At 45.0% G+C, this 70,919-nt stretch overlaps 1 protein-coding gene and 1 pseudogene across 1 annotated transcript; both read left to right on the top strand.

The window, feature by feature from the left end:
* Nucleotides 1-26,557: 26,557 nt before the first annotated feature.
* On the top strand, nucleotides 26,558-62,429 carry SHCBP1 (SHC binding and spindle associated 1). Its single transcript, XM_061594669.1, has 13 exons — nucleotides 26,558-26,792; nucleotides 29,853-30,035; nucleotides 31,236-31,351; nucleotides 34,441-34,652; nucleotides 36,438-36,530; nucleotides 42,749-42,982; nucleotides 44,486-44,654; nucleotides 46,316-46,436; nucleotides 52,084-52,215; nucleotides 57,331-57,449; nucleotides 58,513-58,599; nucleotides 59,994-60,135; nucleotides 61,512-62,429. Exons 1-13 carry the CDS (start codon nucleotides 26,558-26,560, stop codon nucleotides 61,823-61,825), a joined length of 2,157 nt encoding a protein of 718 aa, XP_061450653.1. The 3' UTR covers nucleotides 61,826-62,429.
* On the top strand, nucleotides 30,538-30,660 carry LOC133369514 (5S ribosomal RNA; annotated as a pseudogene).
* Nucleotides 62,430-70,919: the final 8,490 nt, after the last annotated feature.

Below are 70,919 nucleotides of genomic sequence, written 5' to 3'. Positions count from 1 at the left end.
TGCATATATTAGGGGAAAGTGTGCATAAAAATGAATACATGAATGAAAATAACATGCAAAAAGGCATAAAAAGATGAGAAATGGCTTGCAAAAATGTGTTTCTTAGAAGAAATTCAGACTAAAATGGTGGAGAATTTTCATTAGGATTTTTTTTAACAAAATCGCAGATCACTGTAGAAATGTGAATTTCACACTGGAAAAATGAGAAACTGGGAGAACTGAAACAGACAGATCTTTCCATTCCTAGTTATAGACCCTTAACTCTGGTGTAATTCAGGGAAGGGGAAAATGTGCAGCCCTCCAGAGGTTGCTGGTCTGCAGCTCCCATCATCCCTACTGTTGGCCATACTGTTTAGGACTGCTGGGAATTAGAGTCCAACATCATTAGTGGGCCACAAGTTTCCTACCCCAATCTAAATGGTTGTTTGTTGTCAACCACTGTGTTTGATGTGTGTGTGTTATTTTTCTTTTCTTCTTCAAACTGTTACAGTGCCATCTATGGAAAGCATTTTGCCTTTGTCTTTTTCTGTGTCAATGGAGAATGACTATCTAAGTCTCCATGGTAATGTGACCCCATATTTCCTGTTTCTTGGGCACAGCACAATTGACATAATTATGTCTGCATGGTGAATCGGAGACCCTGTTTGTCTGTTTTTAGTTTTTAATAGCGTCGCAATTCAAGCAGAGATGGCGTTTTGTTTTGTTTCATCTCGCATGGTTCAATGAGCTTTTAGGCCCTGATCCATCGGGGGAAAATTAGTCATGGTCAAATCCAGTTGCGACTAACTTGTACCATTGATTTCAAAGGGACCTAAAGCATGAACCAACTTTGTTCAAAAGTTCAAAAGACCAAGGGGATATGGAGGGGGATCTTAGCAAGGCATCGTCTACTTCAGTTCTAGATGTTCTCCCGTATTGATGCCTGGATTTGGATTCTTACTTAAGTCAAGTTATCTTCCCTGCCCATTGGCCATGCTGGCTGAGGCTGATGGGAGCTGTAATTGAACAACACCTAGAGGGCTACAGGTTCCCCATCCCTGACTTAAGGCCTTAGCATTTGCAATGGCAATATTTAGCTTGCCTAGTGCGCCAAGGTTTCTTAACATTATTATTTCTATTACTTCTACTACTCTACCACAACTGGGATCTGCAACAAAATGGAAAAGGCACTGTTACAGGCACCACATAATACTTATTCCGCACTTGTAAGAAATTGTTCTTTTAGTGTGGCAGCATCGATGCTTTGGAACTCCTTGCCTGTTGACATCAGGCAGACTCCTTTGCTGTATTCCTTTTGGCACCTGCTGAAAACTTTTTTGTTTAGGCTAGCCTATCCAGACACATAAGTGTTGATCTGTTTTGATTTTTCTTAGTTAGTAGCTGTTTTAATGGTTTTAAATATGTTTTAATTACTTGTTTTTTCACTGTTTTATTGATAATTTTAATATTTTTGTATATATTACAAAAATCCTTCAACTCACATTCTAGCCTGCACCTCACACCTTAAACCAGCCTTTCCCAACCGGTGTGCCTCCAGATGTTGTTGGACCACAACTCCCATCAGCCTCAGCCATGGCTGATGGGAGTTGTGGTCCAACAACATCTGGAGGCACACTGGTTGGGAAAGGCTGCTTTAAATACTACATTCTGTTAGGGTTGCCAGGCTCAGGGCCTGTGACTGATCCTGTATCTTTAGGAGAAGAGAAAGTCAGCCAAGTGCAGGTGTTCTTGCAACATTGTAATGGGAAAAACCACAAGGTGGAATTCTCCCTTCCCCTGCACAACTTTTAAAGATACAGAAGACCTCTTGGAGGCTGGGCATGGCAACCAAGAGGTCTTCTGTATCTTTAAAAGTTGTGCAGGGGGAAGGGAGAATTCCACCTTGTGGTTTTTCCCATTACAGTGTTGCAAGAACACCTGCACTTGGCTGACTTTCTCTTCTCCTAAAGATACATGATCAGTCTCAGGCCCTGAGCATGGCAACCCTTACCTCATATAGCTGTTGCTCTATTGAATTCTATAGGATCTACTTTTGAGCAGACCTGGTTAGGATTGCAGCCTATGTTCTTGTATTATAGACATAAGTTTTTGCTTGAACCAGAATGATGCATCTTTGTACTATAAAGTCCCATTTTCCCCCACTCCAAAAGTAGTACAGCTTCAAAGCTTCAACAGAATCTTAGTCTGATCTGATTACTTCAATTTAATGTACCTGGGAGTAAGCTCCATGAAATATGGAGACCGACTTCTGAGTAGACATGTATATATTGTACTATAAGTTAACTACACAGTGAATTTTTCATGAGTGCCCAGGTGTGCATGCATGGGGGGACAGTCCGGAACTCCGTCCCATTACTTTTTTTGGCAGGCAGTTCCCTCCCAGGGTCCCTCTGTTTCTATAGCCAGAGCCAATCAGCTCAATCAATCTTTCCTCACTGCTGCTGAAAAAAAGAGAGGGAGAGAGGTGACCCCTTCTCTTGAGTGCTGTGCTGCTCAGCTTTCTGTGTGGTGGGAACTGACTATGCTGGCTGGACAGAAGGAAGGGAAGGCAGATGTAGAAACGCTACTTGCACATGCAGTGCAGGCTCACAAGTTGGTGGTGCACAGACCAGCCATTAATTATTTTTTTTAATTAATAAATAATTCTTCTCTTGGCTCTTTGCGACCCCCCTGTGATGCCTTCCCAACCCCCCTGGGGATCTTAACCCCCAGGCTGGGAACCACTGTTCTAGGCAATATCCAAAATTAAAACTTTTACACCAAATGTTCAATCTTTGCAATCCAGTACTAAAAGGGAAACTCGCAGCACCTTAATCCCAAACATTCTCTCTCTCTTATGCAGAAAACCAACCAAAACAACATGCTTATTGAGTGTCTCAGTTTTATATTGCTAATGAGCAGCCAAGGTTTGATGGCCTATATTTAAACAGAGAAATTGCTCTATTTTTCACTCTTCTGCCATGTTACATGCCCATACTCAACTTCTAAACTCTACATTGGGGGTGTGTGTGTTGCACAGTCCTCTCCCTACCCTGACGGTGTAAAGCCTTTATTAGCCAAGGTATATCTTTTCCCCAGACTCATTTCTCCCAAGTGTGCTTCACCTGTGTGAATCAAGAAACGTCTGTCTCATGATTCTCTCATATCAGATAAGAGATATGTCGGTCCCTCATCCTGAGTGCCTCTCAAGCCATCTAGGACCCTGACAAATCCTCTTGAACCTAAGGATTCACTCCCCTCACTTCACTCAATCACACATTCTCAGAAGTGTCTCTCAGACTTCTATCACCAATTCTCTTTCACTTTACTGTTCCTTGAAAACACTCATTTTCATGAGTCAATTTGAGCACGTCAACAAGCCAAAAGAAGGAAAAAATATATATCCTGAAGTGGCTCAGTTCTCAGTATCTCCAAACATAGAAACCCTCCTGCACTCTCCCACCAGACAGTCTTTATCACAAATTCTTAGGTAGGCCTGCATTACAACACACTCTCTATTTCCAATTAGACTCCATTATTTTCCACAGAATTCCTTGTTTCAACTGGATTTTCTTTTCCAAATGGGTTTCCCACACCAGTTTCCACGGATTCCCTGCTTTCGGCACCAACAGAAAAGAAGGTTCTAAAGGTCAATTAGTGGATCCAGTCAAGGCCCATGCATACACTGCCAAACTCTGGCCTATGCATCAACCTTCATTGGAAACATTACCCTGGTTGTATTTGCTCAGCAGCAACCTGGTGGAACAAGGAGGAAAAACACCATCTAATACTAAAAACCATAAACTCAAAATTATAACTGAAATGAATACGCCGGTTTATTAAAAGGTATGAAGGTAAAGGTGTCCCTGCACTTACAGTGTGAGTCGTTTCCGACTCTTAGGGTGACGTCTTGCGATGTTTACTAGGCAGACCGTATATATGGGGTGGTTTTGCCAGTTCCTTCCCCGGTCTTTCTTTACCCCCCAGCGTATGCAGGGTACTCATTTTACCAACCACGGATGGATGGAAGGCTGAGTGGACCTCGACCCCTTTTACCGGAGATTCAACTTCCTCCTTCCGCTGGAATCGAACTCTGGCCGTGAGCAGAGCTTCGGCTGCATTACCGCTGCTTACCACTCTGCGCCACAGAGGGCGCCATTAAAAGGTATAAGACAGAATAAAACAATAATGGAAAGTTACATTGGCAATGGTTGCATAATCTTAATGGTGCTATAGTACTGACAGAAAGCAAAACAAATGTAATACTTTGACATTAAAGCATCTTCAAGTAACTTGGAAAATATCATAACGTGATGGATATACATATTCACATAAGCTAATCAATTGAAACAATAAAAATGTAAACTAACAGAATCACCTATCAGAATTTGCCGCCTAAACCCTTACCAGCCCGCTAGCTGTGTATTATTACTCAAAGTTTTCTAGAATATTAGATTTTAAAAAAAGGCATAGTTATCTTTGAGTGGGTAGGCCTGAAGCCTTCAGCTTGATAAAGCATGCAAAAGCAGGTTAGAGCAGAGCAGATAGCAGCAGGAAAAGAAGAAAAAGTAATCCAAAGGCAATTCCCTCCATTCAAGAAAAAGCTCCCCCTGAAGAGTAAATATATCCCTTTATATCACCCAGCAAACTTGGATCAGAAGGTTGGAACTGTCCAATAATTGAACATAAAGCCTTACACGGCACGGGCCCGCAATACCTGATGGAACGCATCTCCCGATATGAACCTACCCGTACACTGCGCTCAACATCGAAGGCCCTCCTCCGGGTGCCTACTCAGAGAGACGCCCGGAAGGTGACAACAAGAAAGAGGGCCTTCTCGGTGGTGGCCCCCGAACTATGGAATACCCTTCCTGATGAGGTACGCCTGGCGCCTACATTACTATCTTTTCGGCGCCAGGTAAAAACCTTCCTCTTTTCCCAGGCATTTTAGTATTTCTGTATTTTAGTATTTTGTATTTTAGTAAGTTTTAATTTTAACTGGCATTTCAGCATGAGTATAATTATGTTTTAAGCTTCTTAGATTATTAATATATATTTAAATTGTTGGATATGTGGTTTTAATTGTATATGAAATGTTTTTTATCTGTTGTGCACCGCCCAGAGAGCTTCGGCTGTGGGCGGTATAGAAATTTAATAAATAAATAAATAAATAAATACATAGTTCATGTATTACCACAATCCGTCTGGGAGAGGGATAAAATGGGTATCTGAGACTTGCGTCAGTGATTTTCCATTGGCACCTTCGACAGAGTTTAAAAAAATGTGTATTATTCTTTCACTTCGACATTGTTTCGGCTATCCAGCAGCTTTGTACCAACTTATCAGAAGCTCTTCTCTGGCAGCAGAAAGGGCATTGTTCACAAAACTGCAAGCATCATTCAGCCAGAAATGACACACAAAGTGCAAAATTGTCCTCCATCTTAATTCATCATGGCTTCACTCTGGCTGTTCTGTTGCTCTGTCCTTGCATGCACTTCTAACCTAACTGCCATATGTAAATGTATAGGGTCCAGCAAAGACCTGATTAATAGCTTAGAGGTCTTTACATTCGAGCAGTGTACAAGTGTTAAGTATAAACAAACAAACACATTACCATAGTGTTCCTGTTTAGTTTTCTTTTCCAAATAACATCTAACACCCAATGACTAATAAGTGTGCTCAGCCCTCACTGGGTTGGTTTTCTGCAAATGTCTTCATTCCTTTGAGCACGCTAATATCTCCCTCTCATTTCTCAGGGGCCCTGTGGGGGCTACAAAGCCATCAGCATTCACCATCTCAGTTCTTTATGATAAGGCAAGAGGAAGAAAGAGTGAGGCAACGTTCTGGAGAACCTGCCAGGGGTGTAGTTGTCTGTGATCTCAGAGGGTCTTAAATCCCTTACTTTTTGGGAAGCAGTGTCCCTATGTCTCCAGTGTCCCACAAGCCAATCAGCATGAAAGGGGAATGTGTTAGCTACTGAGAAGATTCTTCTAACATTCTTCCTTGTCCTTTCCTGCTGATTGCAGCCAATCACAGTGAAAAGACAAAGCGACAATGGAACCAATTACCTAGAGAGGTAGTGGGCTCTCCGACACTGGAGGCATTCAAGAGGCAGCTGGACAGCCATCTGTCAGGACTGCTTTGATTTGGACTCCTGTGTTAAGGAGGGGGTTGGACTAGATGGCCTTGTAGGACCCTTCCAACTCTACGATTCTTTGATTCTATTCTTCTTCTTGTGGTTTCCAGTAAATGGTATTCAGAAACATACTGCCTCCAACCATGGAGACAGAACACAGCCATCAGGGTTAGCAGCCAATGATAACTTTATCCTCCGTGAACTTGTCCAATCATATTTTAAAGCCATCCATGCTGATGGCCATCACTGCCTCTTGTGGAGGTGAATTCCGTGGTTCAACTACGCACTGTGTGAAGAAGTACCTTCTTTTGTCTGCGCTGAATCTTCCAACATTCAGCTTCGTGGATGTTCTAGTATTATGAGATCCACCTTCTGTCTTTCCACTTTCTCCACACCATGAATAATTTTATACACTTCTATAATAAAACATGGCTTCCTCTGCGCTCCCCCCCTTGCCCTGGGACAGTGTATTGGACTAGGATTTGGCTCACTCCCTAACTAGCCGTGAATCTTTCAGGTGGTTTTGAACACAGCTGAGATTCTCAGCCATCTGTATAAGAACAATTGCTGAGTTATTACTCATGATGGCTATTCTAGCTCCAGAATCAAAGGCAGCATGCAGCTGAATACCTGTTGCTGGGTAACAACAGTGATGGGGCTATTGACATCATGTCTTCCCACTTGTGACCTTTCCATAGGCATCTGGTTGACCACTGTGGGACATGATGCAAAACTTTGGTATGATCCAGCAGACCTCTTTCTATGTTCCAAGTAATTCTCAGAATTGTTTTAGTAGGATTGCTAACCAGGCTTTTCTTGGTCCAGCATGCTGTTTGTATTAGGGCCCCCTCCTAGGAATTCCCTGCCTGCCCATGGTGACCTCTCTCTAGGTCCAGGTCCTTGGCCCTGTGTACCAGGGATGCTGAAGACCATTAAGGACTCCAGTTGCATGAACTGCAATCCAAATGAGAACAAATAGGCATTCCATTATTGGCAGTTAATTCCAAGATTTTGGCAGAATATTGATGCAATGCTGAGCTGCCAGGTGCACAAATTTACTCTCCCAACTGTGTGGGATGTGTAACCTTTACATAATAAACACATTCCCTTTGGGAAGACCTGCTTCATCGCAGCAGGACAATGGCAAAAAATAAGAGTGTGAGGTTCTGACTCACAGCAGATTGCCTTGCCAAGCAAACCTCTGGGGTGGGCAGTAAATAGTAAAGAAGCATAGATCTATTTTGTATCTGTGAGAGCAGCAGTTCTTTGTTCCATCTATGGTTTTGAGATGTGGATATTATCACATTTTGAATTTATTCAATACGCAACTATGTTGGGCCTCTTTTATTTTGTTGTGCTCAGAGGTGTCCCCAAGGAACATCCACAGACCATTCTACTGTGATAAATGTAAGAGTTTTGCAGCCCTCCTTGTTATAGCACATACATTGTTTACAATACAATGGTCCCAGGAAAAAGGGAGCATCTTTGAATGTCACAGCCCTGGGATAGGAATCCTCAGATGCAGAGTCCTCCAACATCAGTAGCTCCAATGAAGAGACAGAGCCATTCCTCAGTTCTTGATGAAACTGGTCCCCAACCCTTCCCATATGACTTTGCTGGCCCCAGAACCTGCATCTGATCCTTGAATCCTGAGGAGATGGGACAAACTCCTTGGAGGATCAGGAAAGTGTTTAGGAGCTTTCTCTGAAGGAGACCCCACAGATGACAATCCTATTGCCTAGAAGCAACCAGCTAGCCAGATGAATTGCTCCAGGGTAAGGGCTTTCCTGCTGACCATCTAACCCAGGGCCGGCGCCAGAGGGTGGCCAGATTGGGCCCTGGCTGAGGCCTCTGAAGCCCAAAGAAGCCCCTGAAGGGCCTCTCCTTAGGGTGGGAGGGTGCCACTCCCATTCCATGATCTGTGGCAGTATCAGGTTCTACAATCCGACCCTGCTGTGGATCATGGAGAGGGAGCTCCCAGGCACCCCCCCAGTACAGACAGTGAGGACTTATTGAAGGCTTATTGCCCACACGCACACCCCACCTACCTCTCTCACCAGTGTGAATGCCGTGTGCACTGTGCACATGTGACTGCCATCACCCAAGATGGTGGTGAGGGCTTCCCTGAGGGGCTAAGGCCCCCCATCTTGGTTGATGGCACACATGTGTGCTATCTCATGCGCATGATACAAGAGGTAGGTGAGGCACATGGACGGGCTTATTAGCCCCGTGCCGTCTGTATGTGTGTGTGTGTTGGGCTATGGCACTGTGGACCTAGGGCAGGCTGGTGCCCAAGGGCCCAGTCATGCCTGGCGCCGGCCCTGATCTAACCTATAAAGTTCTGTTGGTTGCTCCAAGACATTGCTACTGAGACAACTTCCATTTTCTGTCTCAGTGGATACACACACAAAACACACTGGGCAATTGGAGCAATAGCTGAAAAAAAGTCCTCACCTCAGAAATGGGGAACGATACCTTCATGCTAACACTTCTCCCCCAAGGCTGCCCCTGCTCCCTGACAGGAGCTCCACAGAAGCAGATGGAGTCTAGAGAACCACCAACAGAAACAAACCCCAACACCATTCCTATCCTCAATGAGAAGGGCTGGCGGCAGCCACAAACTGCCCATACACCCATGGCCAGATTAAGATGTGCTGAGGGCCTAAGCCGTGTCTAGATTCAGAGGCCCCATACCATAAAAAATAAAGAGAAAATAAGTGGTGGGAAAGTGGTGAGAAGGCAAATAGTGGAAATGATGCCTGGTGTGGAACGGGACTATAGAACATGATGGTAGCTGGCTCCCATTGTCTCCTCTTGAGGTCTGAGGTGAGGTTGGGCAACCTGTGGGTGACACGAGTAGTCCAGCAGCCCTGGAAGGGAAGTTGATGGGATTGGGTGTGGAATTGGGATGGGGAGGTCAGGGTTCCGAATTTTGGTGGTGGGTTTTATATGAAAGGTTATCTAAGCCAAAGTTATTTCAATTATAATAAAACTTATTAGTTATCTCAAACGTATTAGGAAGTCCCTCATAAGGCGAGGCCCTAAGCCATGGCTCACTTGGGTTGTTCCTATATCTGGCACTGCATACCCTCCCCCCCCCCCACACTCACAGAGGGAGGCTGCCCCCAGCTCTCCAAACAGCCCTGCAATGCTGAGGATTCTTACCTGTGTTCCTCTACCTGTCTTCCTTCTGTTGTAGACTGACACTGTTTGGAAGCTGATCTCACTTCCATCCTCTCTTTCCACCTTTCTCTTGGACAAGCCAAGGGACAGCAGACATCTTCCTTTTGTCTCTCTCCTCTACCATGGGGGCAATGACCAAGCCTGGCCATTGCACCTCCAACTTAGTGAGGGGGAAGGCTCTAGTTCAACCTAACTATCAAGTATGTCTTTCTTGTAATAAAGGAGACTTTTCCTTGTTGTACTAAGTCTAATGTCTCAGGGATTCAAAGCAAGATAAAAGCTTGCTTTCTCTCCTGGAAAGCGCGCACACACACACATTCCACAGAACACTGAGCAAGCCACACTCAGCTAAACTCTGCTAATTCTACCAATACTCCAGTAAGAATCACACACAGGCCCTGGTGCTCAGGCCTCCCTTTATGGGGGAACATGCTGAGGCTTTCAACACCACCCCCAGCTACCAGCCCTCAGTACATTTGATGCAGCATAGCTTTGCAGGGAAGCCGTCACCATGGCCACCCAGTACACATGGGGGGGGTACGGAGTCACCAGCCGCAGGGGTTCTCCTGCAACCTCTAGCCCTCACTAGCTTAAGATTTTGTTTTGGCAAGTTATCCAGACACGTCGATGTCGATGTGTTTTAATCTGATTTTAATGGCCTTTTAAATGTTTTTCATGACTCATTTTTAACTGTTTTGATTGGTAATTCTAATCTTTTGTTACAGGTTTTGTCGTGGTCACGTGGCGTATATGGTTTGTTAAATAAAATAATCATTCTGCTGTCCGTTTGCAGTGCCGAGGCAGAAATACGGAGGTGAGAACAGCAGATGCATCATCAATGGAAGCAATCTGGATGGGAGGCAAGGATCTATTGAGGGATGTGTGACAACAAGGCCCACTCCAAACAAACACACCACTCAAGCCCTGTGTCATTGCAGCCCCAGCCCAAGGAGCCCCCAACCAACCTGCAGGCCCCATGTCTGCAACACGGAGGGCACCCCTGGTAACTCATCTGCAATGAGCATGCCCCCTCTCCAACCCCATGGTGATGTGCCAGAAGCCTTCGGCCCACACCCCTCTCACCCCCAGATCCCCACACAGTCATCACTGCACCCTCAATTCTGCACTAGGGTCCTGTTGTTTCCAGGGGACTCCCCCTACTGTGTTCATAAGCAACAGATGCTGTGCCCCAGCAACAGGACCAGAAAAACATTGGGGAGGGGGCACAGACACAAACAAATTATGGGTGGGAGATCACAGAAAGGGCAACGTGAATTTCTAGGTGGGTGAAATCTACTAGGTGGGGGCCAAGCAAGCTCCTCTTGGGGGGGCACTTGCCCCCACTTTGGTACCAGCTCTGCTGTGCCCATCAGGGAACCCCCTGCTGTGGAGAGGCCAACCTTGGAGCCCTCCACATGACCACCCTGCAACCAAGACCCACTCACCACCCCCACCCCGGATGGGAAGGAAAGATTGTTGCAGAGCATGGACGATAAAGATCAAACCGTTTGAACTGTTCCCTCCACCTTACGTTGATTCATGGTCTACATCAGACAGACTGCTCACATTCCCACTGCTAAGGGCTCTCAGACTCTGCCTCTGGACCACAGCTCCCAGAACCCCCTGTTGCAGACTGCTTGCACCCAGCAGGGGAAGGGAAGGGTCATCCCAACAGAGGCCAAGGAAGCGAAATACACCTTGCACCTGCGAACTGGGGGACTAACAACTACAGCCAGCAGAAGAGATGTGTTGATGACAACACATCACGGGGTATGGGGGGGGAAGGAAGGGGAGTCAGCCCTGCAGAAGACCGTGAGCAGGGAAGCTGCAACTTGTGGGGACACCCAAAGGAGGTGGAAAGGGTGAGGGAGATGGGGGCATGAACTGGGGATGGGATGTGTGTGGTGGATGGAGCCAGAGGGGAGTGCTAGAGGGCATCCATAGGCTCCTGGGATGCAACAAGGAGGGCTGCCTCATGGCCCGAATAACTCCCTGGCTACAGCCATCCCACGTGGGTCCTGGCCTTGGCAAGGAGCCACCTCCTCTTCATTGCAGCCACCTCCTCCGGCTGCAGGGGCTCCTGTCCGCTTGATTCCATGCCCATGGGGAGCCACCGCAACAGTGCTATGTTGTGCAGCATGGCACAGGCCATCACCACGATCAACATCTTCACAGGGGAGCGCCTCCTCCTGGTGGGACGGAAGCAACAGAAATGGGATTTCAGGGTACCAAATGCGCGTTTGGTAACCATGAGAGTTGATCGGTGTGTGCGTGGTTGCAGCGTGCCATGTGGCCTGGCGTGTCCACTGGATACGGTGTCATCAGGAAGGGCCTCAATGGGTAGCCGTGGTCAGCTGTGACCGGGAGAGCATAGCAGTCAGTGTCCCACATGCCATGCCAGCCCTCCCCAGCTCACCCAGGAGCACCCGCTGCCGACCTAGAAGCCTGCGTCACTCTAGGGGCCATGCCTCCTATCTGTTCAGCAAGGGAGAGGCTTCCAGGACCTCAGCACCATGTGCACTCCCTGGCATCATGGCATTCGTGTAGGTGAACGTGCCCTGGGCATCGCAGACAGCCATGATGCTGATGGCATGCTGGTGGTACAGATTGGGCCATCTGGTGAGCGCCACCCAGGCCCCCCAGGACTGCAGGAATGCCAGCCAGAGCAAAGTAGTCTTCCCTGAGCCTCGCAAACTTCACCTCTGTGCCTGGGAAGTGGGTGAACTCCTGCACACGGGCTACCACAGCATCCAGGAAGGCAGAGAGGCAACTGCTGGTGGAGGACCAGGAGATAGGGTGAGCACCCCAGCTTACATCTCAATGGAAGTCCCCTATGGCCGGGTAGCACAAGCCTAGGGCCACCTTCTGCAGCACAGGTTGTTCCTTGCAAGTGGGGTGCCAGCATCTGGCAGAACTCCTTAGCGTCCAGCCAGAAGAACGGGCAGCACTCCAGGTCGGTCAGGGTGAGTTCACAGAGGTGTATTGGCACAGCGCGCTGCCTGTGTGTCCATCGCCACTCCTGCTGGGCGAGCAGGTAGGCTAGGAAAAGGGGCACATACAAGCCAAACTGGTAAAGCAGGGGAGGCAGTGTTGCCAAGTACAGTCATGGGGCAAGCTATGGTCTCCTGCCGTGCTGCGCTGGAGAAGGAGGAGTGGCACTGTGAGTGCTGGACTCATGCTTGCCCATCTTCCCTTTGCCCTCCCTGCTGCTGCTGTCAGGTCAGGAATCTTTGTGCTGGACAGCTCCCTGCCTTGGCATGACACCTAGGAAGTTATCCAGTGGCTGGGCAGCAGCACTCACAGCTACTGGTGATGTCCTCAGGGAGGAAGAGGATCTCCTTCCCCCATGCCTCTCACCCTTGTTTCCCATACCACGGGAGGTGTGCAGTCTGCCCGAGAGGATCCATGATCTTGCTCAGAGGACTGGCATCAGAGAATCACATTCCACGTCATCCACTGTGGCCTTGGAGAGCACTCTGGAGTCTGCTTCTTTGCTGGGCACTGCAGCTGGGAGGCATAGGATACAGGATGCAGGGTGATGGTGTTTGGAGGCAGAGCACCTGGGAAAGTTTGGGGTTGTTTACTGCTTCCAAGGTTCCTCAGTGGACTGGTCCTGAATGCCATGGCAGACCCTGAGAAAGGGTAAAGTGCCCCTAGCAGTTGTCATCAGTCTTCTACTAGTTGCTTGCAGCTGATACCGGAGCATCAGGAAGATCACTCAGTTTCCCTGTAATGCCCTTTGATGTTACCCTTTGGTCACCACCTACTACATAGCAATTCCTGCTGGAGATTTCTGAGGCATGGGAGTGCTGCTGAGCAGATTGCTCTGACCTGGATGGAGGCATAGCTTATTCCCTTCAAATTTCTAAGCAAACTCTTCTAATCATTCATGTTAGTCCAATTCAAATTTTATTTTCACGGTTGCTAATTAATAGTATTAAACCCTAGTAGCAAAAAGCTCATTGTGATGATAGAAGGAGTGTGTGTAGGGATGGTGTGCGTGATGCAAGGACCATGAAGGATACAGCCGGTTGCCATACCTTTTAGAAAGAGTATGATGGTCACTTATGCATAACCAAATAAAAAGACAAATGAGAACATGTATCTGAATTAAATTTGCACTGTTACGAAGGGACCTTGAACTTCCTCATGAGCAGAGCTCACTAGAAATCCAAATTCCCCAAAAGAGAGCAGCAGGATCTTTTGCTGGAGTTACCCGCACATCACCCCCAGAACATGTATAATTTTACCCTTAACTCAATAACACATACACTGCAAGTAAAATAAAGAGTGGTTTTATTAAGAGAAGGAACAAGGAAAAATATTGCAGTTTACAATTGCAGTTAACAATGAGTAGTTTTCTAACTATTATTCATTCATTCATTCAGCAACACTGGATAGACTAAAGCAAAGAGACTAGCCCTATAAACACTTTCACATTAAGCTCACCCACACAGAAAGAAAGAAAAAAGGAAAGAAAAGGGCCCAGATAGTTGCATATACCTTTCCTGGAGAGTTGCTGCAAGCCTAAAGCTGAGAGAGAGACTTTCGTATCTAGCCCAATGAGCAAAAGCTCCACCCTTTGTAACCAGCGCCAGATCTGAAAGTTCTCACCCAAATCCATAGCTCTGAAATTGTCCCAAAGATGCTAGCGTGCGTTGATAAGAAAAGCAGTTGTCGCAGCCCCCCAGAAGATGAACTGAACTCCCCTTCTCACTCCTCATGTTTTATACCTTTTCCTAACTAAACTGACCCCAAAGTAAACCCAAAGTAAATGTGATCAGGAAGGTGGGAACCCACTCATTTCCTGATAAGTTCCCCGATGATAGGTGTGATCTTTGTTTCTTTGTTTGACAGGAGTTTATCCTGTCTTCTCCAAAGGCTTAGAAATGCACAACACCTCCTAGTTTGAAAGGAGCTATTCTGTTTCCTCGTGATGGCCTAGATTATCATAAACATTTCCTTTGTTTGAAAGGAGCACCTATTCTTACTGGGTGACAAATCCCAAATTTCCATGAGTCAGGAAGTCTATACCTTCAGGCATTGCAAGATATGTACTCAGAGGTCACAGAGGGGCTGTTTCCCAGGAATCTTTGCTGTTGCAGGCCTTTTCAAACTCTGGTTCACTGAGATGAATCAAAGATTAAAAATTCCCAATATTTGATACCTCATAACAGCACACACTAATTTATCTGTATAGATGTAGATTTAGAAATACAATACATCTCTCCATACTGAGGGAGGGTGTGACCAGCCTGCTGTTCAAGTGCTAACTTCAAGGGTCCTGTAGATCTCTCTTCTCGGGGTTCTTTATCTTTAAACCAAACTCTGACCAGAAAGTCCTCAAATAGAGGTCTGCCCTCTGCTAGGTATAACACATGAGCAGTTTAAGAGAGCAAGTAATGGACCATCCCCTGATGGGGATGTGGGACCAGGGGACTGCTTTGTGTTCATAAAATGGCTGAAACTTGGCTTAGACTGCTGCAATCAAGTTGAAGCTGCTGGTCGACGTTACACAATCAAAAAGACAATGAGTAGGTTATAAAATGGAGGCCGAAATGTCATCTGTCATGTATTGTATTGAGTCATGGACTGAGAAGCTAATAGGAACGCCATGCTTTCCCTGCTATGTCAAAAGACTTGGCCTATAGCTGAACAGGAGTGATGTCTAGGATATAAATTCTCCAGGATAACACAGGAAGAACACAGAAAGGTGTCTAATAGAGTGTGAGCTGAAGTGCAGAAACTGCAGAAGCCATATGTCACGAGTATTATTTGGAGAGAGATGCAGGGGAACTTTTAAGTTGTAAAGAAAGTTGTTCCTACAGTTGTTTTTTAAACTATGGTTCATTAGGGTTGCCCGAGCATCCCAAACCCTGAGTTTTCAGGGGCAGGCCCGAGTGATGGCCCGGGCCCGGGCCTGAGTGATGTTATTAAGCATGATACTTTAAGCAGCAACCATGGTTGCTTAGAGCATACAATTCAAACAAAAACATTTGTCTGGTTGGAAATTAAGATAGAAATCTTAGCTCAAAGACGGAGCCTGGGTAGGGAACATTTAATCTAGCCTAAAGGGCCCCCTGACATTTTCATGTATATCTTGTGAACAGACCACGTAGAAACTTAATTAAAAAAAAAAAAGATAGCTGAGAATCTGGAGATTAAGGTGACTCACCCGGAGAGGACCCAAAAAATCCAGAGTCCCTGGGCAAAAACCGAAGATCTGGCAGCCCTAATCGGCAGTACCCTCCCTTCCTTCAGAGTTTTTTTTACAGGAAGATCTGAGGCCTCCTCATAGTCAGCATCTATGTGTGCCTCTAGATGATGCCTGTCTGACTTATCAGGCCATCCAGAAAGGAGGTGGGAGCTGTCTTTTTCACTTGAAGATTCTCCTTGCAGCTTGTTGACTGGGGCCCTGATTCTGCATCTAAGCGGGCAGGAACCACAGAGTGCAGTGTATCCTTCACATACCCCTCTCCACTGCTGAATGGTGAACTCTCTTTTAAAGGAAAAGATAGGCCCCTCTTTGATACCCAGCATACTAATACAGTGGGCTGTTACAAAGGGACTGAGCTCTCCCTCTCTCCTCTGTCATACCCTAGATGGCTGGTAAACATTTTTACAGGCTAGTGACTTCAGTGGGCTTATTTGCAAGGTATTTCTTGAGTATTTCTTTCTAACACCTGGCACGTAGCCAAGAAAGGAATCAATTTATTAACAATAGCGACATGTCAAACCCACTGTCTAGCTCCTTTATGAATAAGCCACTATTGCTATTTTGCACTATTAAGGTTTTCCTAATGTACTCAACCTCCCTGCAAACAAAGCAGGATGAATGCTCCATGAACAGGTCATCTGGAAGCAACCTTTGAGATTCTCAGTGCGTTATCTCAAGCTAACTGGGAGAAGCAGAAGAAAACAATTGTTGTCACATCTTATGAGACTTCCCCGGATCTCTCTCACCCAACATCCCATCTCCATTGGAAGTGTGGCTCTAGAGTGACTGTCCACTCAGGCTGGCCACTGGATCCCCCTGATCAGGAGCATTGGAAGTTTCTTTATACTAGATCAGACCAGGGACTCTCCAGAGTATCTCTTCCACACCACCTGCTAGCTGAACCTTCTAACTTTAATAGGGAACAGTTCAATGGTTAGAGCATCTGCCTTGCATGCAGAACGTTCTTGGTTCAACCCCTGGTGTCTCCAGGTAGGACTGAAAAAAGCTTCTGCTCGAAACCTTGAAGAGCTGATGCCAGTGTGGACAATACTGGGCTAGATGGACAAATGGCCTGACTCTGTATAAAGCAGCTTCCTATTGCTTTATTGCAGATGGCAGATTGAACTTGGGGCATTTGATGCACAACGCATAGGAGCAGCTAGAAAGCTGTCTTATACTGAGTCAATACTGGTCCATCTAGCTCAGTATTTTCTACACTGATGGGCAGCAGGTCTTCAGGATTTCATACAGGATTGTCGCCCAGCACTGCCTGGAGATACCAGAGATTGAACTTGGGTCCTTCTGCATGCAAAGCAAATACTCTACCACTGAGCTGCAGCCCTTCCCCATCAGTGTCCTGTGTAGACTGAGGGTAGTGATACACATACTGTTGTACTGGTTCCAGTGCGTCTCCAACTGTCTTTTCTGAAAACGGGGGCACATGAGGCTAGTCAAACTCTGCCATATTTTTTTTTTTACTATAAAACATGGTTGGATCAGCTCGAGTGCATTTTAAAAAAATTCAGCTAATACATATTTCACAGCTGATTGGCAGATCGACCTATTGCCCTTCCAGGTGTAGCCAATAGAAACGCTTTGTTGTAGGTGACTAGTGTGCCCACAGCATGAGACTTTCTATCAGTTTCACTATGGGCAATACCAGTATTACTACTGACTGATTCCTCCTGGCTTGTGATCTCCAGTTTCTGAATGCAGGCAGTCACCTACAGCTAAGTGCTGAGAGCTAAGAATGCTGTTGACTCCTTGAATGCATTGGGGGAAAAGTCTGGCCTCGAGACATCTTTCTCAGGCTTGCCTTTCAGAGAAACAGCTGACCTCTTATGAGTCTGAAATTACAGAGTTTTGTAAGGGTTTAATTATTGTCCCTGTCTGAATCAATTAATTTGGACCGGTGATGGCTTCGGAGTCAGAGGCAGCTGACAAAAGACCGCTCATTAAATATGCCGCTGACTTGATGATTACAGTATCTTTCATCCCCAGACCTTTCAGCGCTTTAAAAATAAAATGGCCCACTTCATGCACATGTTAACTAGCCGTGCATAACAACGAGAGACTTGACAAAAGGGATACACATCCTCTTAATCAAATGGCTCCTTCACCTTCACTCCTTCAACGGAGCCTGGATGCAGAAGCTGATGCACAGCCAAATGTACTGTTGCATCCACATCTGCTGTGGCATGCATCTTCATCAGGGCTGACGCCAGAGGGCGGCCAGGTTGGGCCCTGGCTGAGGGCCCTTATGGCTCAGAGGACCCCCTGAAGGGTCCCTCCTTAGGGTGGGAGGGTGGTGCTTCCATTCCATGATCCATGACAGTGTTGGGTCCTGCAACCCGACCTGCCATGGATTGCAGAGGAGCTCCCAGGCACCTCCCCAATACAGACAGTGCAGGCTTTGATAAGCCCACATGCACACCCCACCTACCTGTCCTGTCAGTGTACATTCTGTGCGCACTGTGCTCGCATGCCTGCCACCACCCACAATGTCAGCAGGGGCTTTCCTAAAGGGCTGATGCCCCCTCTGCCATCTTGGTTGATGGCAGGCATGTGCGCTATGAGTACGTCATTCACATGACATGAGAGGTAGGTGGGGCACGCAGGCAGGCTTATTAGGCCCATGCTGCCTGTATCGGGGGAGATGGGCTATGGTGCCATGGGCCAGGGGCAGGCTGGTGTCTAGTGGCCCAGTCATGCCTAGCGCCAGTCCTGATCTTCATGGTTAGATTTGGGTGGTTTCATTTTATAGCTTGGAGGTATGATAACAGAATCCACTTGTGCTCAAGGGGGTGCTACTGAAACCTTCCTAGGAGGAAGCCAATTTGGTGCTCTCCGGATGGTGTGGACTACAACTCCCATCATCCCTGACTGTTGGCCATGACTGACCATTGACAGCCAGTGTGGTGTAGTGGCTACTGGGAGAAGAGGGTTCAAATCCCCACTCAGCCATGAAGCTCACTGTGCATTTGTAACTGTGAATTTGGTTTCTTTTTCCTAGGTGTAGAGCTTTGCACTTATCCCCGTTAAATTTCATTCTGTTGTTTTCAGCCCAATGCTCCAGCCTATCAGATCCCTTTGAATTTTGTTTCTGTCTTCCAGGGATTAGCTCAACATACGTCCCACTCAACATACTATCCCGCTTCCTCTTTTGACCCATGCAGATCAGTTGAGCTCTCAACTGAGCTCTCAAATTCTCTCCTTGTTACTTTCCTCAGGTTTAAGCATACCTCTGATTGCTTAGACTGATATTCTCAGGGCTATCCTCACTTCCACTTCCTCCTCCTTCTTCCCACAATTCTTTCCTTCCACTTTTGAATTCAGCTAGTGTAGATGACTAGTACTTTCTTAATAAAATGAGTTTATTTTGCTTACGATAAACACCACTCTCTTTCGTATTCTTTTTATATCTCCAGTGAACTCTGCTGCATAAAGCAACTCTCCTCAATTATTGCCCAGTGCTGTGCCTATACATTTTATTTAAAAAATGTTTACTTCTGCTGCCAAAATTGGTGGAATCTTGGAGGTGGGTGGGAAAGAGAAAAAATTGCTCAGGGCCCCCTAACAGGTTCCTTTACTGGGAGTTAGCCGTTCCTGGTGTGGACCATTTAATTATTAAAAGAAACACCTCTCCCGACACGAACCCACCCATACACTACGCTCAACATCAAAGGTCCTCCTCCAGGTGCCTACTCCGAGGGAAGCTCAGAGGATGGCAACAAGGGAGAGGGCCTTCTCAGTGGTGGCCCCCAAATTATGGAATGATCTCCCTGACAAGCTGTGTCTGACGCCAACACTGTTATCTTTTCGGCGCCAGGTCAAGACTTTCCTCTTCTCTCAGGCATTTTTTAACAGCATTTAAATAGCACGTTTTTAACTTGCCTATCAGTTTTTATGGGTTTTAATTTGGTATGGTTTTAAATTTGTATACTTGTTTTTAATGTTTTTAATTGTTGTAAACTGCCCAGAGAGCTTTGGCTATGAGGTGGTATATAAATGCAATAAAATAAATAAATAAAATTACTACTACTACTACTTACATACATGCCTCAAGGTTCCTTTTTCGAGGAAGGTATATAAATTTAATAATAAAACAGTTAAACACAAAAAATAACAGTACAGTTTTTTTTTTAAAAAAAACAATATTTATACAAGGTAAGACCATTTATACATTAAAAGAAAGAATGAAAGCAGTGTTCCTATTCCAGAAACAACCTTATTGTATTTATTTCACAGAAGGAGGGGGAAGTGATGGCTTATAATCAAATCAGTCCTTGTTTTTGTCTCTTTCATCATGAGAGGTCTGGAGAAATGATGGAAAAGACTTTATTTTAAAAAGAGAAAGAGTGTGTGTGTCAAGAAATAGCAAGTCACCATTGGTTTTTTTTGTGGGTGGCTGTTTCATAAAGCATCTTCCAAAACTTGCCGTACTTGGCATGCTGGCTGGGATGTGTGACAACTCACCTCCTTCCTGCCTTCTGTCATCATCCTTGTTGGCAGTTAAGCCTTCAGATCACCTAGGGAGATGGCGTGCCTTGATGTCGTTACGCCCAGATTGCACAAATAAAATGAAAAGAAGTAAGCGGACTCCAACCTGACTAGCTTCGAACTTGCAGGCATCCAAAAAGCAATACCTAGGCCAAGATCCAAGGCACAGCTAGATAGATAGCTCTGCAGAGCCAAAGAGGCTTAATAGGATTTGTGTTTTGTTGAATAGCTCAATAAATAGCCAAGATCGTCTAACTTCCACACAAACTTTGTGCAAAGAAATCAGGATGAATACTCAATAAACAATAATCTGGAAGCAACTTGTGTGAAAAGATTGGAGACAGATCTACAGAGAACATTTTCCTTTTGGTTAAAACCAGCAGTTTAAATTCAGACCTGTAATGGACTGGGCGACCATATTATTCTGAACATGCCTGATCTTGGAAGCTAAGCAGGGTCAGACCTAGTTAGTACTTGGATAGGAGACCGCCTGGGAATACCAGGTGCCGTAGACTTAGAGGAAGGCAATGGTGAACCACCTCTGAATACCTCTTACCATGAAAACCCCATGAATATATCCAAAAAAGATTCATAGGGTGGTTGCCATATGTCGTAATCGACTTGCAGGCATATAACAGCAGCAACAATGGGCTGGGAATCAGTGTGGCTGACAAAGCACAAGGGTAATATCGTCAAACAGCCCAGTCCCAGTTAATGATCCGGTGGACCATCTGTAGTTCTCAGACCATTTTGAAAGGCAGTCCCACGTATACAGCTTTGGTGAATGCTGAGGACACGCCTCTTTACCCTGGCCTTTGACACCTGAATTGTACATTTTTAGGACCCGCCCTACTTTTGTGACTGTAATTGGTTTTAAAACTGTTTTTAATGTTGTATTTTTAATTGTTGTGACGTGCTCTGGGACCTTAGGGTGAAGGTGAGTGGCAATAGACATCTTATAAACCAGGAGGGCAGGAAAACGAATGCTGATTTAAAAAAAAAAAAAAAAGCTTGCAAGAGTGCATCTCAGAGCCTACTCCACTTGGTCTGCTGCCTCTCCAGCCCACAATAGCCACCAATCTACCATCAACCGCCTTGTGGGAAGGAACATTGTGACCTATGTTCACTGTGATTCCATTGATGCCTTTTCATTGTCGTTACTTAAAACCCACCTTGGGAGGATTTGTATCTTGAAAGGTAGGATACATTTTTTTAAAATAAATGATTTATTTATTGAATTATTTATTTATTATTGGTGCAAGGTCGACAGACCATATAGCCTATGATGCCATATGCAGCCACTCCAGCGTTAACCAATGGCTTTATGAATGTAAAGGAACAACCAAAAAGGTTGTTTTAAAATCCACTTTGCCATTTAAAAAAATCATTTCTGTGGATGCGCTCCAAACAAATTGCTGCTAAATAATATTAGCTTATAGTGTATGTTGTAAAAGACAATCCTGTGCATGTTTACTCAGGAGGAAGCCCTGCTGTGTTCAATGAGGCTTACTCTCTAGTAAGTGTGTTTATGATGGCAGCCTAATAATGTAAACTTAAACATTTCCAGTTAAAAGAAAGCTGCATTCATTTCACTGAGACTTTCTCACAGATGTGTGTAAAGGATTGTGGCCTAAATCGTGTTTGTTAACTCTTTGTCTTGTGGAGATTGTTTACAAAAGAAACTTCTGGTAATGGAAAATGAAGCCTCAACAGAGCAAGGCTCAGACTAATGAAAAGCAATAAGATCTCTATTGCTGCCAACTCAGGAAGGATTTATCCTTTAATCATTTGAATGTAGTGCCTTCTTGCATCTGCTTAATGAAACAGCTCATTTTATTCTGAGAATTACAGAGAGTATTGTGGTTTATTGGCAATGAACCTCATAATGTTGTTCATCGAAAAATGGATTACCAGGCAAGAATCTGATCATGGAAGAAGTCTGCCTGTTTCTAAGGGCATCATTAATGAAGGATACATTTCTAAAACGATGTCAGATGTTTACCATAGGACTGTCACTAGCTTTGGGAAAAAAACATGACATTGATTTAGCTTCATAGATATACACATACTTCCTAGGTCCCATTGTTTGATCACACGCTAGTGTGACCATTGCATCCACATCCTTTGTAAATGTGTCGCCCTATCTGACATCTTCTCTGGTGTCCTGGGTATTTCTGGATCAACTCATCATCTGGGTGTTATTTACACTTGTAAACAGTTATGCACCTGGTCACCTGGGGTGAGGATAAATCTTCTGTAGGTTTTTTAAAAAATAAAATAAAATTGGAAGAGATTCTTTCTCTAATTCAATATATCTCAAACTACTAGTATTTATTTCTAAAGAGGAATATATCAAATTTTATGGACTTTGTTTCAAGATAGCTATAGCCTTGCCTCCCTCCCCTCCTTCAGGTCCTTTCATTGAACCCACTTTAAAACAAAACAAAGCTAACTCTTGTTCACCCTACCCTGGCCTTTACTGTTCTTTGTACTGTAAAAGAACTGTTTACTGTTCTTTTTTTGATACTTTACATTCCCATGACCATGTGATGCCCTGCCTTTTAAATTCCAGCACTGCCTTCCTGCCCGATTCCAGATCCGATACAACCCCTCATCCTTACCTTCAAAGCTCTTCATTTTCTTGCCCCCTTAATTCACCATCCTGCACTTCGATCTTTCTTGATGCCCCTAATGGCAAGAACTCTCCCTTGCTATGCCTTATACCTGGAGCTCCTCCTTCCGTCCCAGGACACTTTTGTGGGGCCACCTTTCTCCTTCCTTCTCAGAAGCCAGCTTCTCCTTGAAGTTGTCTGCACAAATCTTTAGTCCTCATTGTCTACAGCTGGTGTGAGGAAACTGTGGCTCTCCAGATGTTGTGGGAACACAACTTCCATCATCCCTCACCATTAGCCATGCTGGCTGGGGCGGATGGGAGTTGGAATCTGGTAACATCTGGAGGGCCACAGGTTCCTCACTACCAAAACGAAGCACTTAGGCATGGAATTTTCACCTTATTTTTTAAATTGTTTTTAAAAATGTGTTTTTAAATTTGTATATTTGTTTTTAATGTTTTTAATTGTTGTAAACCGCCCAGAGACCTTTGGCAATGGGGCGGTATACAAATGTAATTTATAATAACAATAACAATAACAATAATTTCCTCCCCCCTCTGTCTTCTCCTTCTGCTCTCTTCTCCCCAGGAGTGTAGTTGTCCAGGGTCTCGGGGGGGAGGGGCTTAGACATGTTACTTTTTTAGGAGCCAGGTCCCAGCAGGGTCCCTATGTCTCCAGCATCCTATAAGCCAATCAGCATGAAAGGGGAGTGTGTTAGCCACTGAAAAGAGTCTTCTAACATGTTCATTGTCGTTTCCTGCTGATTGAAGCCAGTCAGAATGAAAGGCTTCCCTACTCTTTCCTGCTTCAAAAAGCCAAGCTGTGAAGAGTGACAATGCTGTAAATGCAGAAGAAGAGACAGTGAATCCTGATGATAACATGCCATCTACATCATCAAGCAGTTGGGTAGTAGCAGGAGATAAACATGTGGACCCTGAATCCAGTAATTCGAGCAGTATCTCTGACAGTGAGAAAGGACAATCAAATGGTGACAGTGATGGAGAACCTGAAAGCAGTATTCAAGCCTGGCCAGATTATTCTATAATCTTAGAACGGGGCATGGCTGTGATTATTATGGGGGGACCCTGCACTTCTGAATTTTCCACTACGCTACTGCTCTTCTCTTTCAAATTTTGGAGTATAAACTCTTCAGGGCACTGATTTCCCCCCCTCCCTTTTGTTCTTGTCACCCAGTAAAGGGCCATTCACACAGCTGGAGCAGTATGTAATAAATAACGCCGCTTCATTTCCCATTCCTGGCGTTTCCCTTCTGATAAGATCTATGAAACAGCAGCATTAACCAATGTGCAAACTGATGCTTCCTGTCAAGCTGAAAAACAAAGGGTTGTACTACACGGCCATTCATATTTGCATGGAACAGATGATACCTTGAGTGCCAGCATTCGGGTTTTCCAGCATGATTTGAAATGTTACATTGCCCCCTTGTGGCAATCACAATTAATTCCAGATCCTTCTCAACAAGTCTGTTTCCGCCAGCCTGGAAGGCCGTGTTTAGGAATATAGCCCTGAGTTTCTTTTAAATATTCCACACCCTTTACTGGGGCAACATCCTAACATCATGAGCTGGGGAGGGCAAGGGGCCTAGACTCAAGACATTGAACCAAAACCTGCTTCTGCTGTGCACATAGACTTTTTCTGTAAGGGAACTAGGGGGATTCTGTAGTCTTCCAGATGTTGACGAACTACAGCTCCCACAACCCCTGGCCATGGTGGCTGGGGCTGATGGGAGATGGAGTCCAATAACATCTGGAAGGCCACAGGACTCCCATCCTTGCTGTAAGGGAACATGGATGATGGCCTTTTTTTCTCACTTGGAATCAAACTTGTTAGGAACATAGGAAGTGGCCTCATACTGAGTCAGACTTGTTGGTCCATCTAGCTCAGTATTGTCTACACTGACTGGCAGTGGGTCTCTAGGGTATCAGACAGGACTCTCTCCCAGCCCTACTGGAGTTGTTGGGGATCGAACCTGGGACTTTCTGCATGCAAGGCAGCTGCTCTACCACTGAGCTACGGCTCTTTTCGAAATGGTATTGAGCTGCACCAAGGATAGTAGTCTACTTGGCATTCCAAAGGGATTGATTGGAACAATATAAAGAGACCTGCTGCTGGCTCAGGCCAAGGGCCCATCTAGTTCAGCACTGTGTTCTCACAGTGGCCATCCAGATGTCTATGGGAAGCTCCAAAAAGGGGCAAGAGCACAATAGCAGTCTCCCTCCTTGCATTCCACAGCAACTGGCATTCAGACCCATACTGCCTCTAACACCAGCTGTGCGCAAATGGCCACTAGGAATTCGCTATCCTATATGTGGGTGGAGAAAAAAAAGGGGAGGGAGAGAGCAAGATTATTTCACTTTATGCTGTAGTGGTTAGAGCATTGGACTATGACCTGGGAGACCAGGGTTCGAATCCCCACACAGCCATGAAACTCACTGGGTGACCTTGGGCCAGTCACTGCCTCTCAGTCTCAGAGGGAAGCAATGGTAATTCCTTGCTGAATACCGCTTACCATGAAAACCCTATTCATAGGGTCGCCATAAGTCAGGATCGACCTGAAGGCAGTCCATTTCCATTTCATATCCCTAGCAAGAATCAAGATTGCAGCTTGACAGTGCAGCCCTAGACCAGTCGTCTCAGAAGAAAGTACTATTGAATTCAAAGGGACTCTCTCTCTCTCTCTCCCCATACACACATATATCACACACATAGTCTCAATATTGTATTCCATTGTATTTATTGTATTATCTCAGGTTTTAATTCATATAATATCCATATTGTTGTACGCTATCCTAGAGTCTGTTTTGATGGTGGCCAGAGTAGAAATGTTTTAACAAGGTTAAGAAGAGCCCTGCTAGATCCCCCCCTTTATATTTTAACATAACTGAATAAAAATGCAGTAATCACTGTCCCAGGCGGCAGCTCCAGCCATGTGATGGGGTGAAGTAGGTAAGAAGAGCCCTGATAGATCAGATCAAAGTCCCATCTAGTCCAGCATCCTGTCCGCACAGCGGCCAACCAAATGCCTTTGGGAAGCCCACTAGCAGGACCTGAGTACAATAGCATTCTCCTCACTTGAGATCAGGGGTGTAGTCATCCACAGTCTCAAGTCTTAGACTCTTCACTTTTTGGGGAGTAGGGTCCCTATGTCTTCAGCATCCTATGAGACAACCAGAATGAAAGGGGAGTATGTTAGCCACTGAGAAGAGTCTTCTAACATGCATCCTTGTCCTTTCCTGCTGATTGGAGCCAATCAGAGTGAAATGAGGTGAGTCAGCAATTGAGATAACTGTTCTCAGCAGCCAACACTCTTCCCTTTCATGCTTATTGGCTCCTAGGATGTCTGTTGTTGTGGAAGAAGATTTAGAAAGGATCTCATCCTTAACCCAGCAGCAAAAAAAGCAGGCATGGTTGTTGTGACTATCATGAAGGGACCCTGAACTTCTGAATTTGCCACTATACTACTGCTTGGGACTCGCTGCATCTGGCGTTCAGAGGCATACTGCCTCCAACAGTAGAGGTAGCATATAGCCATTGTGGCTAGCATCCACTGAAAAGAGTATGTTTTAAATTGCATCTCTCGTGCTCGAGTCTGAGCCCGCTTTCCTTTTCAACCTTTTGCAACTTCCTTTCCCCGCCCTATAGAACGCTGGAACACCGCCCTCAATGTCTCAACGTTCCACAGCCCCCATCCCGCCCGCTTTCCGATTGGCTCCCGCGACGTTCGGAGTCTCTCCTTTCGGCCAATCCGAGCACCCCTGCGCATTACGTCAAGGAAAAGAAAAGCTCACCGCCCGGGAAGGTTTGAAATTGACAAGGAAGGATTGTCGGCTGATTGGCTTTGAAGGCCGAAGCTGGTCTCGGCCGGATCGAAGGAGAGGGGCAATGGCTGAACAGTTGCCCGCATCGTTGATGCCGCCGCGGGAAGAGGAACCGGTGGCGACTGAGACAATAACTGTCCCTGGAAGAGCGGAGGAGGCTAATGAGAGCCGACCAGAGAAGACGGTGGAGGGCGCGATGGAGGTGGAGAAAGAAGAAGCCGACGAAGGAGAGAAAGGGGGAAATGGACAGCAAGAGGAGCCCTGGCAGTCTGCGCCAGATGTCAGCAGCTCTGAGCCACAGGAAGTGCCAGAAGACCTTAAACTGGGCAAGCGATTATTTCTCTCTCTCTTCCTCTTCATCCTCTAACAAATCGCAGTATTTACTCATTTGCAAGCCTATAACTAATTCTGCACATTGTCTTATTAATCTTTTTTTTTTAATGCCACTGTTCCTCCCAACGAATTTGGAGTGGTGCACGTTACCTTTCTCACCCCTGGTTTTTCTGCCCCCACAACAGCCTTGTGAGGTAGGTTAGGCTGAGAGCTAGAAATGGCTTTAGAGTTGCTCAGTGAGCGGTGGTGGCTGAGTGGAGATTCAAACTTGAGTCTCCCCCATCCTCATCTGGTGCTCTGATTGCTGTGTCACAGTGGTGATCTCACTTCTTTATATTAAGAAAAGAGGAAAGGATCTTGGCATCCTGCTCTGGATTCAGAGCTCTAGGGCTTGTTCCCTATATGTAAGAGTATTATTCCCCCTGGACTTTGTGTATGGACCATTTCCTGGTTTTGTGCAAACAGTGACAATACTGGGTTGCAAGTTTCCCTTGCAATAGGCATTCAAAGCAGGGGGAATTGCCCTGAAAATTCTTCCAGTTATTTGAAGTGTGTATACTATGACAGGGATGGAATTTTATGCTACAATCCCTGTGCTCTGCCAATATCTTTTGAATTTATGAAACAAGAATACAAGTTGTGGTAGATAATCTTGTGTTAAGCGAGTTTGCCCTTTGGTTTTAATAATATAAGAATGCTATTTAACAATGCCGTAAGGGTGGCAGAGCCTGTTATTTGCATTCAGAAGACTCCACCTTCAGTCCCCGACATCTCCAAGTATGGATGGAAAAAGTTCTGGTCTGAAACCATGTCAATGTTGACAGTTCTGCCCTAGATGAACCAGTGGTCTAACTTGGTATAGGTAGCTACATGTGTTCTTACAATCAATTCTCTAACCTGGCATTCATTGCAAAAATCCCAGCAATAAGTATTGCTTTTGTTTATTTATTATCTTGGTACACTCCTCTGTGACTGTTTGGGAAGGGTGGTACTGAAATATCTAAATAAATAATATCCCACCTTTCAGGAAACAGATCCTTTCAAGGCAGTCCACACATTTTTTAATTGTATGCTAAATCAGAATAGAATAAGCAGTATCAATGCACAGCAAAACACAAGCATGGTGGTAAATGGTCCTATGTGTGAAGGAATGGTAGGCAGTAGGTCCACCTCAGTACTATGGAGTAACAAATCTGCATTAAACAGTACTACATGTGTGTTGTTACAGCATTCAGTGAGAGACAAAATATCGTCCCTCCTTACCTATGGCACACTGGACATTTGCAACAAGGAACCGTTTCCTAAAAAAGTTTTTCTGTCTTTCTAAAATAGAAGCAATCTTAAATACTCAAGGAGACATCTTCCTTCAGTTGATCTCTGCAAAGTTATTTCAGAGATATTGGTGCAGTTGGTGCTTATTGTCTCCACCCCAAATTGCGGTGGTCTGCTCCAAAAGCAGTTTTCTCTTATCGGGACTGGACTGACACGGCCTGACCCAAGGCATTTTTACTTGGAAGCAAATCCCACTGAATTGAACTGGGCCTGCTCCCAAGCAAGCATAAACATCAGATTGCATCTAGAGACAGACATAATAAATGCAAGGAATGCAGTCTGAACACACATTCTCTTCCTGAAAACAAGTGCTTTGAAATGCTGAGTGGGTGAATTGCTTCCGGTGGTGGGATCCATCTTAAATAGTTTTGCTAGCGCAAGGACTTTTAGCTGCACAATGGAGCTTCTCTATGTGACCCCTAAATCTGGTCCAGAAGGTTGGGGGAACTCCCAGGACAGATTTAGGGGGCGCACCCAGTATGTGTGCAAACCACTTCACAATACTCTATAAATGTTTGTTTGCCTTTGTCCTTGTGTTGTGGCTGGTGCAAGGCTTATATATATATCTCCGGCCCTTTCTCCTAAAAGGAACCCTGGGCAGCAATAATAATATTTCAATATTACAAATTATTATTATTATTATTTAGATTTCTTTCCTGCCCTTCACCATAAGAACCTGGGAATGGGTTATAGCAATGTAAAAATGCAATATTAAAGTCAAACTAAAACACTTTTAGTTCCTGTTTGTGAGGTGTATAGTCTAGAATTTTTGGAGCAGCCTTTTTCCCCTAAACATTGGGATCTCTGAACCTGAAGGAATACTTCTTCCCATGTGAACCTATCCAGGCTTTAAGATCAGTAATCTGACAATGTCTGGAGCAGCACTGGGAAGTAGGCCTTGTAGGAACATCTGAAGCTGCTGTATACTGAGTCAGACCATTGGTCCATCTGCCTCAATATTGTTTACACTAACTGTCAGCAGCTCTCCAGGAATTTAGACAGGATTCTCTCCTAGCCCTGCTTGGAGATGCCAGAGATTGAATGTGGGACCTTCTGCATGCAAGGCAGATGCTCTTCCACTGAGCTGTGGCCCTTCTCTTAGAAGAAGTGGAGAGATGTGGGTGGGGAGGAGCATAGGGAGGACCCAACCTCCCTTTCCACCTTTTGATGCCATAGGCATCGTCTTTGGGCAGTCAGAATGGAGAGTCTTAAGGGTCCCACTGGGGAAGGTGCACAAGATGAAGCCAGAATTCAGGCCATAATGTGTCCAGTAGTGTAGGCCTTGTCCGCACTATGCATTTGAAACAGGATCATTCCACTTTAAACAATCATGGCTTTCTCCAAGTAATCATGGGAACTGTAGTTTGTGGTGCTGAGAGATGTTAGGAGACCCCTATTCCCCTTCTAGAGCTACATTTCCCAAAGTCGTTTAAAAATCAATCCCTCTTCACAGGGAACTCCGGTAATTGTAGCTCTGTGAATTGTAGCCCATACTTCATGTGGGTGTGCTGAAATTGACCAGCGTTTGATGTATTGCTAGCTTCCTCTAGATTCTGTGGGAAACTGCAAATATTTAATTAGTCCATAGCTATTTGGAGCCTTGTACAAATGAGGCTTCATCTGATGCGTTCAAAAATAAGCCCGTAAATGTGGTAGATGATCTTGCCTGTGTGAACTGTATTGAAATAATTGTTTGGGTGACTTTTTCTCTTTGGACTAAGATAAGGGCGAAGAAAGTGAGGACAGTGAATATAGCAGCTGCAGTGATTATGGGAGTAACGGGAAGCCAGGGACCACCTTGCAAAGGCTCGCGCCGGAAAGGAACACCTTCTTCCCAGGCACCTTCCAAACAAACAATCTCCTGTTTTATGAGCGATTCAAAACCTACCAAGATTACATGTTGGGTGAGTAACCTCTCGGCTTTGGAGGCCGTGCTCTTGATATCAGTGTTCCAGGTTTACTTATGATTTCTGTTGGATTTTATATCTTGCCCTTTTAAGGTGCGAACCAACACAAAGCATCTTACCAAGCAACCAATATATAAACTAATCAAACCCTAAAAATGGACCAGTGAGTTAATACTACTCAAAAACAACAGCAGTTGAAACATGACGGTTGCATTAAACCAGGCTATTCCATAAAGTTAGGCAGAACAAAATGACACAAAAAGTCTGCTTAGAAATGGGAGGAGGGGAGGGATGAATTGAGTTTACTCTCATTTTAATACTGATTAGTATCGCTGGCAGCTGCATGTACAAGTTCAGATCTGCTTTTGAGTTTACTGCAGGCTAGGGCTTCTAACAGCCTGTTTTTTCTGAAGAGTCTGTTGTTAAGGAATTTGGAGTTAGACATCATTTTGTCGCTAGTGTAGATCATCCAGTGATTCACCAGTAAATTCTGGTCTGTTACTACGGCCATACTATCCTGAACACACCCGATCTTGTCTGATCTCGGAAGCTAAGCAGGGTCGGGTCTAGTTAGTACTTGGATGGGAGGGAGACCGCCTGCGAATACCGGGTGCTGTAGGCTTAGAGGAAGGCAATGGTAAACCACCTCTGAATACCTCTTACCATGAAAACCCTATAAATGTATCCAAACAGATTCACAGGGTCGCCGTAAGTCGTAATCGACTTGCAGGCATATAACAACAACAAACCTTGTGCCCACCACAGATCTCTTGCAAGCCTTCTCTCCTAGCCTTCTAGAGGTATTTGTGCTTTCTGAAAATGGCTTACAAGCCTATTCTAGGCTCCACAAGGTTCATGCAGCTCATCTTCTAACACCTAGTGCAGGGATGGGGAAACTGTGGCCCTCCAGATTTTATTGGACTCTAACTCCTGCCAGCATGGCCAGTGGGCAGGGGTGATGGGAGTTGTAGTCCAGCAGCACATGGGAAGTCGCAGGTTCCTCAGCCTAATTCCTCCCTTAATAATGTTGTCAAGTAATGGTTGGACACTTCTCGTAATTGCTGCCTCTGTGCCATAAAAAGTGCTCAGCTAAGTAGTTGCTTTCTTATTTGCTTCGCTCAAAGAGGTATTCAGGACATTGCCTGCATTTTTCTACATAGATATGAATGATAATCTCCCCTCTTTTTAAATTTCCAGCTGACTGCAAAGCCTCAGAGGTAAAAGAATTCACTGCGACATACTTGGAGAAGGTCCTTGAGCCGTCTGGGTGGCAGGCACTGTGGCGCACCAATGTGTTTGAGGTGCTAGTTGAAGTGAGTGACGTTTACGTTGTGCTTAGACTCTTGCTTCCGTGCATGGGATGGCAGTCCTGGGTTGATGCTGAGCAGCGCCAAGGCTGTGGCCTGGCTCAGATTCTGGTTTACTAAGCTGCAGTGTACACTCTCAGGCAGCCCTTTTGTTCCACCCTTTTCATGAGTGAATAAACAAGCCCTCACCCCACCAGACTGCTTCAGTGGGAGAGGTGGAAAGCAGAGCCCATTCCTTCAGTTCTACTGGAAGACCAGCTCCATCATGCTCCTCCTGTCCTTGAATGGTTTGCATTCCAGCTGGTCGTGATAGTAACTGCTATTTTGCTTTAAGAACTGGTGCCAGAGTTTGCTTTTTTTCCTTTTCCCCTCCTGTCCCTTTTCCCTTTTGTGCTGTGTCTTGTAAGCCTGCAGATAAGGACTATCTTATCTTAACTGTACATATGTAATCTGTTTGGGGAGTCTTTTCAGCTGAAGAGTAGGGTACAAATGCTCTAAATAAATCAGCTAGGAAGTTGCAGTTTACTGTAGCTCTCTGTTATGTCCAAACTGGGAAATTGGAGTGAATGACTTCTGAGCAATGGTGGCAGGTGGCTCCATGTCAGTTTGGCAGTGGAATCCACTCCTGGTTTTAGTCTGAACTTTCGAGGACCTGTCCAAGGTGCTTCAGCTAAAACAGATTCCACTGCCTCACTGACAAGGAGCCACCAGCAGCCTCTGCTTCCAAGCAAGCAAGCAGGCCATAAATCCATGGTTTACAGTTGGATTCTAAATTCTGGGATGATGTGCTTGGAAGCCATTAACCATAGGTCTTGGTTTGGACACAACAGGGAGCTATGGTTAACTGTGCCTTCCTGGCCTGTTTCCCAGTTTACCCAAAGAGTTTATCAAGACAGGAGGAAAGGTACTGAGCGTGGATACATGAAACCCTGTGTATACAGGGGTGTAGTCATCCAGGGTCTCTGGGTCTTACTCCCCTTACTTTTTTGGGAATAGGCTCCTATCAGGGTCTTTATGTCTCCAGCATCCTATGAGCCAATCACCATGAAAGGGGAGTGTGTTAGCCACTGAGAAGAATCTTCTAACCTGCTTCCTTGTCCTTTCCTGCTGATTGTCTCCAATCAGAGTGAAAGGAATTGAGTCAGCTACTGAGAAGACTCTTTTCAGTAGCTAACACACTCCCCTGATTGGCTCCTAGAGACGTCTGTTGTTGTGAGAAAAAGCATTAACAAGGATCTCAACCCTGCAGCAAAAAAAGTGGATATGGCTGTGACTATCATGAAGGGACCTTGCACTTCTGAATTTGCCACTACACTATTGCATGTATATCCTGTCTTATTTGATTAAGATAGGATTTGATAATCTGAACACACCCATGACAGGGAGGGCATGTTTGCAGCTGTTGAGGGGGTGGTTAATATCTCCCGCATCTAGCTGATTCCCCCCCCCCAGCTATTTTTCTCTTCAGTGCAGCAAGCCCTTGTTTGGAACCCCAACCCACAACTAGATTGTTTAAGTTCAGACAGTAGCACTATTTTCTCCCTTGAACTGGTGGTGTTGCAGGGCATTTTCAGAAAAGTTAGCAGGGTTTATACACTGTTTAAGGGTCAAAACCTATAAGCAGTTTACATAAAACTGGAGTGCTCTTGCGAATGTGTGACATTGCTGTTAAGCCATGTTGGCAGCAGTTCTAGAATCACCTTGGCAGGACCACCTGCCTTGCATCCGGTGAAGTGGCACAAGTGTTGTGAGTGATAAAAGGGAATAGTTTGGTCCCAAATGCATTTCCTAGCCATGGGATGCCAGGAAGGAAGAGTCCTTTTGGAGACATGGCTAGGAAATGCATTTGAGACCAAACTACTCCCTGAAATTAAAAATATGTTTATTTTCCAAGTGATGATTATACAAGCAGAGAGTGGAATGGAGTATCTTGGAAAATGGACATGGCTGGCTAGAAGCTTGAACAGCAGCGCTCCCCAGTGCAACATTCTGTTGCAGGTCCCACTGTGGATTTTCTAATTGAGACATGAATAGCAGCTGGCTGTGGGGAGTGGGACTTTACTGCACTTAAGAGGCAGTGTGCCTTTGAGTGCTGCTACATCAGACCCGTGATTCATCTGCTGTCAGTGGCCAGGAAAGTCACAAATAGCGCAAAAAGACAATAGCCCTTTCCCCGGCTCTTTGCCTCCCAGCAACTGATATTGAGTGGTACAGTGCATCTGAACATGCACTGAGGTTCTACTTAGCCATTACAGCTAATATATGTCAATTAACCTCTCTATGAATTTGTGGAATCCTCCTTTTTAAAATCTGTCCAACCTGGTGGACATCAATGAATCCTGTGGCAGCAATTTCCATAGGTCAATTTATGCTCTACATGCAGAATTCCTTCCTGTTTTTTGTCCTGAATTGACTGCTAAACTTAATCAGGCTAACGTTCTAGCACTTTAATCCAATCTTCTTTGAATAACTGATGCAAAGCTGTCAACAAGCTTTTAAGAATAAGATTTCTATTAACTTATTTGATGCATGGATGGATTGATGGCATTTATATGCCGCCTGATAAAAGTGTTCTCTGGGTGACTTACAAACAATAAAACATTGATACCAATAACAACTACAGTGTGAAAATGGTATAAACAAACTCCAACATAAAAATTCAGCATAAAACATTTCAGTGGCAGAAAGGAAAACAGAATAGACAGCATTCCTAAAAGTGTCCATGCCATATAATAAATAAATGAAAGTAAAATATATATTGCATCTTAACATTCAGTATATTCAAAAGTTCACAACTTTAAAAGCCTGAGGAAATTAAAAAAAAGTCTCCCTCTTGTGGCAAAAAAGACCACAATGAAGGCTCTGGGTGAGCCTCTCTGGGACTGGCATTCCACAACTGGGGTGCAACCCTTTTCCCTTGTAGGCACCCACTGTGTGCCACTTGGTTGGGTACCTAGAGAAAGAAGATGGTCTTGGGGGATGCACATGTACTCCATTTGCTGATTTTGGGGGGCCAGGAATTTGTCATTCTGCCCCAACATGATGCCATGCAAAAAAATGAACTACTTGTGCCTTGCATTTCTTTAATGCAACAGGTTGTTGACGTGGAATACTCTGCCTTGAAAGCTCTGGTGCGCCTCTGTGAGCCTTTTCTGTGTGAAGCCCGAGGGGCTGACGCCTTCACTCTGGAGTGCATGCAAGAGCTGTTGGAACTGAAGGCGCATCGGCTGCCCTTGCAGGAGTTGTGGGTCGTCTTTGATGAGTCGGGGGAATTTGACCAGACGGCGCTTGCTGTTGAGCATGTCAGGTAGACTGTGTTGGCCTGCTTGTGTGGGTGTCCTGCTAGCCTGTGGCTTGGCTAGATGCGTTGACTCAAGTCATTCCCTGTTTTGGAGTATATATGTAGCAGGACCTTAGAGTAGGGGTGGGCAACCTGTGACTCTCCAAGGTGATGTTAGTAGGATTACTGCTCCCATTATCATTGCCTGTTGGTTCTGCTGGCTGGAGCTGCTGGGAAATGGGAGTCCAACAGCCTTTGGAAAGCCAAAGGTTGGCCACTTCTTCAGTAGGTCCTGCCAGCAAGGAACCTCCAGCCCACAAAGTAATCTTAGCCCATTGGGGGATGGGGGTGGTCAAATAGGTGGAGGAAACAAGGATCCAGTTTCCTACTCCAGGCTTAGAGGTTAACTAGCATGTTTCTGAATCCACAGACAGCAGTGGGTTCTAAGCTGTGGACGCCTGGCATTCCTTGAAAGCTTTTGAGGGGTCCCTCAATGAGAAGATCCATAATGATGGGCAGCGTTTCCTGAAAAGCAGATTTTCCCCTAATGATCAATTGAGCGACCCAGTGGAGTATAAGATGTATCATCGGGTGAACTCTCAGTTTGCTCTGGGTGATGAAAAAGATCAACAGCTTGGCCAGTGCCTGGGTTGTAGCTCAGTGGTAGAGCATCTGCTTTGCATGCAGGAAGTCCCAGGTTCAGTCCCCAACATCTCCAGGTAGGGCTGGGAGAAACCTTTGCCTAAAACTCTGGAGAGCTGCTGCCAGTCAGTGTAGACAGCACCTAGCTAGATAGACCAATGGTCTGACTCAGTTGGCAATTTCCTATGATCCAGGGTTCCCCATGTGAATGGAGGGTGAAGATGCCCCAGAATCCCTTTGCAACATGCAGTGTGGTTCCTCACCACGTAGCATAGATAACTCAGTGGTAGAGCATCTGCTTTGCATGCTGAGGGTTCCAGGTTCAGTCCCAGGCATCTTCGGTTAGAAGGGTCAGGTGATGGCAAAGTCATGTCTTTAAACTGTGTCCGTGTTGAGCTGCTGCCAGTCAGAGCAGACAGTACTAGATGGACAAATAGTCTGACCAGGTATAAAATAGCTTCCTTTGGTCTCTGAAGGTAGAAATGGTGAAAACCACAGATCTAGAATATGATGGAGCAAGTGAAATGGGGATGAAAGGGTCTGTAATATGAAATGCAAAGAAGCTGAGGAAGTTGGCAAAGCTGATGGAGATCGGGATGGGATTCGTTGGCTGGTGCCGGTTCGGAAGCAGTCTGTCAACCTAACAGGCTAGCATTGAGTTGAGCTCATTCTATATCCACTGATCTGTGGTTTTTTTTCTCTAGTAAAAAGTATCAATATTAATATCAATATTTTAAAAGGAAATATTGATATTTTGAAGGAAATATTGATGTTTCCTTTAAAATATTGATATTTTGAAGAAAATATCAACATTTTAATATTGCTAAATTATCATTTTTACAATTGATGTTTTAGAGGCCTTTTTTTTTAAAAAAAAAGTCTGTTTTCAAAAAATAGCAGTGGAAATTTGCTACATTAAAACCTGATTCTCAGCAATGGAGAATAAGTGAATTAATGGAAAATTCGGTACTGAATCTGAATTGGACAGAGTTCTAGCACATCCCTAGTCTGAGATGGAAGTTGAAGTGGGATGATGATGATGATTTCATTGCTCTACACTAAAGCATCAAACGCACTTAACAATAAAAACAACCAGACGCTTGTGAAGTTGTGTCCCCTGTGTGGCAAGATCTGAATTAACCACTTCAACTTCGCTTTTTTGATCTGTAGGTTTTTCTATAAGCACATCTGGCGGAGCTGGGATGAAGAGGACGATGATGACTTTGATTACTTTCTGAGATGTGTTGAACCTCGGCTCAGACTGTAAGTGCCTCTTAAAATATCTTTGAGCCCTGGTGTTGGGCGCTGTCGAAAGGCTTCCCCTTCCAACTCCAAATGATCTGCATTGCATTGTAAAATGTGCTTGTGGCAGTGAAACCTCTGCCATATATTTGATGCAGCGCAGGTGTGCTGGCCTGGAATGTTTGCAGTCCAGCTCCTGTGAAGGAAAAGGAAGTTGTCAGTTTGGCTGTGTGTGGAACCTGAGAGAGGGGAAGATTGGGAAGAAGTCCAATAGCTAGGGGGAGCAAAGGGGCAAGGAGGCTGACAAAAGGATGCAGAGTAGGCAGTAGCCTGAGAGGTAGGAACTCAAAGGAAGTGTAAATGGAGAATGAGGCTTGAAGAGATGGGGAACAGAGTTAAGAGGTTAATTGGAGAGGAAACTTCCACATAATGCCTGAGGCCATCCAGTGAAGCTGGATAGCAGAAGCTACAAGACAGATGAGAGGAACTTCTTTACCCAGTGCATAGTTAGCCTATATTATTCCCTGCCACAATGTGGTAACGGCTACCAATTTAGAGATGACTTTAAAATGGGATTAGACAAATTCATGGAGGATAAGGCTATCGATGCTACTGGTTACAGTATCTAAATGCTCGTCATAATGGCTATATACTAGGGGTGTGCATTGGCTCTGCACGTACCCCAAATAACAAGGTGAATCAGGGTGATTTTGGTCAGGCTGTCATGTTCCTGAGTCAGACAGCACAGTTAACAAGTTGTCTTGAGGCGGATCAGGATCTCCTTAAGTTTCCATGTTGCTCTGTGGTTTTGGCTGTCCCAAAAGTTAAACTCGCACCCTTTTCCCCCCCTCTTTTCTTTTTTGAGAAACAATATCAAGCTGAATGCGAAATAGCCAAAGCTTGAGAGGGGAGAGGTGGTGGATAGTTCTGTTGGATGGGTCTAGCTTTTAATCACATTGAATTATTTCCCCACGGCAGTCAATTTGGGGAAAAAATTTGGGGAAAAAATTAAAAACTCTATTTTTCCACAGGTAGCCTGCCATCACTTTGGGCTTTACTGCCATCTAGCGTCCAAAGGCAAGAATGCACTGGAGTTAAAACCTGGGCCTCGGGCCCCTCCCACTCCAGTCTTCATTCTTGCCTTTGTCCAAGGCAGGTTGGATTGCTGGACAGAGCGTAGATAAGTCGTTATTCCTTCTTCCATTTGGCCTTTTTCCTTGTTTCCCTCCCCCCCTTGGTGCTTGGAGGGTGTGCGATTTTTCCTGTATTCTGTTTTTCCCCATTTTTTATTTTCGGGAACCCCTCCCTTTTTCTTGTATTTTTTCCTGTATTTTTTTTTCTTGTAGTATTTTTTCTTATCTTCTCCTTGGCGTTTTTTCCCCTCCTCTTTTGTTGTCTGGGGTTATTCGGAGATGCGTTGCTGAGGCTTCTCAAGCAGCAGCTGCTGCTTTTCTGTTGTGTGGGGGTCCTGCGGCTGTGCCCCCCCGTTCGGCCTCGGCGTTCTTCATGGAGGGCGGTCTTAGACCTCAAGTTTGTCAACCGCTTTGTCAAGTACCGCCGCTTCAAGATGGAGTCACTGGCGTCAATTGTGGAAGCACTGCAACAAGGGGATTTCCTCGCATCCATTGACTTGAAGGACGCTTATTTACACATTCCAATTTGCCCGGATCACAGACGATTCCTGAGATTCTCACTAGGCGAGCACCACTTCCAATACCGTGCCATGCCATTCGGCCTCTGCTCGGCTCCTCGAGTCTTCACCAAAGTGATGGCCACCATGGTGGCATTTCTTCGTCTACAGGGGGTTCATATTTACCCCTATCTGGACGACCTGCTCCTTCGAGCGTGCTCCCAGGACTTGGCCAACAGACAACTCCAGTTCACCCTAGAGGCCCTAGACTCTCACAGCTGGCTGATCAATGCCGAAAAGAGTCATCTGCAGCCAACCCAGCGCCTCCAGCACCTGGGGGCCATACTGGACACGTCTCTAGCCATGTTTTTTCTGTCCCCAGACCGTATTGCCTCCATCACAGCCATGGCAACCTTACTGATACATCGCTCAAGGGCAGATGTCATGCTCCTGGCGCAGCTTCTCAGGTCCATAATAATAAGGACTCAGTAATTCTGAGGTTGGACCCATCCTTCTGTCCAAAGGTCAACTCAGTATTCCACTGTAGCCAGGATATTGTGCTTCCATCATTCTGCCCAAAGCCGGTCCATCCCCTCGAAAAGGCCTGGCATTCGCTGGATGTTAGGAGAGCACTCAAGATTTACCTCTCTCACACCCAAGACATCCGGCAGACAGAAGCCTTATTTGTATCCTTTCACCCTAGGTCTTTGGGGGGAAAAGGTTTCCAAATCCACTTTGTCCTGTTGGCTACGGGCCTGTATCTCCCTGGCATATCAGTCCCTTAATTTGCCAGTGCCGTCTAACATCACGGCTCATCCCATCAGATCAGCGGCCGCTTCGGCGGCATTTGTAACTAATGCTCCTCTTGCTGACATATGTAGGGCGGCGGTATGGGCTACCCCTAACTCCTTTGTGAAGCATTTTAAGATTGATCGCTATGCTTCGGCTGACGCCTCCTTCGGGAGACGTGTCCTCCAACATGTCCTTTCTGAATCGTAAACTCCTGGTAGTCCCTCCCTATTAGGGGGCTGCATTGGTACATCCCAAAGTGATGGCAGGCTACCTGTGGAAAATGGTCCATTGGACTCACCTGAAGGGTGATTTTCACAGGTACGCCTGCCATCACGTCCCTCCCTTGTGGGAGATTTCTGGATGATTTGTTCCATTTTTATATTCTATCTGCTATAGGTTTTGTGCTCTGTCCTGTTTTCCCTCAGTTAAAACCTGTATTTTTAGGTTGCAATTTCTATAGTGTTTCCTGTTCCGGTTTTCTTCTCTCTGTTTTCCTTGCTGCTGGGGCCTTTGGCCTTTTGTTCCTTTCAGATATACCACTTCAGACTCGTCGCAAATGAAGACTGGAGTGGGAGGGGCCCGAGGCCCAGGTTTTAACTCCAGTGCATTCTTGCCTTCGTACGCTAGATGGCAGTAAAGCCCAAAGTGATGGCAGGCGTACCTGTGAAAATCACCCTTCAGGTGAGTCCAATGGACCATTTTCACATGGATCTATGCCTTCCCCTATGTAACTCTATGAAGAGATTTCCATTATATCTTCTAAAGTCCTCATGGTTTCTTGCTGGGGTGAGGGTGATATTTTCCCCACCCCAGTCTTTCCAGGGCAGCCTCAATCTCCCCCCCCCATGATTCCTATTGTGCCTACCCCAAAATGATGAGGTTTGTCTTTGTGGGAGAACCACTGCGTCTGTCATTCTGAAATCTGGTAGTCTTCATCTCCCCCTCAGGAGGTATGACGATACTTGCAAATTGCATCCAGTTCTGGCAGAAAATGAAAAAGTTATACATTTCCTTTGATTAAAAAAATAAGGGTTGTATTCAGCTAAAACCTACTTAGAGCAGACCCATTGGAATTAATGAAACTAAGTTAGTCATGTCCATTAACTTCCATGGGCATACTCTGAGTAGGACTAGCATTGAATACTACCCTAAAAATTTAAAGTGCTCTGCATGAAAACAAATGGGTACATCTGCTAACAATGTGGCAAACTTAATCCAGTCTGGAGTGGCTGCTGTGCCTACAAATTTCATCCATTTCTGTGAAAAGGAGAAGTTACAGCCATTTTTAAAGATTCCCCCGTTCAGTGAAGGGATTGAGGACGGAGTTTTGTTTTTAACAGATCTAATCTGATCCTGAGGAATGAACTGAGGTGGAATATAAATATGCTGTTGCGTCTTCCTTGTGGACTTCCCATGGGCATCTGGTTAGCTACTGTAAGCACAGAAAACTTGACTAGATAGGCCATTGGTCTCATTCAGCAGGGCTCTTCTGATAGTGTTGCATTGCTTAAGATGAGAAAGTGTGTATGCGATGTTGTTAGGGGATGGGGTGGTGGTAGTGGAGTGCAGAGGCAGCTGGTCAAATGACAGGGTGGTTAAAGTGGCCTGAAAATCGGAGGCTGCAGGCCACTTTAACCACCCTATCATTTGACTAGCTGCCTCTGCACTCCACTACCACCACCCCTATCCCTTAACAACATTGCATACACACTTTCTCACCTTAATGGCTTTTTCTTTTTTTTTCTAGTAAGATCACATTCTTAGTTCTGAAAACATTGACAATGAAAGGGAATCTTAGGTGTGTGGAGAGAATATTGTTAATTCTATCCCGTGCATGGCATCAGTTTACCTCTAGCTGGCACTACAACACCAATTGTAGGATTTTATAGGCAAGAAGCACTTTGAATTCATGGAGTTCTTGCCTAGTTAGAATAAATGCGGATGTTCAGAGTCTCTCTGTGATGATCCAAGAATTTACACTATGCTAAAACACGTTTATCCTCCTCCCTCCCTTTCAACACCTCCCTTTCTCTCCCCACCCAATTCTGCCCTGGGACATAATAGCCAATCTCTCAGCTCTTATAGCTATGAATCTTTGACCATGTGCCATGGTTCTTTTTCTTGTTGCATTACTTGCATTTGCTATGCTTTTTTTTTTTTTTTTTAAATTCCATTTATATCCCACCTTTCCTCTAGGGAGCTCAAGGTGGCCTACATGGTTCTGCCCTTCTCAGTTTTATCCTCGCAACAGCCCTGTGAGGTAAACTGGGCTGACAGTTGGTAACTAACCCAAGGTTGCCTAGTGAGATTCGTGGCTGACAGGGAATTTGAACCCTGGTCTCCCAGGTCCTGGTCCAGCACTCTAACCATTACACCACACTGGCTCTTGGGTATTGCCCGCCATGCTAGAATGTTTGAAATCTAGGAACTCTTCAGGAGAGCCCTGCTGGATCACACTAAACATCCATCTAGTCTAGCATCTGTTGTGCGCGGTGGCCAACTAGACGTATTTTGGAAATCTGAGGTCTCAAGACAACCTTTCACACACCACTGACTCCGGCACTTATTGTTCTAGTCAAGTCACAAGCAACTGGTATCCCAAGGGATACTGCCTTGGAAAATGGAGGTTCCATTTAGCTATCATGGCTGATAGATGTTGATAGCCCTGTTCTCCATCAGCCTGACTAATTCTCCTTTAAAGCTGTTTAAAACAGCGGCTAGGGCCACATCTTTGTGGCAGCAAATTGTATCAATTAACGATGCGTTGTGCGAAAAACTTTCTTTTGTTTCTCTTGAATTTGGTGCCAGATTGGTTCCACAGGGCGATACGGGTTCCAAAGAAGGGAAAAGTTCTCTCTAACTCAGAATTCTGCGATTGGGACCAATGAATGATGACTTCAACCAGTCCTGTACATTTTTTCTTCATTCAGCAAAGAGTTTTATGGCACCTTTTCAGAGATGAACAAATTTATTACCTCGTGGGTTTTCGTGGACTACAGTTCCATCTTAAATGTGTTAGTCTTTAAGGTGGGGTGGTGAACTGGTGGCCTGCAAACTGGGCCTGGCCCCCTAAGCCAGTGGCGGCTGGTAGCTCTGTCAGTGAGGCAGTGGAATTTGCTCCGGGTTTTAGGTTGAACTTTCAAGGAGCTGTTCAAGTGAAAGCACCTTGGACAGCACCTTGAAAGTTCAGTCTAAAACCTGGAGCGGATTCCATTGCCCCACTGACATGGAGCCAGCAGGTGCCACTGCCCTAAGCATTTTTTTCTGGCCATCCCAAAACTATTTTGGCAGGGGGTAACATTATGGGGTGGACAGAGAGGTTTGACTCTGGCCAGCCCAGTGCTGCATTGGAAGGAAAATTAGAAAAATGTGCATTTTGCCTTTTATCTCAGGTTCTCCAAACGCTAGAAGCTTACTTTTTTTTCTTTAAGTGACAGCTGGGAATCTTGAAATTATGGTTCATCTGGGGGTGGGGTGGGGGGTGATTATTCCCTCCCTGTAGGCACCCATGGTAGGTGCATGTGGTCTGTATGTGATCATGTAGCCACACCCAATTTTGAGCCACAACCACCAATGGTGTGCAGCCCCTGGAAAGTTGCAACTGGGCAATAAAGCTCTGGGGAAAAAAAGAAAAGACTAGCCACCGCTCTCCTTCAAAGTAATGGAAGACCCTTGGTTGGCTTTTTTCCTGCAACAGGCTAACATGGTTCTCTGGAAATTTCTTAATTCAGGCTTTCTTCATGCAATGCTGAGACCCATTTTTGATACAGAACCTCTTCAGCCCTCCTGTCAATGGCCTCCTAACTCTGAATTCTAGGTACTATGACATCGTTGAAGATCGGGTCCCTTCCGCACTGGTTGCCGACTACCACAGCCTTCTCTCCCAGTGCGAGGAACTCTACCGCATGTTTCTAGACCTCAGGAATGGCATTGAAAACAGTGACTCCGACACCGAAGTAGAAAACGTCTCCATGGTGGAAGGGATGAAACTCTACAACAGGATAGAGCACCTGAAACAGAAGCTGAAGCTTATTGAAAACCCTCTATTGAGGTAAAGCAAATACTTATTTGGTTTTTGTGTGTGTTAATATTGAGAAGGCTTTTACTGCCCTTTTAAAAAAATATAATGATGGGGTGGGGTATAGTGGAACGTGTTGCATATGGGATCTGGAAACCCTTTTTCTTCTCAGTTTAAGCACAACCATGAACTAGTCTGGGTGGTCTTGGGGCCAAAACAGGCAATGTATTAAGTGCATTCACACATTTATCTCTATTTTCCTTCAAAAATTGTGTGTGTGTGTGTGTGGGTGGGTGGGTGGGTGGAAGCAATCAGTGCCCTGGGGAAGGAGCGTTACCATTTCTCCCTGCACCACCGCCCAACACAAATCCTCCCTCTAGAAGCCGCTGTTGTCCTTCACCACCCTTGATGGATGTTGGTATAATGGCAGCATTCCTCCAAGAGCAAATAATAATGTGAGGGTGGTAATTTTTTTTTTTTGCCAGGTCTCTGGTGTGGTCATGAAAAAGGTTAATCTGGGATAGCAAGCCTGGCTCCCAGATGTTGCAACAATTCCCATTTTCTCTGACCACTGGTCATTTTGGCTGGGGCTGATGGGAATTGTAGGCTGCAACATCTGGAGGGCACTCCATTGGCTGCCACTGGGATAATCCTAAACTTTACCCTCCCCATATACCTGTGATGGAAACATGTATATATGCAGAGATCGTCAGTGGTCTGAGCTGCATGTGTGCCAGTGTGTGCATTTACCTAAGAAGCAGGCTTTTACCCTGCATTTAGATCACTGAGACTTAAGACTTAGTAAAATAAGAAAAGCTACTTTATTTATAGAAATACATCGTAGATAGGGAATGCATACCTAGTTCTAACTAACTGAGTTGGAGGCTCAATGCCCAGACTTGGGTTTTGCCCTCATGGCTCAGGAGAGAGAGCAAAGACAAAGATATCTCCTCTCTCTTCTGACAGTCAAAGAAGAAGACAAAGGACGAAGGGGCAGGCTAGCTTCCCTGAGCATATCAGTTTACAACGCAAGGAAGCTAGGTAGAGAACAGCACAGGCAAAGGGGGCAAGCCTAGCCAGCTGGAGGACCCCAACTCTATCTTCCTTCTGGAATACAAACAAAAGAACCCAAACAGGAGTTGCTCCTGCCCCACTTCCAACAACACCATTGTCTTGATCTGATTTGAGGGTGTGTGCGCTCCTCTGTATTTAAAAGAGGCTGCTATTTTTAAAGAAGAAAAACATGTCAAATTAAATCATGCAGTTAGTTCCCCAGTGTGATGCCCATCTAGAGTTTGTACATGGAACATAGGAAGCTGCCTAATACTGAGTCAGACCATTGGCTCTATCTGTCTCAGAAGTGCCTACACTGACTGGCAGCAGTCCTGGAGATTTCAGACAGGGCGTCTCTCTCAGCTGTACCTGGAGATGCCGGCGATTGAACCTGGGACCTTCTGCATGCCAGGCAGATGCTCTACTACTGATCTCTGCTTAAAGAAGCGGGGAAACCACTGACCACATTGTTCTTTTTCGAAGGTACGTGTTTGGTTATCAGAAACACGCTCGCCTCCAAGCAAAGGGAGTGCGCCCGTCTGGCACCACCATCACCCATATTGTGTCTACCACTGTGATGTCGAGCCTGTTGCAGTGTCTGCTCAGGGATAAGCTATCTCCCGAGTCTTGTAATGAAGAAATGGAAATGCAGGTACAGCAGTTTCCTTTTTTCCCTGGATAAAAGCTTCCATTGTGGAGAATCCATCAGCGTTGCTTTCCTTTCTTGGCACATGGGGAAGTTGCAATGGGACAGGGAGATGGCACGCTGCCAGCTGGCTGTTTCTGCATAATACTAATACTAATAGAATTTGTTGTTGTTGTTGTTGTTTACATTCACTCCTTGCTTACTGCATAAAAGTGACAAAGTCTTTAGGAGCACGTTGCAGACACAGAAGCTCTACCACAGAGATAGCCAACGTGGCCCTCTCTAGATGTTGTGGGCTGTAATTCTCATCAGCCCCAGCCAGCATGGCCAGTAGTCAGAGAGGATGGGAACAGTAGTCTAGCAATATTTGGAGGGCATCATATTGGCCATCCTTCTTCCATTAGGATGGGGACAGGAGGCCTTAACACTTGATTAAAAATTGGAAATGTAAACTGCTGCCTGCCTTTATTCTTGTAGTTTGGTTGTGTAGAATACCTCTGTGTTTTGGAAACAGTGAGGAGCTGGACCAGACAGTGGCTAAGCATATTCTTTGCTTGCAGAAGTTTAAAGTCTTGATTCCCTGCATCCTACTATAAAACGGAAGCAGAACTGGGAACCATTTTAGCCTGGGACCTTGGATAGTTGCTGCTGGTCTTGGTAGGCAACACTGGCCTTGATGGACTGGCGTTCTGACTTTGAATGTGGCAGCTTCCTATCATCCAGATAAGAAGTTACTAGCCTCCAAAAATGTTTAGCATCGTGCTGGGGGCTGTCAGAGGAGGGACAGAGAGCCCTGTCCTTTCAATGCTGCCTGTTGTATTTCTGTGCTGGGTGCAGAGGCAGGGGGATTCCCTCCTCTGAGGCAGCCCACTTGGTTTCTATGCTTGGTGCAGAAGAGTGGTGGGGTACCCCGGCCTTCTCTACCAGCCCATTCACTTGCCTGCATGCAATTTCTTGTTACCTCTGGCGACCAGGCAAGCGTTCCTACTGCAGCTCATGGAAGACCCTGCTGTATATTGGAGCAGAGTACACGGTTTTCATTCATAAAGCCTTGGGTGCCACTTCCCAGTGCCTCCAGTTGTAGCAGGGCTTGAAAAGACCTCTGTTTGAGGCTCAGTTGGAGCAGATTGCCCTTCACCAACCTGGTGCCCTCCAGAGGTTGTTGCACCACAACCCCCACCCCCGCTCCATCAGCACAGCCAATGGTTGGGGATAATGGGAGTTGTAGCACAGCAAGATATGGAGGTTGCCAGGTTGGTGTTGGCTGGAATAGATTGATTATCGACTTGATATGGTAGCTTCTCATTTTCACTAGCGTTTCCAGTAAAGGAAGGGTGGTTAACCTGTGTTGAATTGCAACTCCCATCACCCTTGACCCCGACCGTTGGTCACAGTGGTGGGAATGGAGCTCCAACATCATTTGCATGGCTAAAGGTTTCCTACCACTGGTGTGATGACCTGGGCTTCCCACAGGCAACTGGTTGGCCACTGTGAAGATAGGATGCTGTACTAAATGAGCCACTGGCCTGACTGAGCAGGACTCTTCTTATGTTCTCGTGGGCACAAGCGCTCTGAAACCTTGAAGGCCTGAAATGCAGCAATGGTGCTGATCCTCTCTCCCACCTTCAGAAGTCTGCTTTTCATGGTGCCTGTCTTCTCTCCTCCAGTTCCACAACAATCTACTCTCTGCTATGACGGCTTGCTATGCAGGGGACAGGATCATAGTTTGCCCTGGCCACTACATTGTTGATGGCACTTTGTATATTGCAGACGCCATTGAACTAGAAGGTAAGAGCTTTTGTTTGTAAAAGGCTTGATGAGTTTTCCTTCTCTTTGGAACCTTCCTTCTCTGGCCCTCCAGATGTTGCAGGACTCCATCCCCTTATCAGCCCTAGCCAGCATGGCTAGTGATAAGGGATGATGGGAGTTGTTATTCAACTACATCTGAAGGACACCACGTTGGCTGTCCCTGCTTTAAAATAATGGGGTGGTTGTTGTACTTCATGAACGTCCCACGTCACTTTGAGGCTTGGGATAACAAACCTCAAATATTCAAAGGTATGAGTATAGACTTGAAAGAGCCTGCATCAAATTCTGTTGCCTAAGCACATGACACAAATCTGCTGGCTGGCTCGCTCCTAGGCAGGTGAGCCCATGTGGTCTACTAGCAGGCAAATGTGTCCCTTCCCTGACTTGATGTGGCAGGTAGGTGCATCTCTTGCAGACGACTGTAAGCGGAGGCCAGATTTTGAAGGATTGACTCCCTCAAATGAGGGGGTGATGGTGGCAGGAGAGAGACTGTGTGCAAATCGGGCTTCTGCTTATGCAAGTTTCCATGTGGAATGCCTGTCTTGCATGTTACGTTATGCATGTAATGGAGGGAGAGGCATGTGTGCCCGAATGAAGAGTGTCACTGGCCTGTAAGTGGATGGGCTATACCTTGCTTTGTCTGATTACAGTAGAAACTAATTACAGTAGGAACTTAGACCTCCCATTTCCTCGAAACCTTTGGCACCACCCTTTGACTCTCTCCTCCTTTTTAATGGCATTTCAGATTTCATTGCTTTCATGGTTTGGTTCCCTCCCCCTCCCCCGTCCCTCTGAATTAGGACTGCGTCTTTATGGCCACTGTGAGGCGTCCTTCCCTGGCTCTCCCTGTCAGGTTCCTACCTGCTCGTGGTTACTGCCTGTCTCTAGGCACCACCAGGGACTCCACCAGTCCGGACCGCACTCTCTTATGGTTTACCTATCCGCTCTAGCACAGATCTCAACAGATCCCCCTGCTAGGCAACCACCGGTAACGTCCCAATACTAGTATTCCCAGAGACTCTGAATACTGGTATTGTTATTCTCTTCACCGCTGCCACCATTTGTTACAGTTCCCCTTCAGCCTTGGTCATTACCTTACCCTCCCTTCTGGTCTGTGAAACTCCAGCCAAGGATCAGGCCTTTGGTAAACCAAATTAAGTATTTATTACAGATAACAAAACTAACAAGATTAACAAGATTTCTTCTTAAGGCACATAAGCATATGGTTTTACTCAATACTAATCCGAACTCCACCTCCCTCCTGGTAAACAACTCTCTAAACCCCACCAAGCAATCCACTCTTTCTCTTCTCCCCCCAGATTCCACAATTCACCACCTCACATTCCCCCAGATTTACCTGTCATCCTTTCATTTATACTGTCAGCCATTTTTAAACATTCAGCCAATCATCAAGCATTCTATTGCCCATTCACTCCCCCTCCTCTTTCACTACTTACCATATATCTTCTAAACAACCAGCACTTACCATATATACACTAATATATAGGAACATCACAGCCACATCTGCACTATACATTTAAAGCAGCACTTTATGCAGTCAAAGAATCCTGGCGACTGTAGTTTGAGAAGAATGCTGAGAGCTGTTAAAAATGTAAATGTACTGCCTTCAAGTTGATTCCGACTTATGGCGACCCTATGAATAGGGTTTTCATGAGGCTGAGAGGCAGTGACTGGCCCAAGGTCACCCAGTGAGCCTCATGGCTACGTGGGGCACTCTGGGAATTGTAGCTGTGTGAGGGGGAATAAGGGTCTCCTAACAGCACCCCTTCACAAACGAGCTTCGGTTCCCAGAATGCTTTTGGGGAAGCTGCGATGGTTAAAGTGATATAACAGTGCTTTAAATATATATTGCCAGCCTACGGCTGCTGCTGTTGTTCTGCTGTTTTTCGTGCGTCTGAGACGGCTTGATTCTTTTTCTGTTGATGTTTACTGTTGGCTGCCTTGAGGCTTTAACAATAAAGTGGCGTACAAATTCCTAAATGAATAGATCCTCTACTGCAGTCTTTTCCCTGCCTGGTGTAGAGTTGTTGGACTCTACCTCCCATCAGCCTCTGCCAACATGGCCAATGGTCAGGAATGATGGAAGTTTGAGTCCAATGAATCTGGAGAGTGCCAGGTTAGGAAAAGGCTGCTGTACATGTAGGTGAAACAAGCATGTTTGCCACCCCTGTTTTCCTCTCTCCCACCTTTCAGCTAAAATGTCAAGCCTTTGACTGTAGACTCCTTGGGGCGGGGACCTGTCTCCTTGTGCATGGTGCCCTGTTTTTTATAAAAACCGGGACCTGCACAGATCAGCAAAGCCTCTTGAACTTGGTTGGTATTGCTCTGCATTCTGATACTTCACCAGCAGTGGCTGGACTTTCGGAAGCTTATCTCTGTAGCCACAAGTCTCATCTGGGGAAATGACTCCAAAATGAAATGGCCACAGTCTTTTTATTTATTTATTGCCACCGTGTAACTCTCTCCTGGTACTGCCTCCACTGCAGGCAACTTGACGTCTCTTAAGTTTGCCAAAAGAACTTCAGGTCTGCTGTACAGTTGTTAACATAATAGGCTGTATATTGCTGCAAGGCTTACGTTGCAGTCGCTATCTTTATCTTGTCGAAACGCCTTAATGGAAAAAGCAGAGGGTTTAATTTCCTGCTGTTTTGGCTGATGTTTCTCGACTGCTTTTTTTTTAACTTTTTTTTTTATTTTTATGACAATTTTCTTTTTTCTTTCCGTCTTTTGAATGCTTGATTTATATAGATATGCTTGCCAGTGTGTGGTACCCCTGCAGGATAGAGGCTTTCAATAATTTTTTTTATCAGTTGGAGAGAGAATAAGACAGCTTGGGAACTTGGGGTGGTATTTATGACAAATTGCATCCCATCAGAGAGGTCATGCGAATGTTAGCAAGCAAATTAAAGCCTACTAGACCAGACATAGCCACCAGCTTTTGCGGAACAAAAGCCTACATCTAGTTTATTCACAGAGTCGACTCTTATGATTGAACAAGTGCCAGGAAGTCTTATCGCTTGTTATTTGAAAGATCCTTTTTTCTTTTTCTTTGGAAGCTGCTGAAAATAAAAGCGCTGGGTGACATTTTAACAACATGGGCTATTAATGATGTTAGATGAGTGTTAATGATATGGGAGGAGTATTTGTATGAACAGACCAAATAGGACCACTGAAGTACGCACTTCTTTCGGAAAACAGGAAAAAACTGTACTAGTAACCTGATCTTTTAAAGTGGGCCTGCTAATATATTCTCATCTCAACCACACTGAGGAATACTGTGGTCAACTTAATATAATTCATTCATTCATTTCATTGGCGATCACTTGTGGCCAAGTAAGATTGTCTTTCAAGATAAGGTCTTTCAAGATAAGGCCAATTCTGGATCCACACAGCCTTCCACAGTGAGGACATAGGTTTCCAGATGGAAGATGGCTGCGATGAGGATTTGTTTGATGTGCCTTCCGCTTAGCTCATCTGTCCTGTTCACCCTGTATTCATGCTTCTTCGAAGTCCATGGCACCTTCAATAATAGCCGACCTCCAACTGGGACACTCATGGGCCATAATGCCTCATAATGCATGCATCTATATATGCAGCCTAGAGTTTGTTTCTGGCTGCCTGTAAGCTCCTTGATATGCTTCCCACTATTTTTATACAACTCCACCTTGTTGGATCTGCCTCTGAGCAAGAGTTTGTGAGCATTTTTTAAACGAAATCTAGAAAGATCTTGTGTCTCTAATGGTATTGGTATTGTCGCTGGCCTTGCTGTTTGTTCTTGCTAGTGACAAGCCATAAAGGTTTTACATGCTCGTAAATTTCTCTAAGTGCCTTAGAGTGAACAATTGTGGATAGCTTAGTCAAGTCAGCATTGTAGCCTTGAAAAAAGAGGGGCCATTTGACAGTGGGTTGGGTTATTTACCTAAATGTTGTAGAAAGAGCAGAACTTAAAAAAATAAATAAATACTATACAGAGGTGTGTAAAGAGAGAGCTTATTGATTTGTTGCATTTCCATCCAAAGAGCTCAAGGTGGCATACATAGGGTTTTATTGCTTGATTTCTTCATCAAAATTTACATACTGCTCGACTGCGAGAAACCTCAAAGCCAGGGGTTCCCAAACTGTGGTTTGTGGGACACCAGAGGTCCATGAACTTCATTCAGGTGTTCCGCAACATGTCTGTAACAATACAATTGAAACTCATACGGCATCTAGCATAGCACATTGACAATTGCTATGACAGGCAGAGAAATCATTAAGTGGTCTGTCAAGCCCCTTAGGAATTTTCAAGTGGTCCTAGGAAGATTTCCCTGGGAAGAGGGACTGATTGTTAAACTCCTCTGGGAATTGTAGCTCTGTGAGGGGAATAGGGGTGTCCTAACAACTCTCAGCACCCTTCACAAACTATAATTCCTAGGATTCTTTGGGGGAAACCAGGATTCTTCAAAGAGTATAATATGTTGTGTGAGTGTGATCTTAGTAGTTCCCTTGCTGCTTTCCACCCATTATGTGCACCCTACCTCGCTAGGTGGTTGTAAGGATTACCGAGGAACCTTCCTATATCTGGATTAAAGAGTATTTAAAGTGCAGTATGGGAAACGATTAAATTGTACCTTTTTATCAGTGTTTTAGACTTTACACATATCGTAGCAGTCTTTGCAGTGGCCAGTAGTATTGTTACACAGAGAATTCCAGAAGGTAAAGAGAAGACTTATTGAAGCTTTTGGGTTGCAAAGCCATTCAGGGGAAAAAAAAATTCAGTAAAAACATTCACTGGTTGCAACTGCTTTAAATAGTTCTTGTTGCAATCCCAAATGCGCTGTGAAGAAAGTACAAGTGCAGGGATCATGCAGCATATAATGTTAGTTGTTTTTAAATTGTTTTTAATTTCGTATTTTAAAATCATTATAACCTGCCCTGGGACCGTTGGGTGAAGGACAGGTAATAAATGTTGTTGTTGATAATGATGATGATGATAATGAAAATAATATACGAGAGCCACTTCTCCCCCCCCCCCAGCAATAGCATTTTCTGTAGCTAAATTTTAGAAACAAATGGGTCTAGGCAATGAGAATAATAGGTGGCTCATTAAGATGATTGGGTAGGCAACCAGTTAGCCAAAGCTATGCTAAAGAATCTCTGCTCCTAAATAGGCATATCACAAAATACATCCATTAAGGCAGAGTTTGGGAAACGTTTTCACTCCAAGGGCCCCATTTCCATCTGGGCAACCTTCTGGGGACTGCATACCAGTGGTGGGTGGGGCCAGAGGCAAAAATGAGTGAAGCAATGAATGCAAATTTTCCAGTTCTACAGTAGGCTAGTTTCTACACACAGTCACTCCCCTCCCATATCAGAGTTCAAGGACACACTCTAGCCAGCCAAAAATGCTCTGGGTGTGAAGTAGGGTTGATGTGTGCTTTGGCCTGGAGAGTGTCAGTGTGTGGCCTTGGGAAAGTCCCGAGGGCCAGTCATTGAGACTTGAAGGGCCACATTTGGGTTGCAGGCCTGAGGTTCCTTGACCCTCTCTGTCGGAGTTCAGTGAGCTCTTGAGCTGTAGTAACCTACTAAAACTCTTTTCCTTTTCCTTCCAAAATTTTCTCTAAAGGCTATGGGCTGCCGGATGATATCGTGATAGAGAAACAAGGGAAGGGGGATGCTTTTGTTGAGTGTACGGCTGCAGATGTGAAAATCTCCAGCTTGAAGTTTGTCCAGCATGATGCCGTGGAGGGCATCTTGAGTAAGTATCTTCAGCTTGGGGTCTGACTTCCCAAATGCAATGATGCTCCCACCAGCAATGGAAGCGCGGTTGGTTGGAAGTGCTTCCTTCCACCAATCGATACAAAGCAGAGTCTGTTAGGAGAGGGACAGGGAATGTATGACCCATTGGATGGGACACCATATCCCATCAGCTCCAACCACTGTGGCCAATGGCCAGGCATTGTGGGAGTGGGAGTCTATCAGCACCTGGCAGGCAATTGGGTTCCCTATCCCAGAATTAGGAAGTTCTTCTGCACGAGTCCTGCTGAAATATTCATTTCAGTGTGCCCTGCACAGAGGAACTCATTAGTGGGTTGTGTCTTATGTGGCTACATTTGTCTTCTGCTGTGCCACCCATAATGGCATTCAAAATTGGCCAGTTTTGCTGTACCTTGTCCCATGGTAGGAACATTCAGTTGAGCTTGCTGGATCAGGCTAGTGGCCCATCCAGTCCGTCATCCTATTCTCACAGTGGCCAACCAGATGCTTGTGGGACACCCATAAGCAGGACCTGAGCGCAACAGCATTCTCCTGAATTGTGATTCCCAGCAACTAGCAGACTTCTGTAGTAGGGCAACTTCTGCCACCAGTCATGGATGGTGGCCCACTGCCATACTGAAATACCACTGCCTCTTTCTGCCTGGCTAGGGCTGTACAACTGAAGTGGATTCCTCACTTGGCAGGCCAGCGTGCAAGGCCTGTGACTTGGCTTGCTAGGTTGCAAGATGCCCAGGCATCACCGCCATTTTCTCCTTTTCTTTTGTCATTCCTTTAACTTCCTACTTATCTGAACTGGGGATGGTGGTGGAGAACCCAGATGGATTTTCAGTAATTCCACAGAGGCCCTATCATTTAAAGGCAGGGACTCAACTGAATTCTTAGGAGCCTCTGTTCTTCCTGACGCTTGTAATGCTTTCCCTATCTGTTGCATCAAAATGTCACATTTTGGTTCCTATTTTATTTTATTACTTTCCATTTGATGGGAGTTGCAGTCAAATCTGGAGGGCACCAGGTTGGCAACTGCTGACCAAAACTGATAAACTGTTCCATCAAGGTGCATCATAACATGGCTACTTTTAGCATCAAAAGTTTTATTGTTAATTTTTGTTCCCTAATGGGGAATCTGTCACCCCTCCCCTTCTCCCCTATTTGAATTTGACAATAATCATGTTGGCTCTGCCCTTCTGTCTTTTGGAGTAGGTGATAATTAACACTTCATCATTGAGAGGTAGATTTGAATAACAAATGCTACATGGGCTAGCAAGACTATCTTAGCACCTTTTTTATGTGAAAATATATTCACACACCAAAAAAAAGGGGGTCTTGGGCCACTGTCGGAGAGAAGTTATTAACTGCATGTCCCTAAAATATTCTTTGGAAGAGTAACTTTCATTACAAATGTTGTTGGTCTTTATAAATGCTCCGTGTGGCGATAGGCAACGGGAGGCTTGATGGCCAAATCTGGCCCGCAAAGGTTCCCTGTTTGGTTCCAGCATGGCCCATTGTTCCCAAAGGATTTTCTCACTCCACATACTCTCACCCCACATACACAATCATTTGTTCATTTATTTAGAGCAGGGATGAGGAATCGGTGGCCCTCCAGATATTGTTGGACTTCAACTCTCATCATCCCTGCTCATGGGCAGGGGTGTAGTTGTCTGGGGTCTCAGGGGGCCTTAGACCCCTTACTTTTTTGGGAGCATGGTCCCAGCAGGGTCTTCAGCATCCTATAGGCCAATCAGCATGAAAGGGGAGTGTGTTAGCCACTAAGAAGAGTCTTTTAACTTGCTTCCTTGTCCTTTCCTGCTGATTGGAGCCAATCAGAGTGAAAGGAGGTGAGTCAGCCACTGAGAAGACTCTTCCTAGTAGCTAACACTCCCTCCTTTCATGCTGATTGGCTCCTAGAGTCATCTGTTGTTGTGGGAGAAGGATTTAACAAGGATCTCATTCTCAACTCAGCATCAGAAAAGGATGTGTGTGGCTGTGACTGTCATGAAAGGACCCTGCACTTCTGAATTTGCCACTACACTAATGGATGGGAGTTGGAATCCAACGACATTTGGAGGTCCCCCATCCTTGAATTAGAACACGGATGGGAAACCATTTTTCAGCCCAAGGGCCACATTGTTTTATGGACAACCTTCCAAGGGCCAGAAGCAAAAGTGGGCTGGGCGACGAATGTATGCTTTTTATTTTGTACAGAAGTCTACTTGCTGCATATACACCCCCCCTCTCTATTCTGCATTCAAACAAGCGAAAGGCACTATCGGAGTTCCAAAACAAATTCCGGCCAGCCGAAGCTGGGCCAGTGAGGAGTGTGGTCTGGGGAGAGTTCTGAAGGCCGGCTAGAGAGGCCTGGAGGCTGCATTTCACTCCCAGGCCTGAGGTTCTCTCCCCCCAGATTTATATCTGCTTCTCAATGCAATACTTCTCAAAAGTGGGAAGCAGCCATTGAAGCCACAAAACGCAATCAAAAAACCCCCTGAGTAAACGATAAGCAGGGACGTGTACAGCAGCTAATAAAAACTCGCAGGCGCACAATTAGGTACCCAAAGCAAGTTGCAGCACAACAGTGTATCCTAAAAGTATGCTAAAATAAACCACTAAAATGTTTATTCTCAAGATGAATCTGTCACCCACATGGATTCCTCAAGCAAATGCAGCTGCTTTATCTAGCCGAACTGTAATTTTGCAGTTCCCCCAACCAGTAACATCCCTTGTTTTCCAAATCATGTATAATATTTTCGTTGGAACGGCAACGAAATGTTGCGGTGGTAACTGTTCCTGGTCATGGTGTTAGCCATGCTCTTTTCTAGGAAGGCCCCTTCCAACCTCCCTGTCTCTGGTTTTCCATCCCCCACCCCTCTAGCCACAACAGACACTCAAGTGTTTGGCTGTTTTTTGCTCTCATCCCCCCCCCCATTTTAGACATGTTAAAAATATTTTGTACTTCTGCAAATCTTGGAGGTTTTTTTTACTGTATACTATTCCTTGCCTTCTGCTTACCACCACCTGTAGATATGGAGACAAGGGAATAAGTTCCTCAATGCTGACCCCATCTCCCACCTTTTAGAAGGACTGCAAGCTTCTCACCCTCAAAAGGCCTGTTATGTCAAGGCGAGATCTTTAAGGCCTCTGAAAAGTGATGGTAAATTGATCAGGAGAGATGCAAGAAGAGCCCAGCTTGCAAAGGCCCCCACTTGATCTTGTTTAACCTAAGGGCCTCAGAGGAGACATCACAGCTATCAAAAAAGGCAGAGTAGAACACCAAAAGGTATACCTGTGGACTGATCAGTAGTGGCTAGGTAGGATAAGCCATGGTGGCACAATCCTGTCAGCCAATGGAGAGTGTTCTCTGGCACATTTAAAAGCACACTTTTGTCAGCTGTGGTTCCCCATCTGTGGAATGTGCTCCCCAGTGAGGTCTGCCTGGCACCTTCATTGGGATCTTTTTGGTGCCAGGTGAAGCCTTATTTTTTTCCGCCCCTTGAGTTACTTGAGATGTTTGCATTACTGTGCTGCCAAAGCTTTCTGTGGTGGTATAAGGAGTGGTGGTGGTTCTATTATTTTGTTATGGTGTGGTATGTTCACTTCTTTTTTTAAAAAAAACAACAAGTCGCTTGGAGACATTTTGGTAATGAGCAGCTAATAATAATAATAATAATAATAATAATAATAATAATAATAGGGATAGGGATAGGGAACCAGAGGCGCTACAGATGTTGTTGGACTACAATGCTTGTAATCTCTAACCAATTTGCCATGCTTTCTGGTGTTGATGGGAGCTGGAATTCAGCAGCATCAAGAGGGCCACAGTTTCCATCATCTCTGCTCTATCTATTGAGTACTTAACCAAATACCGTTAACGGGACTGATACTGAAATCTGAGTGCAAGGAGAAATCCTCATTGCCCCCTTCAGAACAGGTGTCTCGCTGATCCAAGCGTGTTGGCTGCTTTTTGACTTTTACCATCAAGTTATACTTCTAAGCTGTGATGCCCCACTTACATATTGCCAAAGAACGTTCGTATCACCGAATGAGAAATCAAAACAATATATTCTTCCCACTGGAAATGAGTTTACATATCTGGCTGTGAGTCAGCAAGCAACGGGTATACTAGTGTGAGTCAACCACATGTTGACCCCAGAGTGATTTAAGAGAACTCAGCCAGGATGTGGAACATAGGAAGCTGCCTCCTACTGGTCCATCTAGCTCAGTACTGTCTACACCAGGTGTGGAGAACCTTTGGCCCTCCAGATGTTGCTGAACTGCAACTCCCACCAACCCCAGCAAGCCTGGCCAATGGCCAGGGATGATGGCAGTTGTAGTTCAGCAACATCTGGTCAGCCAAAGGTTCCCCATACCTGATCTACACTGAATGGCATCAACTCTCCAAGGTTTCAAACGGGACATTCCCAGCCCTACCTGGAGGTGAACCTGAGACTTTCCCTATGCAAAGCAGATTCTCTACCACTGCGTTACAGCCATTCCCTAAGGTTGTGGGACTCAAACGACCTAGAATTCCTTGTTTGTGTTAACTGGTGTTCCCTAGTAGCCACCTCTGAATCAACTGTATGCAGTAGTGTAGTGGCAAATTCAGATGTGCAGGGTCCCTTCATGATGGTCACAGCCATGCCACCTCACAGCTATGCCCTTTCTAAGATTATAGAACCTTCTAAGATTATAATCTGGCCAGGTTTGAATACTGCTTTCTGTTTCTCTATCCTTGTTAATGCCTTCTCTCACCACAACAGACATCCCTAGGAGCTAATCAGCAAGAAAAGGGAGCATGTTAGCTACTGAGAAGAGTCTTCTCAATGGCTGACTCAACTCCTTTCATTCTGATTTGCTCCGATCAGTAGGAAAGGGCAAGGAAGCATGTTAGATTCTTTTCAGTGGCCAACACACTCCCCTTTCAAGTTGATTGGCTCATAGGATTTTGGAGACATAGGGATCCTGCTGGAATCTGGCTCCCAAAAAAGTAAACGGTTTAAGACTCCACCCCCGAGACTCTGGACAACAACACCCCTGATTGTGTGTGAACCAATTCAGAGTCTTATACTCCTCTCTTTCTCTCTTCCCCCCCCCCCAACAGGTGTTCACCAAGGAAAGACCACACTGGAGAACTGTGTCTTGCAGTGTGAGACCACAGGAGTGGCTGTACGAGCATCAGCTGAGCTTTTAATGAAAAATTCTGACTTGTATGGTGCGAAGGTAAACACTGATGCTCTCTTGTAATTGATTGATGCATTCGGGAGAGAGCAAACAACTTCCACGGATATAAACCCTGGTTAATCATCTGCACTTTTGTTTTTTTTTGAGTGCCAAATCCACACCCTCCAAGAGAAGCTGGATTCTGTGATCTGGATAAACTTTAGCCAAAGTGCCCATGCCATTCATAGTGAAATCTGGGTGTCCAAAGAGCTACTTAAAACGCAGTCCTGTGCAGGCTTGCTCAGAAGTAACTCCCACTGTGTTCAATGACACTTAGTCCCTAGTAAAGTGGATTGTAAATTTGCAGGCTTAGGCTCGTATGAGGAACTTGTGTTAATTTAGGCCCCTATCTGCACTGTACGTTGAAAGCATCATCATACCACTTTAAACAGCCATGGCTTCCCCCAGAGAATGCTGGGAACTATAGTTTGTTAAGGATGCTGAGAGTTGCTAGGTGACCCTCTATTTCCCTCACAGAGCTACACTTGCCAGAGTTCCCTGGGAAGAGGGATTGATTGCTAAACCGCTCTGGGAATTGTAGCTCTGTGAGGGAAATAGAGTAACTCTCAGCATCCTTAACAAACTATTGTTCCCAGCATTCTCTGAGGGAAGCCACGACTGTTTAAAGTGGTATGATGATGCTTTCAATGTACAGTGCAGATAGGGGCCTTAGCTGGATTTTTTTCTTTGCCTTTGAACAGCTGACTCTTCTACTCCCAAAAGGCCATATTGCCAACTGCTTTTAACTCTTTTCCGTTTTCTGAAGCATTTTGCCATAAAATGTAGGGACACTTATACAAGGAACACATCCATCTCATTACATTCAAATCCTAATATTCTTCCATAAAAAAACCCTTGATGAGATGATGTACATGGGGCTCCCAAGCGGTCTCCTATCCAATCACTGACCAGACCTGCTTAGCTCCTGCAAGGTTGCTGCATCGTATGCCACTTGAGGCTCTCCGAATTGGCTTTGCAGTTATTTTTAATCGTAACTTTCTTCCTTTTCTTTTTTAAAAAAAATGCTTCTTAACTAACAGCTTTTCCCCCATCTTAATTTCAGGGTGCCGGTGTAGAAATCTATCCAAGCAGCAGGTGTACCTTGATGGGGAATGGCATACACCATTGCAAAGAAGGCATCCTTATAAAAGTGAGTTTCCAGCTTGAACGCTGAGTTGCCTGAACAGGAGCACTGTTAGCCTGGCTGCTTCCTATGCGTTTGGTAACATCTGGCTGGCAGAGTCATGTGGGTCGGATGAAGGGCATAGTTCCATGATCTCATATGGATGGCCGTGTTTGAAGTTTATGGTCTGCTGTAAATCAGCAATGGGGAACCTGTGATTTTTCAGATGTTACCGAACTGCACTTCTCATCATCCCTGGCCCATTAGCCATGCTGCCTGGGGCTGCTGGGAGTTGGAGTCCAACAACATCTGGAAGGCCACAGGGACTTTAACCCTGCCATAAACTTCCTTGCTTACTGTGCATGACCATATCGCACCTGCTTTGCTCCTCTTGGCTTGTGCTGCCAGGAAAGAAACCACCATCCCTGGCTTAGTATTATGTTGGAGCCAGCGTTTGTTCTTGGCTTACTAATCATGGGGTTTTAAAGAAGTGAAATAACCATGATCCTTGGCTCGGATGTGACACTAAGCCTGGAATTGTGGTTTGCCTGCTCCCAGTGCAAATGGGGAGGAATGAAGTGTATGCAGTTTTGCTCATGCATGGTAAGGTGTCATTCATGGCTTACTGTGTCATGTGAATTTGGCCAGAGTCTTCCTCTGCAAACTGTGAGGCCCTGGGGTATAGTCTCTAGGTGTCTCAGACTTGGGTTCCAATCTACAATATTCCCACCTCTCAGGTTATCTAAGAGATTGCCTTTGCCCATATATAGGCTGCCTGTGAATGAGGAGTTCCCAGTAAATAAGAGTTGGCCCAGGACCAAGGAATTCCTATCAGTGCACACTCCATCTGGAATATTTTACTTCCCATATAGGCTCTGGTCACTGTGGTTTGCTGTAACTGTGACCTGCTGGACAGGCCCAGTAACCCCCAAGGAATTGCCAGTAAGTGCTGGTCTGCCTGAAAGATTCTACCTCCTGTATAGGCTCTGGTCACTGTGATCTGCTAGGGAAGCCCTGTTTGACTGTACTATGTGTTGTACCCTTTGCATAGAGGTGCATCTGGCTGGGGTGTGGATGAGGGCCTTCTCAGGAGTGACACCCACTCTGAGGAATGACCTCCCTATTGGACCTCATCCACCAGAAATTGAAAACACATTCATTTACTCAGTTGTTGTCCTGACCTTTTTCTGCTGGTTCCTGATGTTGATCATCTTGCCTATCTTGTATTTGAATCTTAATTGGATTTTCCTATTATATTTTTTATTGTATATTTACAAAGTGGGGACCACTTTGATAGTTCTTGCAATAGTGAAAAGTGTTAAATAAAATTCCTAAAAATAAATACTTGTACGTTAAAATTGGAAGAAGAGCAACTGTCACCTTACAGGTCTGATCTCACCCTGATTCATCTTGGCTCTCAGGACTTCTTAGATGAACATTATGATGTTCCCAAGATAACTATGGTGAACAACGTGATACATAATAATGAAGGGTATGGAGTTGTCCTCGTGAAGCCTACTGTCTCTTCGGATGCAAAAGAGAGCACTCCAGAAAGTTCAGGAGGTATGTTTTTAAGTGGCCTAGATAAGTTAATTACTTCATGTGGATTCAGTCCTTTTCCAATAGCCTTTAATTAGGCCTGTGACATATATGACTGGCGTTGTACGTGGTGTTGTATGTGGCTTCGTACGTAGGGCAGGTAAAGACATGGCTGGGATTGGCTACACTCGCATAAGGCCAGCTCCCTGCTGAAGCTAAGTAGGGTCAGGGCTGGTCAGTGCCTGGATGGGAGACCGCCTAGGAACCATCTGTAAGCTCCCTTGGGTTTCAATCATGAAAAGAAAGGCAGGGTATAAATGTAATAAATAAATACATAAATGAATAATACTGCAGGTGATGGGACTGCTTTCAGTGCCAGTTAGTTGATGGGCATGGAGTGTGCCCCTTTGAAGTTGTCAGTTTGCGTCAGAATGATGTTAGGTGATTGACAAATGGCAGCCCCATCCACCTGTCAAAGTTGGCCTTCTGGGGATGGGAGAGGAAACGATTCGGCCTAGATCTAGTTCCCCACCCTGATATCAAACATTCTGAGTACCGACCCTTACTTAGCCAAAACGGAGCTATCTGCCCACGCACAAGGGGGCGGGAACTGATAGGGATAAAAACCAACCCACCCTGAACAATCCAATTAGGATTGAGCATGCTCAGTGGCCACAGAAGACTGAGCATCGAAGGAGGAGATAAATAAAAGAACCAAAGTGTGTGTGTTTGGGGAGTTTGCTGGAAGAGAGCATGGCTGGGTGGTTGGAACTCTGAACAGGAAAGCGCCACACTGCAAAATGTTGTTGCTTGTTCCACGCGTATATTCATGGTAAATTGTCTACTGACTCCTTTTGGGTAAAAAGATATATAGATTGAATAAATATGATCAAATTCCAAGCTTCAGTGGGAGAGTGCCGTTGTTTATGTAGCCAAAATAGCACCACTCTTGCTTAGGAGGAAGACATTAGCCTGAGGGTTTTTTTTGCTGAAATACAATTTGTTTTTTAGGAAAAATAAAATTGCCCCCCCCAAAATAAAACATAGTCCAGTGAGGAATGAGTATGTTCAGTGGCCATGGGGTGCTGACTGATGGAGGGGGGTAGAACCTGGAAAACCTGGGGGAAGAGAAATGGAGTGGCTGGGATTCTGAATAGTGAGCATGCTCTACACTCGGTGGCTGGTGGTCTTGGGTTTTAGTCTGAATGTTCAAGGAGCAGATTCCACTGCTCCACTGACATAGAGCCACCAGCCGCCACTGTCTATGCTGCAATCTTTTGGTTGCAGCCCCCATTTGTATTTAAATTGTCGAGTGCATTGGCAGAGAGGTGGTGAAGTTATGTAGTCACCATGATCAGTTGTACATAAGGATCTATTTAATGCCATTGTTTCTGACTTAGAACAAATGAAAGGCACCCAGCCCGACCCTGATGTTGCTAACATGGGGTGTGAAGACTTGCACCAACAGGATAGCGGTGAGTTGGAACCCCATGGAAGAGCGGACGCATCTGAGGCTATGGAAGGCAACTCTGAAATCGCGCATGAACTTTCTGCTGCATCGCTTAAGAAGAGCCAGTTACATAAGAAAAGGCTGAGTCACCTTGGCATCATGGAGGCAGACGATGACCTGATGTCTCAGGAAATGTTTGTGTCCATCATGGGCAACCAGTTCAAGCGAAATGGGAAAGGGAGCTTTGGAACATTTCTCTACTAATTTCTCAGAATGGCATTGAAATAACACATAGCCTGGCTGCTGGCTGGCATTTCTCAGAATGGCATTGAAACAGCGTATAGCCTGGCTGTTGGCTAGCTTGCTGCCAAATAGCTAACACTCTTTCGGCACCCACCTTTTCTATTTGGTTACATTTGATGCTTGAGCGTGATTCTGGCATATTTATTCTCCTTAGCAGCATGTCTGTTGCACAAATGAAATCTCTATTCCTTGGAGTGTGTGTTGAACCCAGTACTTGAGAGCAAAGTCCTGTCTAGTGGAATCTGTTGAACGGATAAGCTCTCTTTTACTTTGCCATATGTATCGCTTATTGTATTTATTCCAATATAAAACACCTCTACATTTAAAGCTCTGGACGCTAGAGGAAGAAGGGAGTGACAGTACTATATAACCTTTTGTACCTGTTAACCACGACTAAAAGGAATGTTTTGCTTCCTTTGTAGTAGTGGTGGTCTATCCATTTCAGTTGTTTTTAAATTAAAAACTTTTTAAAAAAAATACTTAGGAAACTGTTCTCTCTCCCCCTCCCCCTTCTTTTTGTACAGGAATCTGACGTTCTCTTTAAATAAACATTATCTGACACACAGCTGTTACATGTGTTTGTTTTTAAAATTTAGGGAGTAGAATGCTGCAGTTTGTTGGGAGAGTGTTCAAAAACCGTGTGACCTCATGTTCTGGTGAAGAATCCGGTGGTTCTTAAGGTTGGTCTCTGTAAATCTTCAGACTATACCCTTAAGAGTAGGTTGGCAGAAAGGTCTCCCTTTGTGTCCATCCTAAAGTACTGATGGAGACTGAGGAGTTTTTCCTGCCTGTCTCTGTGAGTCTGGAGTTAGTTCCCAGGGGACAGAAGGAATAATAATAATAATAAAATTTTATTTGTTAGTTGCCCATCTGTCTGAATTAACAGACACTCTGGGCGACGTACAACAATATAAAATACAATATAAAACATATACAATCACCAATCACAATATTAACATCAATTCATCTAAAACCATCCTTCAATTAATACAGTATAAAAACCTAACCCACCCCAGAAATCCCATAGGCCTGCCTGAATAGCCAGGTCTTTAAGGCTCGGCGAAAAGCCATCAGGGAGGAAAGCACAGGTTTAGCTTTGTCGCCATTCTAACGGGCTGCAAATTTGTGTTGTGTTGGTAGTGGACTTAATGCTCTTCCAAGCTGATATTTATTTCTATTGTTCTAGTTTTAGATTTCAAGCATTGCTTTAGTGCAGGGATGGGGAACCTCAGGAACAGGAGCTGAATGTGGCCCTCCAGACCTCCCTATCTGGCCCTTGGGCCATGCCTCCTTCCCAGCCACACCCCCTCCCCAGGCCACACCTGTCCTTGGTTTTGCTTTGTATTCACCTTGGCTAGAATGTATCCTTGAACTCTGATCATGCTTGCTGGGGTGGATGGTAGAGAAGGATGTCTGAGTGTGTGTACAAGCAAGCTTATTATACAAAGGTAGCATGAATATTCCTTGCTTTGATCACCTTTGCTTCTGGCCTGGCCCATCACTGTCATGTGGCCCCTGGAAGGTTGCCTAGAAGAGAATGTAGCCCTTGGACGGAAACGTTCCCCACCCCCTGGTTGAATTCCATGGAGCAGTGGTGGCTTGTGGCTTCAACTCAGTGTGGCTGTGGAATCTGCTCTAGGTTTTGGCCTGAACTTTCAAGGAGCTGTCCAAGGTGCTGAAGCTTCCACTGTCCCACTGACATGAAGCCATCGGCCTCCACTGCCATGAAGTAAACTTGAAAATGGAATTGGACTGCCTTCAAGTCGATCCCGAATTATGGCGACCCTATGAATAGGGATTTCATGGTAAGCCGTATTCAGAGGAGGCTTACCATTGCCTCCGTCTGAGGCTAATCCTCCCCAGCTGGCTAGGGTCTGCTCAGCTTGCCACAGCTGCACAAGCCAGTCCCTTCCTTGCCCACAACTGCCAGCTGGGGGGCAACTGGGCTGCTTGGTATTATTCAGGTTGCCCACGGCTGCACAGGTGGCAGGGCACGTAACCCTGAGCCACTCACTGTGGGGGTGATCTTTAGCTGGCCCTTGACACCCAGGAGACACGAGCGGGGATTTGAACTCTCAGACTCTGGACTCCCAGCCAGGCTCTCCTCTCCACTGTGCTATACCAGCTGTGAAGTAAACTTAAATTTTTTTTTAGGTGTTAGACACCATTGTTTAAGACACAAAGGCACAGAATTGCGCTGTGGCCAGCCTGTAACTCTGGGCACTTTAATGACAGTGTGATCAACAATTAAGTTTCCTGTTATATACAAAGCATCTTTGCTTATGCTGTCTTTATCTTTTTTAAAGGGCTGCTTCTTTTTTCTGCTGATTTTTTTTTTCCAAAATAAGTTTCCCCCCCGGAGTCCTTTGGGACAAGAAATAGCAGACTTACAGTTCGATGGTTCTTAACGTAGAAGGCTTTGTAAAGGAGCGGCACATCAGATGCAGCCTAGTGTGGTGTGGGTGATAGGGTGCTGTTTCTCCAGTTGTGCCATTTTATGAATGGGATCTATGTATTTTTGTTTTCAAACATGTAGTAAATTAACTTCAGTTGAAGGTGTGCATATTTAAATACACACTTGCTCATTTGGCTATAGAGTGATTTTTTTGCAGGGGCAGGGAGCTGTAACATTTTATAGTAAAGGAAGCACACTGAGTTAAGGGGTGGAAAGCAAAATCTGTCCCCCACCCCATCACTCTGTGCTTGGCTAATCTAAGCTCTGAAACTGGAAGGGAACCGGCAGAGGACATCCTTACTTCCATTTATTCTGTAATGTAAGCCCCTTGTGTCTCCATTAATTCACCTTCATCCATTCCCTGCCATCAGTTGCCCTCCCCAGTTTTCTCCTAATTAATTCCAGAGTTTCCCTATCCAGAACTATTTGGATTGTTGCTGGGTAGGGAAACTCCATATTTAGTTAGGAGAAAATTGGGGAGGGTAGCGGTTGGCGGGGAATGTCATGTGGATGAGGGCGAATTACTAGAGACACAAGGAGTTTACGTAGCAGATTAAACGGAAGTATGGATGAGCCCAAAGAGATAATGGCTTAAAGTTTAGGGATGTGGGAGAAATTCGATTCAGTTCACATTTCAAGCTGAATCTATCACTTTCCGAAGCAATGTGAGAGCCAAGACTTGGCCATCATTCTAAATTCACACGTATCTGAATTTTTTTCAGTGCAGTTCACCATCCACGTAATGTCTACAAAAGGCATATATTAGGGGAAAATGTGCATAAAAATATGTACATTCATGAAAATAACATACAAAGTGCAGTATCTTATGACAAATTGCTTGCATAAGTGTACAACAGTCAGAACTGCATACAAAAATATGTTTATTAGGAGAAATTCACACTAAAATGCTGAAGAGTTTTAATGAGGATTGTTTTTGTTTTAATGACAAGTTGCTTCAAAAATGTGGAGAGCTGAATTTAAAACTAGGAAAAAGGCAAACTGGAAGAACACAAATTGATAGATCCTCCTATCCCTGCTTAAATCAGTGGAGTTTAACAAAGTTAGAACTAGGGTGTCTGATTTTGCTCACTTTTTGAGGTCTTCTTGGCATTAAAAATAATGAAGCCTCAATCCCCACTTGAAAGCAGAGTGGGCAAATATATCTGTTTTAATAAACAAATATGCATATGCTGGGGGGTAAAAAAAGGCCGGGGAAGGAACTGGCAATCCCACCCCATATATGCGGTCTGCCTTGCAAACGTCGCAAGACTTCACCCTAAGAGTCGGAAACGACTCGCACTACAAGTGCGGGGACACCTTTACCTTTACTAGTGAAATAATGTTCATAGCTTATCCCTCTCCCTTTTTGCTTATGAACTATTTTACCATTTATTCTAGGCTGAATGATCATTCATCTTTCTTTTCTGGTAGTGGAAAGGCTGTACTTTTGTTTTCCCCATGTGTTTACTCTTCCCTGAAGACTCCTTGCCAATGCAGACACTCGTATAACTAAGCGTTGATATTTAGACGTCTTCCTCTCGGTCAATAAAGTGGAATGTAAAATACTTTCTCTGTGTAAGTAGCTGTGTGCCTTGGGGGCTTATGAAAAGTCTTTTGTGGCAAATCAATAACTCCAGAGCTGCTCTTAAAAAAAAAAAAAAAACTTTGATAAATGATTAATAAGGCAAGTTAAGAGCAATCGATGCTTGGATATATTGTCACCTTGCCATTAACTCCTGTGTATTCAGCTTTTTAGAGAGAGAGAGATATGGAAAGCTGAGATAAATGAAAATAGGGTTTGTTCTTTTTGAAAACGAGAAAATACGTGTTTCTAAAATAAAACATTAAGTACTGTTTCTATTGAACATCTTTCACATTAAAGATCCCACTGCTTTTCTAATAGCTTCCCTAGTTTTTAGAGTTAATATGGACTAGTTCCTTGCGGTCTGCCAATTTCACAGCTGCCAACAGTCTGTTTTGTAAGAGAGGTTGGATGCCACTTAGTTCTGATTCCTGATCTTTTTATTTCAAGGTTTTCATCAATCTGGGTGAGGCATACTACAGTTTCATGCTGGTTGATATTTATTTTGTTACATTTACATCCCAGCCTTCTGTCATGGAACCCAAGCTGGCTCACATGAGTTTCTCAGACAGTCACCCATCCAAGCACTGACCAGACCCAGACCTGCTTAGCTTCAGCAAGGTGGTGGCAGTCTATGCCTTCAGACCATTCCTTGGGACCCCATTTTGTCCAACTCCGTCCTTAGGGTTGGCAGGACTTGGTGGTGGTGCCTGTACTTCACACTCCGAGACCTCAATTGCGCAATCATAACCGTGTCTACTGAGAAGTAAGTCCTACTGAGTTCACTGGTGTTTACTCCCAGCTCAGTGAGGTTAGGATTATAACCCAAGGCAGGAAGCAGCTGCTGTGCTGCCTCTTCTGGTCCTAGGAACACAGGAAGCTCCGTTAAACTAAGTCAGATCATGGATCCATCTTCCTCTGCACCAGGGGTGGCTAACCTGTGGCCCATAGCCCTCATCTGGTCTATTTTATATGATCAGGAGATAAAGGACTCTAACTACTCCTTTAGTGAATGCAAGATGGAGCACTGAACCTTCCTTTCAGGAGGTAAAATCTCACTGCTTGCTCTTTAGAAATCCTCTGTCAGTGGGATTTTCTGTCTGATTCACGTGCTAAACACCACAGTGCTCAACTCGGAGATAGTTGTTTGCCTGCTCTTTAAGCACCATTTCCAGATTACACTGACTGGTGGCAGCTTTCCAGAGTATCAGACCGGAGCCTTTCCTATTTCTACATGTAGAAGCCAGGGGTTGAACCTGGGGCCTTCTCTCTCTGATGCATATGCTTTTCCAGAAACCAAGGCTCCTCCTCTTAGCAATTGTTTTGCCTGTTCTCTTCCTTAACTTTTTTCTTTCCTGCAATGGTGTAATTCGGTGGTGTGAGAGGAGAACAGTGTTCCTAAAGTATATTGCTTCACCCCGTTTTTAGAAGATCGGAGCCAGCTCTGGCTGTCAGTGGCTTTTCAAGCAATGCCCTTTTCCAGCCTGGTTGCCTGAGATATATAATAAGTGGGGATGATGGGAATCTAACCCGAGTCCTTCTGTGGGCAAGGCAAGTCCTCTACGACTGTGCTATGGTCCCTCACCATATTGCAGGGATGGGAAACCTGTGGCTGTCCAGATGTTGCTGGACTCCAACTCCCCTTATCCTTGACCATCGGCCATGCTGGCTGGGCCAGATGAGAGTTGGGGTCCCTATGATATCTGGAGGGCCACCGATTAGTCATTCCTGTCTTAGGATGATTCTCCTAATGAGGGTTGGATGTTGGAGTAATGTAATAATACTTCATATCTTGCCCCTCTATATCAGTTTCATTGTTAGTTACATATACATACTGTATTTGTCATTTTGTAAACTGCTTAGAGACTGCCGTTAAGTATGCTCTATAAACATATAAAATAAATAACATATTCAGTATCCATTTGTTCTTTTCCCTAATTCCTTCTGTGTTTCTTTTTCTTCTCTTTTGCTGTCTCTCATCTTGCATACTGCTAGTGTCCTTTCTTTTAAAATAATATGTTTAAATTACCCACCATGTAATTTTATAATCTAGAATTACCTAGACATAAAAGAGGTGGTTGTCAAAGCTGCATTTAACTATGTGTGTGTGGAGTTAGGATTGGATTGAAGTTATTCAGTATTAGCTGAATTACTCTTAAATTAGTATCTTCCAATCTTGTCTTTGGAATGGGGCAGGGGGCAAGACAACTTTACCTGTAATTCAGAGTGTAATGCAGAGTAGGGGATTCTGTGGCCTTCCAGCAGAGCTTGGAAAAGTTACTTTTTTGAACTACAACTCCCATCAGCCCCAGCCAGCATGACCACTGGACTGGGCTGATGGGAGTTGTAGTTCAAAAAAGTAACTTTTCCAAGCTCTGCCTTCCAGACATGGTGGACTCCAGCTCCCATCAGCCCCAGCTAGCACAGCCAATGATCAGGGATGATAGGAGTTGTAGTCCAGCAACATCTTGTGGGCCACAAGTTCCCCACCCCTGTACTGGCTGAAGGGCAGAGTGCCTCTGATCATGAATTCTTTTGTCACTGAGCCAATCATGATGCACCAAAGATCTCTCGATCTTCCCTCTCGCTCTATCTCTGTGTAGGGAGGCATAGGGTCCTGGCAGATTGTAATCCCAGTACCTCTCATTTTGTGTTTTTAACAAGTTAAGCTCTGGAAATGGCCTCAACTCTGCAACTCCTACAGTGTCCTCTTGACTTACAACCCATGAAAGAGGCAAAAACGGAACAGCATGTTATCTGATGTGAAAATTTAAAAATACGTGCTTGATGTATCTTGTCGGACGTGATAATTAAGTATTATAATACAGCCAGTTTGCCAACAGCAGTACATTATCATGTGTTCAGAAAGGGCTTTTTTCTTTCTAGGGCAAAGGAAGTGCTGTGAGCTGGCTGGGCTTCTTAAAATTGAATTCCCCCCCCCATTCACTCCTAATTAGCAGAAGATATTTCTTTCTTACTTGGCAAATACCAATCTCTTGGTGTGAAAGATCCTTCTCAGTGTATCGGGATGTCGCTGCCATGCTGGTCCCGCAGAACGTGGGTGCTGAGTGTGTGTAACATTAAGCAACCTTCTTCGCTGATCTATATATAACAATTGGTGCCTGCAACAAAATGTTCCCACCCCGCAACAAGAATGTTCCAGACAGCAAGCCAAGCTTGAGGGGGAAGGGATGTAGCTCTGTGGCGGAGCATTTGCCTTGCATGCAGAAGGTCCCAGGTTCAGTCCTTGACACCCCCAGTTAGGGCTGGAATGTCTCTGCTTTGAAAGCTTGGTGCAACATTCTCACAGGTTTTGGAATGGTTTTTCGGGGGGAGGGGAGGAACTTAAGAAGTTGCCTTATTCTGAACCAGAACACTGGTCCATTGAACGCTGTACTACCTACACTTGACTGGCAGTGGCTCTCCAGGGCTTCAGGTGGGGTCTTTCTGCCGGCTCTACCTGGAGATGCCAGGGATTGAACCTGGGAACTTCTGCATGCAAGGCGGTGTTCTCCCACTGACTTATGGACCTTCTCCAAAGAAGTTCTCTAACCAAACAATGCTTATACAAATGTATATATTAGGGGAAAATGAATATTTGAAATGGAAATGAAGTCCAAAGGAGAAGGTGGGCACAGGTGGTTGCGGTGGGAAGGAGGAATCGATGAAAACTGCCGCCCCTCCCCTTACATTGGCAGACACCTTCATTGAATCAAGAGGTGTTCTATAAGCAGGACAGCAGCATTGGATTTCACTTGTCGTTTCAGAATCCCAAACTGATATTTTAATGAGTTTGAGTATGGATTGAAGCAGATTCATCTGCCAGTTGCACACTGATGGATTATTAACTTTCTGTGCCACTCACTGGGTGTTCAGCATTCCTTATTTTTAGGCTCTGCTAATGAAACTGATTCCTTAATGGGCTCAGTGATTAGATAGCCTTATCCGTCAAGGATCTGCCATCTAGCGCTGGGCCTTCAAACTTGCTCACAGCATGAGATGTGCGTTAATGGGGCGACTTGCTTGCGTGCTCCTTCTTTCTTCTCACTCCCTGTTTCGTTCTGCTTAAATAATCTGCTGCGAGTTTCCTACAGTTCACACACACTCCATGCTGCCTTCACAAAATGAACAAATGATGTAAGTATGCCTTGGCTTAGAACTATTTGCTGCCTGGCTTGGATGAAGTCCTAATGCATCCAGGAATGGGGAAGCTGTGGTCCTCTAGATGCTGCTGGATGACAACTCCCCTCATCCTTGATCATTATAGGCTGTTGTTGATGGGAGTTGAGGTCCCACAACATCCAAAAAGTCAGATTCCTTATGCTTCACATAGAAGCCTTGGGCAATACAAGAGTGGTATCAGTGCCTCTTGCCTGGAACCAATACTCTATTGTTCTGGGCCACCTGGCTTAGAAATGATGTGAAGCAAGAGTAGGAACTGGGCATGGAAAGATCTGTCAGTTTTCGTTCTCTCAGTTTCTCATTTTTCTAATCTTAAATTCAGTTTTCCATATTTCTGCCGCAATTTGTGATTTTTTAAAAAAATCCTCGGGAAACTTCTGCATCATTTTAGTGCAAATTTCTCCTAATAAACACTTTTTTGTGTCCAGTTTTAATTAACGTACACATTTTTGCAAGCAATTTATCCTAATATAATGCATTTTTGTATATTGTTTTCACTTATATTTATTTTTATGCACACTTTCCCCTAATATATACATTTTTGTAAAAATTGGTTGGCTGGAGAACTGCACTGCAAAATTTGGAGAAATGCATCATTTGGCAATTTAAAAAAAAATCATCAGGAAAATTCTTCAGGATTTTAGTGCAAATTTCTCAATTTTTCTATGCAGTTTTGACTTATGTACACATTTTTGCAAGCAGTTTATCCTAATATATCCTAATTGTGAACAACATACAAAATATTCATTTTCCCCTAACATGCATTTTTATAAACATTGTTTGGCTAGAGAACTGCATTGCAACATTTGTATAAGTGTGAATTTTGACTTTTGGCT

This window comes from Rhineura floridana, chromosome 13 (assembly GCF_030035675.1).
Source record: "Rhineura floridana isolate rRhiFlo1 chromosome 13, rRhiFlo1.hap2, whole genome shotgun sequence".
NCBI classification, from domain to species: Eukaryota; Metazoa; Chordata; class Lepidosauria; order Squamata; family Rhineuridae; genus Rhineura; species Rhineura floridana.
The sequence above is the reverse complement of the archived record's forward strand: the minus strand, read 5'-3'. Positions and strand labels throughout refer to the sequence as shown.

Excerpts from the sequence above, each read along its gene's own strand:
- SHCBP1 (XM_061594669.1), top strand. The coding sequence starts at position 26,558 with ATGCCGCCGCGGGAAGAGGAACCGGTGGCGACTGAGACAATAACTGTC. Across the intron at positions 46,437-52,083 it reads AGACGCCATTGAACTAGAAG|GCTATGGGCTGCCGGATGAT; the intron begins GTAAGAGCTTTT and ends TTTTCTCTAAAG. Across the intron at positions 58,600-59,993 it reads AAGAAGGCATCCTTATAAAA|GACTTCTTAGATGAACATTA; the intron begins GTGAGTTTCCAG and ends CTTGGCTCTCAG.